The sequence below is a fragment of the Acanthaster planci genome, linkage group LG05 (assembly GCF_054643075.1).
Source record: "Acanthaster planci isolate LZ-2023a linkage group LG05, COTS_SCS, whole genome shotgun sequence".
Taxonomy (NCBI): domain Eukaryota; kingdom Metazoa; phylum Echinodermata; class Asteroidea; order Valvatida; family Acanthasteridae; genus Acanthaster; species Acanthaster planci.
In genome coordinates this window covers 12,482,848-12,539,056 of record NC_141781.1, presented here as the reverse complement: position 1 = coordinate 12,539,056, position 56,209 = coordinate 12,482,848, and the positions used below count along the sequence as shown (strand labels likewise).

Sequence of the window (56,209 nt, the reverse complement as noted above, 5' to 3'; positions counted from 1 at the left end):
TAAAAGGGTTTTAATGTATAGTATGCGTTTCCTTTTGCTAATGATTGATTTGTGCACCATGCAGGTAAAATAAACTAGTGTCTTTATTAATTGCGACTCAGTCTGTGGATGATGACTGACATATCAAAAGCAATGACAAGTGTTTGCTTTGCTAGATAACCTTAGCACGGAGACTGGACTCCCATTGTGGATTTATCGCACAGCGGCAACCTACAGCTGTACAGACATCCACATAGTGCAGTCAAAGTGTTCAGCAGGTATTTTGTACTTTTTTCATTTGAGAGTATGAATGAAACAACGGGTGAAAGAGACTTTTAATTGTCAAAGCCTGTGGTTTTAGAGGACCGACTGGATAAAACGGTTTTTTGTCGAATCCTCCAGTTTCATAACAACTGTCAATTACTTTGGTCACGTGATTAAACCAAGAAAAAAAAGCTCGTTAAAATAAATTATACACAACCAAAATGCCTTCATTGTATTCCGGTCCAAAGTTCAATCAACCAAAAAGGTATATCCGGATTCAAAAAGGTACGTTTCGTCTAGGCCCCTGGTTGAATAAAATCAAGGAATGCGGGCGCAAACCTAGAAACTAAAAACTCCTTCAAAATTGGTCTGTCTGAATCCTGTAGAACAACCTTTAATTGAATGAAGTGGTAAGAAGAGGACACAGGAGAGGAGATTGAAAGCATGGCATCGTCGGGTAAGTTGCATATGTAATGTTTCCGGTTGGCCTGGGTCTGTAAATGAGTACGTGAAGATATTAAATTTAAAATCCCCACATATAGCGTAGAACAACTGCAGCGTGCCCGTTAAACAGAATCCACATCAGAGGTATATGTATTTAGCACTAGTGTGTATGCCCTTAAAGGACCTTTGTAAACGTATCCCATTTTACATTTTTCTGTCATTTTATCTTTACGCTGATACAAGATTGCACAAATAGGAAGGAACAACATGTTCCAGTTATTTCAGCACACAAATTTGCTACAATATAACATGTTCCGAAATGTCTAAGTTAAAAACGATAGCCCGAGATTTTTGGTGGCCGATTACCGGTAAGGGATCGTTCTCCTCGTATGTCCACAACTGTGGTGGCAGTGATGCGTTTGTGATGTAGTCTGGCTATTCTACAGGATCTAGAAGTATGTACATAAATCCTGTCGCGATAAATAACTAGAAGCACAAAGTTTATCTCTCAACATCACGAAAGTATTCATCAAGCAACATGCAAAATGGGAGCCTGACAACTGGAGGGAGGGAAATCGGTACTAAGGGCCTTCACAGGATCAGATTTGCTCTTCAGCCCGCTAAAATGTAGCTTCAATTATTTAGTTCTTCGAAATGGTAACTGAATTGAGTTGCACAGAAACTGTAATCAGGGTCTTTCACAATTATTTTCTATCAATTAATAACTTTGTAAAAGAGAGCTTCTGGATAGGTTTCACTACAAATGATAGTTTCAATAAAGAAATAATTTTGTTTTGGACATACATTTTTAATGAAGACATTTATCTTGAGCGTACCTGATAAATTTCAACCCATCTTGAATGTTGGTGTAATAGTCCATGCACTCTTACGATTTCCGCTTCGGCACATCGATTAATTGTTATTTTCGAAATGTTGGACCGAACATTTGATCACCATATTTATGAAGCATAGCCTTTTTCAGTCAACCAAAATAAAACCTTTGGTATCGTCTTGCTGTGGCAACTTTCACACAACACGGGCGGGGAAAGGGGACAATGCTGGGGAAAGCCCATATAGCAATTTAAAAAAACACGCGGGGGAATTCGGGCACGCGAGTGTTACTATTGATAATTTTTTTCCACGTAAAGCCCCTGGCGTTCTGTTAGATGTTTTGCCTTTTTTGAGGTATGACAACGTGCAAATTCACTTATAGCGAAGTTTTACCATACCTAGCTGTATCCGACATTTATTTCTCGATAAATCACAGGCCTTGTCTACAAACCAGGAATTGTTTTTCCACACAGCAAAAAGCGACCACCAATCAGGTGCTGTTGCGGCAATTCCTACAGGCTTATTGAATTAACAGACATAATTCGTCCCTTTCTACTCTAATTTAATCAACCTCCTTTCACTCCATGAACATTAGGCTACCTGTGTATTTCTCTCTACTCGCCCACTCTTCCATTTTCCGTTCGTCCTTCACTGCAGTTGTTTTGCTATCTCTCCAATTAGAGTCTAGGAGTTTTTATTTTAGCAGTATGTTTAATTTATCAACAGATAGTGCGTGTTAATGAGACTCTGCATATATAGTATCATAATCTACAAAGCAAAACAAAATTAGAACGAAAAGTCACGTTATCATTACAATCAGAATCAAGATTGATGGATTTGATATTATTCTTCAGTCTCTCAGGAATGACGCTTTTACTTTGTTTAAAAATTAATCTCACGACCACCCTTCTTGCTCTGAAATAACAAAAATTGATTGTCATTTTATTTAATTTGGATCTAAAATTCTGCTTGGAGAAATGTACTTTTTACAGCCTCATTGCTTTATAATAAGAGAACACGGAGAACTGTTTCATTTAATTCTCCATATTGGTATCGCCAACTCGGCTTTGATTCGCTCGTATATATCCTGCTATGGCTTGCAATTAAGCGACCAATTTGCTTAGCTATTTGATGAAGGCACAGCGAAACTCACTGCTTCGGAAAGCGTACGTTACGGGGTTTATGGCCGAATGCTAAAAAAGAACGGGGAAACATAATGTCCCACAAATGAAGAGACCATTCACTGGGAACACTGCATCAGCTAAAGTAATACACGCGACAGGCACGACATGTCGAATACAACAGCCATTTTTAAATCGTTTTTAGAGCGTGGGCAAAATATCGCTCCCCTCATTGGTTGAAAAACCGGCCTGTTTTCGGCAGTGATGCGTTTGTTATGTTGTCTAACTACCAGGAATATCTTAAGGTACATGAACCAAGTGAAGCCAACAGTGATAATAGCAACACCAGCTTTCCCAACAAGTCGGTAACGGAGTTCCTGCATGCCACTGGAGTGTAGATTGTGGATAATGAGGAATGCCCTTGTTCATAACCTGCAGTAGAGCTGACAAATAAACATCAAAAAACAAACGCACACAAAATTATGGCAACTGAAATGGAAATTTATCGAAACTCAATTCCCTTTTCAAATTCATGCTTGATATGAGATAAGCTCAACGGTGACTTAGAAAATTAAAAATCCTGTCTGAATGTCGGAATATCAGACTACCAAATATCGGACTGTTTACTTGGGTGATGTTTTATTGAGACGTCACTGCAAGACCGCCGGGAACCATGACAGAATAAAAAGGTCTCGAGTTTTTTCGAGAAAAAAAAGTAGGCCTAGGCCTACTTGTAGTACTCGCCAAAGCTAAATTCGTTTTTCTTGGGACTCAGGCTGAAAAATCGCAAAATCACGTTTCGTGCTGCTCTGATTCATCATGCTGATTTAAGTTCGACTGGGCTTTTTGAATTGAGGTCGACGTTCGGCCGTGCTGAAGTCGCGCTCAATTCAATTGTATTCGACAAGGAATAAACACGACGTTTCAAACAGGTCTAAAACATCTTTGTAGACTGTAGTGATCTGACACACGGCAGCCTCTGAAGTAATAGTCAATGGAAAAAAACTGTATAAGTTGTTGCCTCTAGAGATGAATTATCAAATATATATGAAATCATATCCAGAGACGTCTAAAATGTTAAGATCAAATTCGACAAAACCCTGTGTGTATTATATCACCTGCAACGAGCGAGTAGGGCCAAGATAGAGTTCGTTGATTCAGAATGAATCCTGCCATGATGTAGATATCTACACCGGTACGCAAATATTATGAGTTGACTGAAAATGTTTCAACGTCAGGCCTCATAAACTTTTAAACGGCACAACTAAGGTCGACGAATATATCGCCAAGAGATATACCGTGTACACCCGTCTTCTCTGCCTGAAGGACAGCAAGAGAGGACAGACGTGAATGGGCAATTAGAGAAACAGGAAGCTCGCCACTGGCAATTCTTTGTAACTACTTATTGTTCCTGCAGTGGTGCCCCACTCGGTATTAAAACAAGCCTGCGTGTCGGGGCAAACGGACCTCTTCGTTTAACAACCAGTGTAATTGCTCGCACTTCAAGAAAACATTACACAATGTAAGCACGTCGTCATGTAAGTAGGTCGTCATGAAAACGATATAACATTGTTTTGTTGGTGCTGACATTCTGAAGAGCGTAATATCTTGATTGATATGGTGTATGCATATCAGGCTAATAACTTTTGATATTGACTCAGACAAAGGACAAACCACGTCAAACCACAGGGAAGCAATTTTCAGACCCACTTTTTCAACTCAAAATTAATGCAGAGTGGTCATGTAGTCGTGGTTTAGGTTCATGTTTCATATTTCCCATGTTGTGCTGCAACCATACAAAAGAGCTAAGATCTTCGGTAGGTATAACTAATTTTTCAGTCTAATTTGTAGAAACAAAATCTGCAGGATTGAGTAATCAATCAAATAATCATTAATTTATTTTAAAATTGTAATTACGTGAAAGATCTCTTATAATCTATGTGACGTACGTATTAGGACGTCAGTCTTGAATATATCTATGGAATTTCGTTTCTGTCTAAAAATTATTGGTACAGGGTCATTCATACGTACTCTTACACAAGTCAGTCCATGCATAAGTGCATGCATAGGAGGAGGTAACGTTTTCCTCGTTCCCGTCTTTGACCAAAACCCACTGTTGCGATTCGTGAGATTGGTAATCCCCGCTCTCTCGTAGCGAAGTTCATGATGGAAAGGTATCAGTGAAATAAAACAACATCATGATGGATGATAATGAAACAGAGGTTGCGATTACATTGCATAAAGGGGAAAGCGACTGGGGAGGCTCCGATTTCGTCCTAGGCTTTGGGTTAATAGTATTTTTTCACACATGGAAAATCGACTGTATGAAAGGTACGTTTTGTAATGCTTCTGCAATTTACAGCACACAGCAAAAAACCTGTAAAATTTTAACAGTGTTCACTGTAAATGACAGATTCAGCTTAAAATGTATATTAACAAAGAACCAGTTTATGCTTTACAGGACTACTTAATTTTCATCGCTTTGGTAATCAAAACTGAAACTTAACCCGAGGAGGTCGAGTCTATGATACCTACAAATGTGACAATTGTGAAACTTAACAATGTACATTTACAACAGTCTATCACACGAGGCTACAAAAGTAGGCAAATCCAAAGGATATTACAAATATTATCCTAGTGCCCGTGGAAATGTTCTCGCAATATCTCTCCTGAACGTTTCCAAGTTATTGTTTTAAATAGCTCTTACTGCACTTTTACTCGTAAAGTTCACCTATCCATAACACACCCTGTCCGAATACCCCAACTGGCAATAGATACATTTATATCTTTAATATCCCTGGTTTAGTATTACCATATCTTATGGAATACTGGGAGTTTATTCTCAAGTGGTAAACTGGCCCTCGCTAGTCCATCTCACAGTCTTGACTTTGGTTTGCTGGTTTTTTAGTAATTTTTCTACGTTCAAAAGGAACGAGTTTTCCGAGGAGTTTGAGAAACGAAGAGCGAAACTCCTGGCTCCGAAATGCGTACGTTATTGGGTTCATTGCGGAATTGGCGTACAGGACACGAAAGCAGACAAGCTCGCTTATACGGAGATCTCTCACCGGGAATAATTGATCTCCCAATGCAACAAAGGAGGCAGGAGTGGTTGCCACAATAAATGTTGAGAAAACAATAGCCAGCGTTTTTGCTGCTTTCAGATCACTCGCCAGCGATCGTTCTCCTGGTCGATTAAAAGCTCTGGATTCAGCGGCAATGCGTCTCTTGTGTTGCACTGCCACACGAAATATTTTGATGTACATATACCCCATCAGGCTGATTGGAATGAGAAGTCCAAGTACAACTGTAGTGAACCGAAAACTTATTGGATGAATGAACAGCATATCGCAGTAGCCTAAGTCGTAGGAATCAATGCGGTTCCAGCCAAAAAGAGGCGACAGGGAATATAGTGTACTGGAGCTCCACGCTAAGGCAATAAGCAAAGCCACTCGACGGGGATTCATCTGTTGGCCATACTTAAAGGGTTTGGTAATGGCCAGAAAACGGTCGTAGGCAACCACTGTAAGGTGGTTTAGAGACACCAAAAAGCTGGCGACACTGAGTACACTGCCTGTGATACAAACCACGGGGGAGACGGTAGGGATCAGTCCCACACCAAAGAGTGCCGCGGTGGGCAAGCAGAAGAAAGCTACAAAGAGATCGGCCACTGCGAGACTAGCTAAGAACATGTTGGTTGGAGTTTGTAGTCGGCGGTCTGTTGCCACGGAAAGGATGACCAGCGTGTTGCCAAAGATGATAGCTAGAAACAAAATAGAATCAACGACCACAAAGACCACCTTACCGGTGGACGAAACGAAGCAACACAAGGGTAACGGTGATTCAGTTGAGTTATCCATCACGAATGTCTCTGAATGGTCCTATATACGAATCTGGCCAAAAATTTGAAAATACCGTTTAGAACCTTCTTGAATATGGCTGTGTGTGCTTGATTTCACAATGTTAATGACTCCTCCGGGAATCCAAGGACCCAGCATACCTACGTAAAACACCCAAGGCTCTTACATGGATGCGTTTGGGACAAAGGTCTTTTTCGCACGTTAACATCACGTTGCTTTTAGAATCTCGAGGTACCGTTGCATCCATCTTTGCCATACGGTACGCCACATGAGAGCTCGTTCAAGAATCTCCTCCTGGTGATATTTCTCGCCACTCCAATTGTGGTGTCGTAAGAGTGCCAAGATGGATTTTAGCCTCTCCTCCAGAGCTGGTAGGTTGGCAAAGTCATCTATTTTAGGTAGACACACATAGTACATTCAAAGTGTTCCTGCATATGGCACCATGAATTCTCAAACCGCTTTACGAATTTCTCGTTTCCTCAATGACGAATTCTTTAACGCCTCTGGAGGTAGAAATAGCCGATAAAGTTCAACACTTAAGCAAACATTTGAGCGACCGTTGGTGCGACCATTTGTCAGATTCACTCGTGAATTATTTAAATCACACGCAGTTCTGTTAGAGTAGCTATGCCGTTTATTACCAGCCAATTGCCCGTACGCTGTCTCTCCCTCGGTATGAATAAGGCACGTTGACTGCAAATCAGCCGCTCGGCGCACGTCATCATATTACTGTGTGGAATGTGATATGCCTCCCAACTTGTTAGTCAATATTGGTTCGGCAATGGCTTGATTGAAAACAATGGTTGTGCTCACAGAGGTTTGTTGAGAAACGTCCATATTGATTTATCTGACATACAAACATCCGTCATAGAAAGAAAAATGGGAAGAAAGAGAGAACCTTTTTCATGTAGTCTGCTAAAAAATCAGTGCAAGCGAACTCGTAATTAAGGTTTCATTTAATCAGCTGCGGCATTTTTAATTATAAACCCGTCAAAAAGCTCGGCTGGAGTGTATTTTGAAGCTGTGGCTACTCTTGCCATTATGCATTTTCACGTGTTAATGATGGATGCATGATTGCTCTGTAACTGTGCATCTGTTACGGCTTTGTTACCAATATTAACATTTTATCGCACAAGAAAATATAGAAATGCGTGTACTCTGTTTTTAATAGAGAGCAAGTATGAAGAAATCGCAGAAGTATTTAGCAACAATTCTTATATCTGTTCTGGACTCGGCGAGTACTGGTCTCCCGTATCCAGATAGTTAACCATGCACCGTGAGGCGACCAATGTACAGATGATTAATGATGATTAATTTATTCCTTTAATGTGCATATGGTAAACTGTGAATACACAATCAAAGAGGGATACAGGAAATTACTTTGGCACAGCAAAGATTAGGCAATACAATGAATTGTAAGATATATAAAGACATAAAAGCACCAGTCAGTAACAAGCATCAGCAGTAGAACATCCGGTAGATGAGAATCCATGACAGAATTTTGAATCGAAATGAGATCAACATTAATAAAGATCTGCAGCACCAATGCATACATTGTGCTAAATCTGGTGATAAAGAAACATTGACCTCACTCCTCAAGCCCTCAAAAAAAAAAAAACATAACTTACAAAAACGGTGGATCCGAACAACTACAAGTAAAGTTGCCCACTCAGAACATCAAAGGACCAAAATGCTGTTTAAGAAATCAGAAATTAAAAAATGAGGAAGTACACTCAAAAGGCATGTCTCTACAAGACTGTACACGAGTGATTCGACTTAAATAGAAAAATTCCATGAATACGGGGGGCGAAAGCGAATCTACACAAGGGACTAGAGGCAAAAAGAATACGTCCGGGGCGAAATCAAAATAAAGCTTGAATAAGCACCCAATCTTAATTACTCTGAAGAAATTGAATATGGCTGGACCAGAAAATCCAAAGTGGACGGTTCACTAACGTTTGCCCCTAAAAAGCCACATCTCTGGAGGGCGTCAGTACTAGTCAGTCACACAAAGGGGAGGGGGGCACAAGCAACTAAAGTTTGCTACCATCACAATATCATTCTCAGTGAAAATTAATGCCAAACATTCCTTGCAAGGTATAAAACAACATCTACTTTCCTGAAGCGGACACAATGAGTTTGTAAAATATAGGTTTTCCCGGTCAATTTCGGAAAATGTGTAAATGAATTAATAATGGCAGCATTCGTTTTCGTGCGAAATGGAATGAAAATTCAAATCCCCTTTTGTGTTTAACAAATAAAATTTCAGTTTAAGTGAGGATGCATTCAGTCGTATAAAGTCAGCATTCAATTTGTTGATATTGCATTGGTTTAGAATGTTGACATTCATTTTTGCACGAAATCGAATGTACCTCTGCAATCCTGCATTCATCTTGATTTAAACTCAATCTATTTCGGACAATGTGCAGGCGATTTTGAGCGAAGTGTTATTTAAGGTATGCCTGGCCAAGAATGTATTTGTTTGCGTGTGAACTGAACAATGCCACAATCACATAAAAGTTTACACATGGCCTTCTTGCAATGGCTGAACGGGAAGATAATTGGTGTACAGTTTGATAACACACTATAATTCTTAATGAGTAACATTTATACATCCATTATCAAAGTGCTGTCATGATTCTGTAACCCTGAATATTTCTAATCAAACTGAACGGAAATTTTGTGAATTTGAATTACAGCAAATGAGAATGAATTACTCAATACCGACGCTTTACGGTAATTTAAAAGACAGATTTTCAGTGAATAAGATTGCTAATTGGTTACAATTGGCACTAAATAGGCGCCTACGTCAAATCGAAATCCTAATCACTTACCCGTAACCTCTTAAATGAAACGTAGTACTAGTTTATTTGAAGGATGAAAACGAAGTCGAATGCTCGAATTGCAAAAATGAAACCAGGTTTTAAGTCGCTTTCAAATCCGAGCCAAATGAAATTTTATTTTACGAATTAAACAGTGTATTTTCCGAAATTGGCCGGGAAAAATCTATACAGGTACGTGGCGGGTCTTTCTGTTTGACATCAAAGTTATTGTTGATATCCGACATCCACGTGCGGTCTTGTGTTTGTAAAATGTGGGGATAAGTTTTGGCTCGATATTTGACAGCCACATGGGTTTATAAGGGGTTCATACGTGGGAATGAACATCAATATTCAATATTAGACATTCTCGCAGGTTTGGACATCAAATATCTGGGTAAACTGGTTATTCAATATCTACATAGATTTCTACAAATATAAATCCACATAGGAAACCATAACTTACAGGATTTTTCTAATTTTGTCGGAAATGCATGCGGGCCTACAGAAGAAAAAAAATAGTATCCTTTCTACCAAATTCGTATTTTTCTACGCATCGACATTACGATGTATTCGCTCCCTTCATTCCTGCGCAGAATCGAGAGACTGGTGTTGTGTATTAAACTTTTCAGGGGTCTAATCGATATGGCACCACGTGCTAGGCACCACTGGCGCTCAGGGGTCGGCGAATCGTCATTTCTTCATCACTGCCTAGATAGTATTTCGTATGCACGGGGCCCAGGTCCTAAAGGAACCGGTGCACGGCGATCCTCAAGCATTTTGGAGCTTTCCAAGTGCTTTTGGTGTACGGGGACCTCATTCCGAGTCGGTTGACAATTTTTTATTACTTCGTCAAACTTCGAAGAAGATCCCCAGCGTTCATGTCTTGCTATAGAGGAGCAATATACTACTATTGCCTTTGCACCTGTGCGTTTTTACCCACTGCAGTCAGAAAATATGGACACGAACTTTGGAGCTTATACGTGATTTGTTATTGTGACGACCGTTCATGACGTGACCTCACTTTTCTGGCTCTCTCTACAGGCTAGCCGCAGCTGCAATGAATTTGGCTGAAACTGTTGATGTGATACGAGGCCATTATCAATTGCAGTTTCTTTCGATACTAGAGTTGAAGCCAATCAAGTCTGAGCCGGTGACGCACCCAGGATTTGTCAGGGGGAGGGGGCTTGGACCGTAATTTATCACCAAATATAGCTTTTGATGTTCGAGTCTCCCTTCGGCGGTGCCACGGGGGACACTGGTGTACGGTGCTATCTGTTTGAGATGTACTTGGACATTGTAGCTCCATTTGCCAGAAAAAAGGAAACCAATTGCAGGGTTCGAGCCCCACGATGCACCAAAGGTGTGCCACTGTAAACTCTGCGCAACAACCACACGAGAGTCGAACCTTTAGTCGACATATTGACGTCAAGAAAAGCAGACAAAAGCGCCGAACACTCCCCTTAAATGCTGAAAACACCAAATTACACAGAGAAGCCTTCTTGCACTGAAGATAACACATAAAATTGGGGAGATTCACGGTACAGTTCGGCACGAAGAGGTTTCCACATCTCTCAAGTTGATGTCTAACAAATGCATGGCTGCCTTGCGATTTGCACGTGAGCGTTTGTTAATGGTCCACTTAGGGATGGGACATTGCTTGCTGTTAAATCTGCTTAAAAGGAGAAGAATTAATCAAAACAGCTACTGGAAATACACTTACGAATCTTTTTCCCTGGCAAACATTGGGAATAAATCAAGTTACCGGCACTCAGCCGGTGAACAGAATTCATCACCTAGTTTACACAATCACGGCAAAAGACTTTTCCGGAGCAACCTCTTGGTGGCGCACTGTGTTGCAAATCGCCCAAATTGACGTAGGCTTACCAGTTTAACTTCCAGATGGTATAATCAGAGTGGCGTAACGGGGAGGGAGGGGGAATCCCCGCGGACGTCAGTGCCCCCTGGGTGCCCCTATTTGAAATCCGTGAATAATCTCCTTTGAGTTTATATATCTATGCTGCTCCAGCGTATTTTCTTGAGGTGTCCCCTTGAAAAAGGAAACCGAGATTAATCTGTTTCTTGAATGTGACTGATTATGTCTGTCAATGGTGAATTTAATCTTTTCAGTATAATTTCCTCTTTCGTATGACATCAAGATATTTACATTTCCCTCACACAAGATTGCACAGAAAGTGGATAATGGTCAGAAACGGTTTTCAACCGGATACATCACTGGTTTGCACAGCGCGAAGCATTTCTGAAGAATGAAACAAAATTTCCAGTAAATACACGATCAAAAGCATTTATTCAAAGACAACCACAGTAAGGGCTTCTTGCTGAAGCCTAATCCCAGTGTCCTTCAATATGCCCCCAATTTCTTTCAACGCAAATGTCTGACCTTGTTTCCATCGCTTTTAAATGGGCATTATGCATTTGGAAGATTCAAGTAAATATTACGTAATTCTGACAAAAAACATCTCTGGACAGTATGAACTCAACACCAAAAGAGCTATTCGGTGCAAAGTCACTTCTAAGCAGTCATCTGCAACGTTTCTCGGCATTTGTAATCAAATTTGCATTGCAATGAAGAATTACGTTATTATCCAGGCTTAAAAGTGTTTGATAATCGACGATCAGAGGTGTGCAGTTTAGCACCACAAGAAATGGAAACAAGAAACCGTTTGCTGCGGAACAACAGGTAGTTCCCTTAATACCAGCGAACGCACACCCTTCCAAGCACAAGCATGACAAATTCAAATTTTATTTGTTACGCCGACCTGAAATATATTTCAATAAGAAAAACTGCCAGTTTTCTCGGAGAGTGTTACTTTGATTAAAGTGCATTTTTACTGGATGCAGAATATTGCCATTCACCCACCAGCACTTTTGTTTTGACGATTCGTCACCATGGTATCCACAAAGAATGCCTCTGGGTCAATCATTCCCAACCTATTTAATCTTGCCTTTTTGAAGTGTGCTTTTCCTATCGAGTTTACTGCGTGGCAATTGATCAGATATTTGCACAAGGCTACTCGAGGGATTTCATTGACGCATTAAAACCACTGTTTATTCTTTAAGAGAACGTCTCTTTTCTTTTTGTTTCAATTGTATTGGATTTTAATTACCTTAAAAAGCGAGAGGCAACAATAATTTTCAGTTGCCATGGCCATTTATTGTATGCAGAATGATGCACAAAAGCTACCATATGATTAGCTTTTAAACATCTCAGCGCAGTACTTTATTCTTATGAGCAATGGTGCCAAGACACTTGAAAGATTTTTCATGTGACATAACATGACTGGCAAAGTCATTTCAGCGAGCATACCAGGTCCATGGAGGCGCGTGCATTTTCGAATCTGAGCATTTCTATTGACATTTTCATGTTCGCAAGAATGTCAAGAGACTTCAAATACGCCCGCGCTTCCGGGTATATACTTTGTAAATTGAACGCTGACCATTAAAAATCATGTGACTAAAATTCTTCTATGGGCACCATGACGGAACACTTTTCATTTTATTATTATTAATCATTCATCACTTTTACCTTTTTAAGATTTACAATTTTGGCGATGTTTACTTGTTAATGTCTACTTTCACATGTAGCTTTGTCTATCTATTTTCAACACTTTCTTTTTTATTTCAATACTCGCCTTCGAAACAAAATAAAAGGGACACATAACAACAAATAACAATCCGTAAATAATTACTGAGAATATCTTCCTGGAAACATGCCTATCAGTACCTGCTACGGAAAATACCAAAGTCAGTATTTTTCAAATGAAAAAAAATACCGTAATAAGTGACAAATTTCCTTTATAACTCATGTAACAAATTTCAAGGCAGGTCGAATGGACAAAAACTGTGGAATCAATAATGAGCTTATTGTTAAACCTCTTTTCCACCACTATGTTTCCGTAACCACTCTTATAGAGATGTACAATCAACTGTCCAGCGATGGTGATCAGTACGCGCCTATAACATTAAGTTCAGTTCAGTTCAAAGAAGTGATAAACAGAACAAAAGCTAAGAACCCATCTGGTACACATGGGATACAGTAAAGCTACGAACCGAGAATTCAAGTCAAAAAAGTCGGAGATGGTGAAGTTGCAAATAACACCTTACACAACAACAACCGGTAAAACAACAAAACAACTGTTTGAGCTAAGCATCTTCGAATACAATTACTTTTTGGTATACTTTTACAATGATTCCCCTGCGTAAAATATTCAGCGGAGAAGCAAACATATGAAAGCAACAAATACATCTATTTTGGTATTACATAATAAAAACATTGTCTTTGGAAGAGAAAAAAAAGTGAAAAAAAGTGTTATGCCAATTAAGTTTTCTTTCAGAAATGGTTGTCCATCCAAAACTAAATAACTTGGTTGTCCATCCAATACTAAATTATTATTTGTTGTATGATTATACATGTACATTCTTTCGTTAATATAACCGCATGAGCTTCCTTGTATAATTCTGTACTTATTCTTTATAAGCCTGAACTTCAAATCGGAGTAAAAAGCGAAGTCATATCACCACCACCAAATAATGTATACGCTTCATTTTGCGATGAATGAACATCCTTTTCAAACTAATTTGCAAGAGTAAGTACTGTTTTGGAACACACTACAGAAGTGACACTTCCGACGTCACACTTACCAATCAGATTCACTTTTGGTTGATCATCTGGTTAACCCCGCCAGTCTGTTTCCTAGATAAGGATATCGTTCGCTTGTGTTGCCATATTTTGTCATTGCTTGCAAGGGAGGACTTTACTGAGTAGTTTGATAAAAGCACAGCGAAACTCGCGGCTGCGGAAAGCATACGTTATGGGGTTCATGGCCGAATTAATGAAAAGAACGTGGTAGAAAATGATCTCATACATGAGGAGATCACTCACTGGAAATATAACATCAGCTAAACTAATAATTGCAGCAGGGGTCACCGCTAATAGGAATGTTCCAAATACAACAGACAGAGTCTTTGCTGCTTTCAGATCACGGGCAAGGGATCGCTCAGGTTGTTGATTAAAAATCCTGTTTTCGGCAGCAATGCTTCGTTTATGCCGTCTAGCCACCAGAAATATCCGCGTATACATATATCCCATGAGGGTTGAAGGGATAACAGCAATGCTCACGACCCCAATGAGCCGGTAACTGAATATATGAATGAAAAGCAAATCGCAATAACCTAAGTTGTAGGTGTTGATGCGGTTCCAACCGAAAAACGGCAACAGACTGAACAGTAAAGAGGCGGTCCACGACGCCACGATGAACAGGGCGACTTTTCGAGATGTCATCTGCTGGCCGTACTGCAGAGGTTTGGTGATAGCCAGGAAGCGATCATAGGCCACCACGGTGATGTGAGTAAGCGAAACAGTTATGGCAATAGTTGTCATCATACTGCCTGCGATACATAGCCATGCGGACACGTTGGAGATCAGTCCCAGAGCAAAGAGCGCGTCAACCGGTAGACATACAAATGCAACGAATAGATCAGCTACAGCGAGACTGGCCAGGAACACGTTGGTGGGAGTCTGCAGTCGGTGGTAGGTGGCCACGGAGAGGATGACCAGCGTATTACCGAAGGTGATAGCTAGAAATAGGGCTGCATCTATGCTAAGAAAAAGTACTCGCTCTTTTGTTGAGAAGGAATTGTGTGGCTTGCTCAGTGCTGGCACAGTTTCATTTTCCATCCCAAAGAACATTTATAATTAATCCGGTAACTATGTAGGTGTTCAGGACCTATTTGAATGCTTGCTTTTCTCACAAATTTGGCAAAACGGTGGTTACAAGTTCGCTTACATTTGTACGATACCAGGATTACCAGGATGTTTAGAAATAACCTGGCATCTAGCTTTACAGTGACTCACTTTTGGAGACGACGAGCACTGTTGCTGCTGCAGCTTCTGCAAACCAACGACTTGACTACAAAATTACTACAAGTACTGGTGTCACAGCCGTTCACCAACGAATTCTTGATCGTGTTGTATCCACGTGAAATGTTGTTGCTTTCAGCTGCTGGGCTTTGTGTGCACTCCAGTTGAAGGGCCTATGCGTTGGTTCGTCTTGAATGCGTATCGGTACATTTTTTATATTTGCTTTCTGCGAACCAACAAGATGAACTTGCATCCAGTGATATAAGTGGGGAAAAACCATTGAACGAAACTGCTGTTTGCAGTCAGGCGACCGGGACATCGATCACTTTTTAACAAATTCGATTAAACGTGAAATTATTTAACGAGTTCAAGCAAACGACGGTTGTAGAAACGTCGGCGAGGTAGTCGTCGCTTATGGAGCAGTGGGGACATCTGGGATTCCCGCAAAATGGCGGGGTACCGCGCAGGTGAAAACAGTCCCCATGGCGACGTACGCACGCACCAGCCAGTTAGAGGGTCGGGTTACACAATCTTTTCTTTGATCAGTACGTACGCGCCCGCTCGTTGCACTTGTTTTCATTGGCGCAGTGTGGTTGCTACCCGCAATTTTGTGAAACTCCCAGATGTCTGCGCTGCCACATACTCAGGAATAGCTGTGACAACAGCTCATGTTTTTTGCTCTACGCTTATCGGGCCCACGTCGATACTACCCTTGGATTAGAATTTACGTTCACTTGAGTGTGTGCCATAGTATATGGAAATCAAGAACACCTGCCTTGTTGAGCTTCTGAGCCTTGTATTAAAGGATTGGCCACGCTGTTCATCGAGGACTCGCTAGAGTGGCCGTGAAGTGGATAAAAAAATCGATTAGTTTCTTTACCTTTAAGGGAAGCCCCAGCTCACTTTAAATGCAAATAAAAAATGAACTAGGGGGCGGAGACTATAACAAGTTTAAGAATTCTAGAGCCTAAAAATATACACAGACTTAATTTTCTGTACTGAACCTCCTCTTTTTTATGTGTGTTGTTCTTGCTCTGCCACAACATTTCAATTGAGAAAAAGATCAGTGATTAACAACAACAAAAATCATCCGTGGTAAACTGATTGAATTTATTTATAAAAAGCTATTGTAATATGAGCAAAATACAAGCTACGAAGGCTATTAAGATTAAAAAATCATCAGTGTCTTTATACTTCCTCTTTTAGACCAAGTGGACAAGCGACGGACATACTGCGTTGGATACTTGCACATACATACATGTTTTTGAGAATGCATAACTACGCACTTCGTATTTCGATATGTAAAACTCACATTCCTCAGAATGTCGATTATCCGGCTGAACCCTCAGCTTCTGTTTCAATCCATATACATTGAACTTGAATGTCAGATAAACGTATTGTCATTGGAGAAAAATAATGTCAGTGTGTGACATGGCAGAGGCTGCATTTTAGCACGTCAATTAATTTTGATGCAACTTAGGTTCACAGCGATTCCCATTGGGTATTCAAAAATTACATCCAGCATAACACAGTATACGATTTTAGAGTTAAACTCGTTAGTTTAAACGAAATGTTAACACAAGCATTCTTCCAAAAATTAAGACCCTGACCTTTGGTTTATCTTGTCCTCAGGCAGAAAACAAAACTTTGCTCAGCTTAAAATCAATCATCTTTTTTGTTGGACACTGGTATCTAACAACAGAATACCTCTTGCCACCGCAGTTGGGTGGATATCCTAGATATCCAAAGAATTTTGTGCACCCAACAAACAATTAATTTTTTTTGCTTTCAGATGTGGTGATCATTCTTGGTGTTCTGTGTGCAGCGTTTGTCATTATTCTTATCCTGGTAGCAGTTTTCTTATGTCTTCGGATCCTAAAACGGAGGAGGAAACTGAAGCTTCGGGATGACATGGAGAGAAATCGCCTCCTCGTCGATGAACTCATAGGCAACAACAATACAACGGGAGTACCACCAATGGCTGAGAGCGTCATCGTGCTACCGGCACAGCAAGAAATAGACGGACGAGGGAACTGTAGCGATCTTCAGGCTCAAATCGCGTGTAGTGGGGTACATTTACAATCCCCAGGATGTCCAACAGCAGAGGAACCGACTGGGCGACCATCAATGCCTTCCCGAAAGGCAGACGTGAAGCGCAAGCTGCACAAGCGGAAGCGAGGGTCCAAAACGTGCACAAGAGACGATGCACCTTCCTCGAATCCGACAACCCTGACTGATGATCCCTATCGCATTCGTTCGAAATCACTCGATACCTCACTGCACCCTCCCTCACCAACAAGCCCTCCTTTGATTCGTGTTGGAAGCTGGCTCTCACTGGACACTGAATCAGACGCCTCCAGCGCGTTTTCCGATTCGATTTCGGCCTCAGCGTCACCAGCAACTCGCTCTGAGGCAGAGGAAGCAGTAGAAGACACCCGACCAGGAGTAGACCCAAAGCGTCGCAAATCGGGTAAAAGTAACAAATTGTCAGGTCGGATCGCACTTGATTACAGTATTTACTACTCCTCGGCTGAGTCCACTCTCGTTCTTTCCGTCAAGGGGATCAAAGGGATACCGATTAAGTACAGCCCTTCCTGCACATCGTTTGTGAGGGTGTACCTGCTACCGAAGGCAGGTGGAGGCTACCTTCAGACGTGCACCGTGCGTAATTCCCTGGAGCCTATATTCAATGACCAACTGCAATTCAATAAAATTTCACTGCAGGAGGTTTGGGTAAATAGCCTAAGGTGAGTGCTTCGTTAAACAGTTAGACTTTTCCGGCCAGGCTGAGTTGAAGTAAGAGCAAGTTTTCAAATGGCCATTTAAGCTACCGGTATGTCCACTCGCCTTGTTTTAAACTCTCCATTCGTCCTTTGTCAATACTTATTTGGCTATGGTTGTTTTTCACATGTCGCGAAAGCAAGCTCTGGCACAGTGGCACGTTGTAAAATCTCTCTTTTTGGATGAGTGAGGTTCTAAAGAGAACCGGTGGGTTCAAGGTTTCGGAAACGCTGAGTAAACCGGTTTTCTCTGAAACCACATTCACGAAAGAGATTTTTCGTAGTGCTACCGCAAACCTCTGTCTCATTGCAATTTTCACCATTACAATCCTGTCTTCTGGCACTACGAGTATTAGTCCACAAACATCTTTTCCAAATTTTGTCAGTATGACTGGCCGAACTTGTGTATTCTGCCGGCCAGAGCAGTTCTTGTCATTATGACCAGAGCCCACACACCTAATGTTTACAGTGCATGCAAAGCTTTAAACCATATTTGAAGGAAAGTCTGTCTGCGTCAGCCATTTTAAAACACCTGATTAATTTGAATAATTGCTCTGGATTTCCATGTACCTACATTGTCTATTCAAACAGTTTGCAATTGTCTTTGTTAGGTTCAAGTTGTACGTAAAAGGACCTAGGGGAGGTCATCATGAAAGCCTCGCAGAGGCAACCAGACACTGTGTGATGCTAATACGGGAAGCAGATGAAGTTTATGAAGTGACCGAGTCACTGAAGCTCAAGCGCAGCAAATGGATGCGTAGGGTACGTAGTACGTAGCGTATAAAGAAAACTACGTTTTATTCTGTAACCACAGAGGCTTTGCGTGGTAGCCATCTTGCAGGGCAGCTCCCCTTTTTTCCCACAAAGAAACCTCTTTTGTGCATACCCTGTGGAACAAAAGCACTGTCCTACAAAATGGCAGCCATGCAAACGATTCACTGTGTGTATGCGTTGCTCAGAAGATTAAAGATCTGTATTTGTTCAGTCATCATTAGATAACGCATTGGTAGACTGTCGAAGTTTGTTGGAATCATGGATACATTTATCGTTGAGTAACTCGAGGACATAATATACACATATTCTTTCTATATATATTCTATATCTCCGAATTTGACCAATGTCGTGTTTAGAAATTTAGAACGTGACAGCTAAAAATGCTGGTTTATCCTTGATGTCAGACTAGTCTCCTTGTTTAACACCCTCCCTGGTGAACGCCCAGAAGCAACACGAGAAGGCTTATAAATTGGTTAATATCTTTGATTTAATGCGAGTGGGACTCGGGTGTGGGTAAGGCTTTGAACAAAAAAGTCAGTCCACTGTTAGGATGTGCTTGAGGCTTTACATGGAGTCATACCTTGCTTAAGCTGATGCACCAGCGTTTAAAACATGGTGAGGTACCTCCAGTAACTTAAACGGTATAAGAACTTTCTAAACGGGAGTTTAAAGGCGGCTACTACATGTCGTAAAATCACCACGGTACTTACCGTTCGCTACCGTACTCTACGTGCAGTTTTAGGCATTAAGCCTAGATTAGTTTAATAAGGAGAGGTACTAGCTCTGCAACGAAAATGATAAAGCTACTCCATCAGTTCGAATGTATATCATTAACCACAATAAGTATAAAATGTTAAAGGGTAACAGAAATTGAAAACATTTAGTTCACGTGAAGCATTAAAAAAAAAAACCCAATAAATACGTAACCATTTCAAAAAATCACAAATTTAAAGTTTGCCCCTGGTAATTGTGACCCAAAATGAATAAAAAGATCCTGCGTTTCACCGCCCACGAAAAAAAATCCCCTTTTAGCCATTCAAGCTCCCAGTCTGATTCGATGAAGTCGTTGCCGGAACGCTGACACGTACATTTAGTATATTGCGCACAGTACATGCAGTATTGCACGCTTACAATGGACCATGTTGTGTTTGATGTAGCTTGGCCAACAGGCACAGTCTCAGTCCAAGGTAGAAATTAAAAGACACAAAGTCCTACCGTGTATTTCTTGAACTGAGACTTTCAATTTCAATTACCCAAATGCAAACGTCAACGCTCGCAAGGTAGCACCCTTCCTCCCCAGTTGTGTTTCGTTGTCCCGTCCCTTAATTAGACCGGGATACACAGTTGTGCACAGATACAAAACGTGTTCGTATTTTCCTTTTCAGTCCTTAACAGTGCCTACATTGCAGATCAGTGAGCCGCAACCTAGGGACAACAGACATCCCACACCCATGACACATTCCCCTGAAGGTCTCAGAGACTTATTTGTCTCAATTCAGTACCAGCCCACAGCCAGTCGATTCAAAGTGATGGTGAGGAAAGCTGACCACTTGAGCAAGGGAAGCCATTTACCTGGCACACCACCTTCATTTGGTACGAGAAAGTTGTAAATTATTCCCTAAGGCATTTGTGGACAATACACCTGAATAAATGTTAAAATTTAGTCATAATGCCAAATGAACATAATTAAAACATGACATTACTGAAATATTTTAGCATAATCATTGGGTACGATGGTTTTGCTTTTTGTGAAAAAGGGTTTAGCTGTTCCATTCCAAAAGGATATAGTACCGTAAGGCTGTATAGACTCACTGAAGTGTGACGTCACTGTGAACCAGAAAGTGCAGTGTGCACAAACGGAGTATTCACGCGTGTTGGTTCACAAGCTGGTTCCAACCCTAATGCCTTTTACACACACTTCTGCGCGTGACGTAAACTCACTTTGGTACTCTACTGAGGATTTTCAGTCACGTGATTTTTAACGGACAGCGTTCAATTTTACACAGATATGGTACGCTTCTGTAAATGCCTTTGCCCATCATGTTATGTCACGTGAAAACCATATACCACGACTCTTATGACCGCAGGGCCAAGGAGTCTATATAAACCTATACTACAAAGCCATCCAGATTTATTAAAAGATAACAATAAATGAGATTTACTTCATGGCTCTCCGGTGTTGTCAGAGTAGTTACAGGAGTTCTTTGGAGAAGAATTTCTATAGTTCTTTATACTCTTTTGTTTCCCTCAGCGCACTATGTTTGTGTTAATTTGCTCCGTAACAAGGAGGCTGTCATCCAATCTGAGACAACCCGTTCTCTAACTGGTTCAGAGCCTGCATGGAACCAACCTTTCCTCCTGCATCTTAACCGGGACCAGGATCTGACGGACTATTCCATAGAGTTTGTAGTGATGAGAGTCAGATTTCATTCAAGCGGCCGTGTGCCAACAGGACGCGTAGTAATCGGCCCAAAAGTCGAGGGCACGGGGGGCTTACACTGGGACGAGGTTGTAAGACCGAGACTGACTGAGGTGTCCAGGTGGCATGCCATTCAACCAATGTAGGTTGTTTGTACTCCCCAGCCATGACTATCTTAATTACTTACAGTTAGAGCAAACATTTTACATACACTAGTCAGAAAAACGCTTTTACTCAATTTTTCGCTGCTCGAAATAGTTTTGCTAACTTTTTCTTTATGAAGTCAGACAAATTGTATCTCAACTTAATATTTATAATGTGCACTTCAATTTAAAATATACAGATACATTTATTATGGTTCAAAAATGAATATTTCTGAAAAATCATTTTGTGAAAATTTACATGTACCCCCTTCATTGTCGTTCAAAAACACTTCAGAAAGTGGTCCACTGCAACTATGAGATGTGGCCAAAAATACAGAAAGTGGCCCTAAATATTAGGGTTGGAGTATGTAAAATTTTGAGTTTTTATTTTAAACATATACCATACACATTAAGTAGAGTCCCATCTTGTCTGTCCTCATCTTTAGGGAACCATCTTTAGGTTTGCAAACGCTACTGTCACGTGACTAATAACACCTCCTGTATCCGAAACTTTCAAAGCCGTTTCTTCGATTTCCGCTCACTGTCGTTAATGTCTGTGGATGTCTACAACATGTTTTTTCGACTTAACCCCTCTTCGTTATAAACGTTGACCACTTCTGCACGACATTTGATGACTTTCAAAAAAGTAAAGGACTGACCTCGTGCTCTTCATGTTTTTTCTGGGCACCCGAATTAAAGCTATCTGATTTAAGCGATGTTAGGTTTAGGGAATGGAAAGCTACACATGCCTTTTAGTAACGTCTGGTTAGTATCTTAACTTTTCAAACCAACGTGTTAAGATAGTTTCAAATTTTCACAGTGATGTCCCTTGCCATGTGTGAGATTTTTGGCTCTCTTTTTGGGAGGGCAGGATGTGTCTCTTTGGTTACTTGTTTCATCTGTGTACTAATTAAACTTTTCCAAAACCTCCCAGTGTATTTCAACAAATACATGAAGCACTTTTTCGAAGGTAAACAAATTTTCTGTTTTTTATGTGACCTTTTAATGGCATGCTGAGGAGGTAAGGATACTTTTGGGTATTTGTAGTTCCCCAAATAGTCCCCCAAATCTTCTGTTAAAAGTAAAAAAGAATTTGCTCGGAAGATGGTCACAGTTGCCCTGATCCACCATTGGTATCACCTGATATAAGACAAATATATAATGTCAAAGTCCGACTATTGGGGAACAAGTTGGACCCAGTGATCGAATTAAATCTTCGACCGAATAGTCTGTAAAGTGAGGATCTCGTCATGACTTCATCGAGTTATTTCTTGATGGCTCCGATCTTTGAAGTTTTCATCCAAGTAGCAAGCCAGCAGAGATTGCTTGTTTACAGAGTAGAGTGGTTTCTTTTTCACTTCATTGTACCACATATCATCTACTGCATATACAGTTTGCAACGCCCTGGAGATTCGTTTTTGGCGCGGATGCTTCTACTGAAAATGACTAGGTCCAGCTATTTCAAACTTAAGGAAAACGTGTCAGAAAAAATGACGTCATGATCAATCTTCCATTGTTTTTGTATTGAAAAACTGCTTTAATACTTCCACAGACATAAATATTGAAAAATAAATTTCAAAATGGACAGTTACATCACGGTGACCTTTCGTTTTTGCAAAATGCAAATATGGAATTTTTCCGCACATCAGGACGTCTATAAGTGACTGCCAAAATTAATTAGAGCTTTGTAAATCTGACAACTGAATTATTTAATCTTTTTTTCCCAAGTGGATGGGTTTAGGAAACTTTTGTTTTCTTCTAAAATGAAATTTTAGAAAAATGTGACCCAAAACCTTTGGAAAGCTGCATTTTCCCGTGTCTTTTCAGCCATGGAATTTATTTTGGCGGTTTCGATTCCTGGTCTGCAACCTCCATGTTTTGATCTCTGTCTTAACCGCATACTTACAATAGAGCTTGAAAGTAAAAGGTCCCGCAGCGAGCTTCTGGAACCCTTGCGCGGTCATCGAGGGATTTTACATGAGGTCGTCCGATCACGTTTGATAACTTTGGGAAGAATAATTCCTAACTGAAACCTAAGAAACACTGATGTCGGAATTTTACCTATAGGTGTTCCTAAAGTAATATTTTGGAAAAGTCACCGGGCAATATCATTCCTACGTCTCCTTATGCACATTTGTTTTTACTCCATGAGCTTACGTGAAAGCAAGATTGTACAACGGTGCAAAGATTTCCGTACCTGAAGGGTTCAGTCTAGTTGACCTGATGCCGTTCTAGTGAGCAACGGTTAGATTAAACTTTAGAATATGTCGTAAACGTAGATTATACCTTTATGTTTATTTGCTTATAAATTGCATTTAACATTTTTATTTATTTTTTAGCTTTACCCAAAAGACTACCATGCAATATGATTTTGTAACAGCGCAAGAGACCACCGAATTGTACTGGTCTTCATGTATTTTAGATTTCAGAGTTAAGTGAGAGGCCAATTTTTGGCAGGATATTTCTCTTTTAGTTCAGGTAGTATATAAGTTTCTATAAATGAATATGCTTGTAAATATTTTGCAAAGGCCTTTCACCGAGGTGAAATTTTTAAGAAGTAAACGAACGGAAAAAAATTGCTTTTTCTCGAATTGCTGCACGTTTTTTCCTATCCAAGGGTTATGAAAGCACGTTACCAGGGGTCCACTTTTAGGCTCTAAAGCCTGAACACGCCGGCTGAAAAATCCGACCGGACGGCACATATGGAACACCATACTGAACCGTTATGTGCTTGAGTCGAAGCTTCCGTCCGTTGTCAATTCGACAGTGCATACCTCCCCACTGTATTACCCTCAGTGAATTACACATAAAGAGAATCAGGAACCGTACTCTGTGTTTTCGAACAAGTGAACAGATTGAAGTCAATGGACAACATTTGGACATGCGGAAGCTCCGAATGAATGCAGTTTTACAAAACCCGTGGCACGCAGAATATCACGACCCAGACACTGTACTATGTGACTTGTGTACACATACAGGTGATTTCGTCACTTGTCTACAAACACGCGATGACAGAGCACTCTGAGAGCAAAGTTCAGGCAAAGCTACATAGCTCATCGAGCCTTATTACGGTACTCAGGTACGTTAACCAACATGTATGTGGCGTTCGTTGGAACCAAATTAAGCACGTTGTACTGGACCTGTAGACGAAGAGGTAAATCAAAATACATTAGCCCATAAAGCAGGGAAATAGTTTGGTCTACTCAGCATGCCACTTTAATGCTGTGGTCCGCTCGAGCATTGTGAAACAGTCGCTTGAATACACAATCTTTGGTATTATTTTTGATCAGTATTATATCAGAGGTGGATCCACTGCCCTGCATGCTTATTAATGTCATGTACTTTGCAGGGAGCAAGAGAGGGAGATTCGGTCAAGGCAATTTATCGTATGGTGTCTACTGTTTTCACTGGTGGAAGAAACTTGGTTTTGCCGGCCAATGTAACAATTGAGAAGCCTATCCTACTGAAGATCTGATGAACCACGGTGGTTCAACCACCATGTCAAATCCAATAGGAGCCCATAATTATGTGGGATTTGCACCGAACCTCGCAGGTGTATGAGGCTACCTTGATATTGAGAAGAACATATCATAGCTTTCAGACCATAGGAACCAAAGCTTTTCGAATTTCGCCGATGGTAGTCTGTGCAACATTTCATGACCTACTTATCATGGCCCTCCGGGCATGAATGTTCCAATGCAAATTTTTCCTGCCAAAGTTAATTCACTTCATTTTATTTCCACTCCACAACACAAATAATCAAATGCATATAACACATAGTGCACAGAAACAATAGGAAGTGGCGGGATTTCGTAAAAAACAAAGGTTGTTGAGTAAGGGATCTCTCAAAACATAGTATTGACTGACAAATATAACATGAGAAACACGAGACTAGGGACGAATAAATAAACCAGCAGATGATGACATGTACATGCAAATTAGTAGTATAGACGGAGCAAACCGCACCCCCATGTGAGGGGTTTTTTGGTGGGAGGAGGTGAGGGGGCCTGGCGGGGGTAGGGACGTGAGGGGGAAGACGAGCGGCAGGCGGCGGTGGGCAGTGGCGCGAGGAGGGAGGCGGGCGCGCGGTCGGGTTGATGAGGGGCGGTGACGCGGGAGGAAAGGGTTGACTCGGGGGGTGAGAACGAGAAAGAAGAAACGATGTAACACGGGTGCCTAAAACCAACCGGAATTCGACGGAATTCCTTAAGTGGTCAACGGGCAATGTAAGGGGTACCTTTTTTTGTTGTTTTATTACACTTTTTAACGCCAGCACAGAGAGGTTTACTAGATTAATCGGTAAACGTACACGCTAAGAATTGCCTAGGAAACGTTAACATGTAAGGGCCCCTTTTTTTTTTTTTTTTTTTTTTTTTTGCATGACGGCCGAGGTGACTTTGACTTTTCTCACGAACAAGGAGGCGTTGAGGATGACCACTTTGTAGGCAGGGCTCGGGCCGGCTGCCATCAGGCACAGTTTGTACTGACAAAAAAATGTGCGACGGAAAACTGTACTTTTTCGGGTACTAGTTTCCCATGGTGCCATTGCAAGCTTTTGTGAACTAACAACTATGGAACCCGCAGCATTTGTCACCGCCTGTTTTCTCAGACATACCCTCAGGCTACCGCGCTAAGCCAAGTGTGACATAAAATCAGAGAACTCATAAATGGTCATTCCATTCAAGCCTCAGCGCCCAGGAACTCATTAAGACCTCGACGGAGCCGCCGACCCGCATCTGTGCAGGACCGCCCGGACAATGGACAGTCATTAAGGAATCATCACCGGAAACTCATTAAGGCCTTGACGGAGCCGCCGACCCGCATCTGTGCAGGACCGCCCGGACAATGGAAAGTCATTAAGGACTCATCACCAGAAACTCATTAAGGCCTTGACGGAGCCGCCGACCCGCATCTGTGCAGGACCGCCCGGACAATGGAAAGTCATTAAGGACTCATCACCAGAAACTCATTAAGGCCTTGACGGAGCCGCCGACCCGCATCTGTGCAGGACCGCCCGGACAATGGAAAGTCGATAACGGCTCATCGCCTACATGCCCGGTCGTGTCTGCGCTCGCTCGGACAATGGGGGCTCACGAATAGCAATACCATCCCGACCTCGCCCAACTGTACTGGTCAGCTCGGACGAGCAAAGGTGGGAGGGCGGTATCACCCATCTGTGCTTGGCGATCCTCAAAGCACCCGGATGGGGTGTGCGCTCCATATCGCCCGTGAAGGTCGCTATATAGCCGGTTGTCGCTGCTTCTTCAAATCATTTGTCTTCAAACCAACTTAAGTTGTGGTATTTACGCCCGCATACCGTAACCTGCAATACGTTCGACAATGTCTCAGCCTTGGGAAAGTCCGGACTACACCGATAGTCAAATGGAACAGATTATGAAGTGGACCGAAACGCCTCAACCGTGGGACAGTCCTGAGTACACAAACAGCGAGTTGGAGGAGATTCAGTCAATCGCCGATAATATTTTGGGCAATGTAAGTGGCCGATGTTCGTTTTGGATTGGTGTGTTTTTTTTCTCCTCATGATATTGTTTTACGTATTTTAATGGTGTTTGTCTCATTATGTGTGTTGTGTTTTTGTCGTTTGAATCTTTGTTGTTTTGTTTGTGTTTCTTTCTTTGTTAATTTTTTTTGGTTTTTTTTTTTTGGTTTTTTTTAATGTTTTTTTTTCTCCCTTTTTTTTTTTTTTAACCCGCTGCTTATCCAGCTCTCTCTTCTTTTGTATGTCGATAGGATGGCAGACGTCCCGACAATGATGTGGCTTCTCCTCTTCGCGATAAGCGGGAAAAGGTCAAGAAATCGGCTGGTGTTTTTGAATGTCTGAAATGCGAAAAAAAAATTTGTGCGGCGAGATCATTTGCGGCGACACGCCTCCTCGCACGACATCCAGAAACACTTTTCCTGTCCCGAGTGCCGTGCAACCTTTAAGCGTCGCGATAACATGCAGCGTCATCTACATCGCCTTCACCTAAAACCCAAGCCTAAGAACAAGACAACGGTCATGCCGCTCGCACCGGATGTTCCTACCACCGTGACCGACAGCAACCAGCCCGGCTGCAGCCACTGGAGCGCGCCCCCACCCCAACCTCGACTCGCCAACGCAGCTGGTAGAACAAAGCACCGTTGCCCCGTGTGCGGAAAGGAGTTTCTTCGGGCGGACTCGCTAAAGCGCCACGTCACCAAAGTCCATTTTCAGCGGGCTCCTAAACCTCGAGAAGGAATCTTCGAGGATGATCCGACAGACTGTCCACTCAAGGGAGAGGATGTCATCACGCGTACGGTGCGAGACAACTGGGCAAGCATTCGGTCGAACCACTCCGATAGCCAGCGCGATGGGGAGGATGTGTTTAACATTCGTACGGTGAGAACCGCCAGAGACTATAAGACGGTGGCTAAAGCACTTCTCTCCAAAACCACCAGTGAGCACTCGGTAAACATTTCATTCGGGGGTATTTTTCGCCTTCCCGGCACTGGTGCGGTGCAATATTTCGAACCGGACACCTGCCGCTACCTTCCCCGACCTGTTGCATTCGAAAATCCCCAAGCGGCGGAACGTTTCATCGATAACTTTCAGAAGGAGAACATTGAGGCGTATTTTCGGGAGTTCATTCCGGAGTGGACTTCGTTCCTGCTCGCTAATGTCAGGCTGTACATTGGCCGTCCCGCGGACCCGCTGCAAGAAGACCCGGTCAACTTCGCGGGCGGAATGGGGGATAACCGAGACCCTGAAGTTGATGAACTGTACGGAAAGCATTGGTCCGCGATCAGAACCCACCATCGGGTTGATCGAGTCGTGCAGGACATTTACAACGTACGGCTGAATCGCCCAGAGGCCTCCTATCGTCGGATCATGGACAGCATTCTGCAAAGGCTCACGTGTCGGGTGAAAATAAACGTTTCGCTAGGGTTCATCCTTCGCCACGTGGAAACGGGAGATTTGCGCTATTTTCATCCTTCGCACAATAACCCAACGTTATTTCCCGCCGCAGTCACGGTGGCGTCCCGCAACGATGCTGATGGTTTGGTGGCGCGTCTACAAGACATAGACGTCTTGGAGCACGTCAAACAGCAAAGACCCGACACGAAATGGACCGTGGTAATGCCGACAAACATGGCCATTTACGTGAACAAAATGAACCGCTTTTACATCGGTGCTCCCACTTCCCTACCCCACTGCGTTCGCAACAACCCGGGTCTAAACAGTCTCACGCACCACGCCCATCGGGGTGGGAGGTACACCGACAACCTGTGTTTCTTCAGATGTCTCGCCCGCCACCATGGAGCGACTCTGGGGGCGCTGGAAACACCGACAAGACGGTTGGTGGAAAGGTTCGAACGCCATACGGAACGACGAATCACCGAGGGCGTGACTATGGATGATTTGGCTACGGCAGAAGTAATGTTTGAGGTAAACATTCATGTGTACAGCCTAGAACCACCGACTGGCGATGCTCCTGCGAATGAGGGACCCAGGGTGAGGTTAGTGCGTCGATCGCTTCGAAGGTACCCAACTACCTTGAATATGAACCTACACGGTAAACACTTCTCGTACATTTGCGACATTGACACGTACAGCCAATCCTTCGAGTGCAAGAAATGTAGGACAGTGTTCACTAGATCGTTTAACCTCCACCGCCATGAGCCCACGTGCGTTGTCAATGTGAAGCACAAGTTTCCTGGGGGTATTTACGCCTTGCGAGAGTCGATATTTGACAAACTGGAGGAGGTAGGGATCGACATCGAAGAAGACCTGAAGTACTTTCCCTACCGCGCTACATATGATTTCGAATGTTACTTTGACAGGGTGGCGGAAGCTGAGACCGACGCGGGAAAATTGTCCTGGTGCAACCGCCACGAACTCCTCAGCGTCAGTGTGGCGAGCAACGTCCGCGGCTTCGAAGAGGCGAGATGTTTCGTGACGGAGGGCGACCCAACCGATCTTGCGAAGCGCATGCTCGACTACTTGTACGAGATTGGTGACGAGGCTTACTCGTGCATGCTGTACCTGTTTGAGGATGTGTTCACTCGTATCCACGAACTGGAAGACGAACAGCCCTTGGATTCGGACGGTGCGCATGCTATGGTAGCGCATTTGGAGACTCTGCGTCAGGAGTTGGACGACTACCTGCGCGAAATTCCGGTCATCGGATTCAACTCCAGTAAGTACGACATCAACGTCATTAAGAAACATTTGTACAGATTGTTACGTGCTGCTGATGATGAAATTCAAATGACGACTAAGCGGGCCGGGTGCTACATGTGCCTCAAAACGCGGAAATTCAAATTTCTAGACATTTCGAACTGTCTGGCTCCCGGTTATTCGTACGACAAATTTTTAAAGGCGTACGACTGTTCTCACACCAAAGGGTTTTTCCCGTACGACTACATGACCAGCGTGGACAAGCTCGACGAAACACAGCTTCCGTCGCATGATGCCTTTTTTAGTACCTTAAAGGGGGCCAACATCTCTGAAGAGGATTACGCGCACTGCCATCGCATCTGGAGGGAGCGGGGAATGGAGACAATGCGCGACTTCCTGGTGTGGTACAACAATTTGGACGTCACCCCGTTCCTTGAAGCTGTACAAAAAATGTTTGACTTTTACAAAGCGCGGGAAATGGACATGTTCAAGTGTGCTATATCCGTGCCCGGCCTGTCACTGTACTACCTGTTCCTGACGTTACCACGAGACATTAGCTTCTCTCTCATAGACTGTGAGAACAAGGACTTGTACTATCTCTTGAAAAAGAATATCGTGGGTGGTCCGTCCATCGTGTTCCACAGGTACCATGAAAGTGGCAAGACTCTCATTCGCGACGGTCCCAAAACCTGCGAGAACATCGTTGGCTTTGACGCTAACGCCCTCTACTTGTGGTCTCTGATGCAGCCCATGCCGGTCGGGACTTTTCTCCGAAGGAGGGAACAAGAAGGCTTCAGGCCAGTCCCAAGCCACAAATACTCGGTCAGAGCTTCAGAGTGGCTGGAATGGATGGCGCACACCGGGGGAATATTCATCCGCCACCAGTTGAACCGCGGCGAGAAGCGCATCGGTCCCCGTCGCATCCCCGTGGATGGATTCTGCGAAGAAACCAATACCGTCTACCAATTTCAAGGGTGCTTCTGGCACGGTCACCGGTGCCGCTTAAACATCAGAGAGAACAACACCGTCAGGAAGAAGTCGCGCGACGAACTACGGGAGGAGACCGAAGCGATGTCCGACTATATCCGTTCCCAAGGACACGGGTTGGTTGAAATCTGGGAATGTGCCTGGCTGGAGCTGTTGTCATCGAATCGGGAGGCGTCAGAGTTCCTCAAAACGTTACGGCTACCCCTGCAGGAGGAGCGCCTGGATCTCAACCGCATCCTGAAAGGAGTGATGGACGGAGACCTATTTGGGCTAATTGAATGCGACATCGAGGTACCCAACCATCTCCGAGAACGGTTCGCCGAAATGCCTCCCATTTTCAAAAACGCCGACATCAGTCGCGAAGATATCGGGGAACATATGCGCCAGTACGCTGAGAGGGAGGGACTGATGAAGACTCCCCGACGAAGCCTCATTGGAAGCATGTTTGGCAAGCAGTTGTTGTTGGCTACGCCCTTGCTAAAATGGTACCTCCAACATGGGCTCCAAGTCACCCGCGTCTATCAAGCGATCCAGTACAGATCCTCCCCCTGCTTCCGACCGTTCGGGGAGGCTGTGAGCGATGCAAGGAGGGAGGGGGATGCTGATCCGGCGAAGGCCATCATCGCAGACACGACGAAACTCCTGGGAAACTCGGCGTACGGCAAAACCGTGACTAATCAAGAGAAACATCTGGATGTGCGTGTCTGTGGCAGTGACGAGGAAGCGATGCGTCTCGTTAACAACCCGCACTTTAGAGCGATACACACGCTAGGGGACAGCCTGTACGAAGTTGAGATGAACAAGACGGCGATCCGCCTGGGCCTCCCTTTGCAGATTGGATTTTTTGTCTATCAATACGCTAAATTACGAATATTGCAGTTCTACTTTGACTTTCTCTTGAAATTCGTAGATACGGCCGACTTCCAGCTTTGTGAGATGGACACTGACTCGGCCTATTTGGCGATAGCCGGTAAAAGCCTCGACGATGTCGTGAAACCCGACCTGCGAGAGGAGTACCAGCGAATAAAATCGGACTGGTTTCCACGCGACGATACGCCCGCCCATCGCGCTTACGACAAGAGAACGCCCGGGCTCTTCAAAGTCGAGTGGGAGGGGGACGGCATCGTCGCCTTGTGCAGCAAGACGTATTACTGTTTCGGGGCCAAAGACAAGATCAGCTGCAAGGGGCTCAGTAGGGCTACAAACAACATCACGAAAAGGAAATACCTCGACACGCTGGAAAGCCAAGTGGTGGGGGAAGGCGTCAACCGCGGATTTCGCATGCGGCAAGACGGATCGATGTACACGTACGAACAAGTCAAACGCGCGTATACGTACCTCTACCCGAAGAGAAAGGTAGCGGACGACGGCATCTCCACCACCTACCTGGAGATATAACCCTGACCCCCCCCCCCGAACACGGCCCACCATTCGCTATAAAACAGAACCGCCCGCAATCGGGACACCATTTTGGTCCATGGACGCGAGACTGAGGCATCCCTTCACCGCTGTGATTGCGGGCCCGACAGGAAGTGGCAAAACCCAGTTTGTGAAACGTCTTATTCTTGCCGAGGGGGATAAGCTCATCGACCCACCACCCGAGAACATCGTTTGGTGCTACGGAGAGTACCAAGATGCTTACGACCATCTGGCTAGTCTGGTGCCTCAAATACGATTTGTGGAGGGCTATCCCGGAGACTTACTTTCGAGCCTTGACCGGAGGCAGAGAAACCTGGTTGTGATAGATGACCTCATGTCTGAAAGTGGCAACAATGTTAAGGTGACTGAACTGTTCACCAAAGGGAGCCACCACCGAAATATGTCCGTCATCCTCATTCTCCAAAACTTGTTTTACAAGGGAAAAGAAATGCGCACCATCAGTCTGAACGCCCATTATTTGATTCTCTTCAAAAATCCTAGAGACGCATCACAAATCAACCACTTGGCGAGGCAGATGTACCCGTCAAAGATGAAGTACATGATGGAGGCTTACCGCGACGCCACTTCAGCTCCGTATGGCTATCTCTTCATTGACTTGAAGCCCGATACGCCCGAAAGACTGAGACTGAGGACTAACATCCTGCCGGGAGAATATCCCGTCGTATACGTTCCAAAGGTATAAATGCGGGAAGCTGAGACCGACTGTGCTCATTCGAAGATGTCGAGGCGCGTGCGTCACAACGCGCCCTACCTTCACGTGTTGGCCCGGGGCAGCGACAAGCAACGACAGGGCATCATCCAAGGGGCCAACAGAGAACTCCTCCATTGTTTATGCGAGTGCGCTTTGAACGTCCTAAACGGAAACATTCCACTCAAACCGTCAGAGAAAAAGAAGTTGCTGAAATACAAACGCCATCTGCGGGTTCTCGGTGATAGAAAAATCGGTTCGCAAAAGAAGAAGAAACTCCTACGCCAAAGGGGGGGTTTCCTTGGAGCTTTACTCACCCCGGTCCTGAGCGCCCTAGGCGGGTTACTGTTCAAGTGAGCATGGAACACGCCAAAAAGATGGTACTCGTTCCTCAAGACACTCTTTTAAAGCTGCAGTCGGCCCGGCGTTTGGAACAAACACCCACCACGCGAGTGGTGCATAGCCTAGACACAGACATGAGGGAACTTCTCGACAGGCAAGATCTATCTGACGATGCAAAAGTCAAGTTGTACCACCAGACGCTTCATCGCTACGTCAACCTGAACAAACAGAGGACAGCGCCGCTGACCATGACGTTGGAAACAAAGGGGCCAGACGATGATGAACAACCCCCCCAAGCTAGAGCGCATGCCGCTCGCATCCCCGAGGAGAGACCCATCGTCACACCCGGGAAAGGGCTCTGAAGTGAAGTTACACCTGACAGAGGACCCGGCTGAGGAGGAGTCTTACGATTTTCCCCGCCTGTTTGCCGAGGCCTCTCATCTACAATCTACCCCTAACAGACGGCGGAAAGCGACCCCATCCCTCAAACCCGTCCGCCTGAGCCCGAAGTGGACGCCGTATTAATAGGCCCCCCGTTGCCCTCACAAACTCATTTGGCGCGTTGTCACCATGGAACGTTGTCTGCCTGAGACGGGTTGCGGTTTGGAGCAGCTCGCAAGAAAAATACGCTGTTGGTGTGTGTGCTGTCGCGGAAGGGTAGTCATCCAAACCGCGGAGTTCACCGATGGAGCCGCCCGAGACGTACCTGAACCGGGTGTACTACGACCCGAAACACCCCGCGGCGATGGGGGGTGTGGAGGCTGTCTACCGTGCTGGCGCAGAGGACGGGAAAGACCTGAGCCGGCGGCAAATTCAGACCTGGCTTAGTCAGCAACCCACTTACACGTTGCACAAACCAGTCCGGAAGCGCTTTGAGCGGAACAGAGTCCTTGTCGGGGGAATCGATCATCAGTGGCAGGCGGACCTGGTCGACATGAGAGCCCTAAGTCGCTTCAACACCGACTTTAAGTACCTGCTAACGTGCATCGACGTACTCTCAAAGTACGCCTGGGCAACTCCACTCAAAAATAAAACCGCCGCCTCTCTTATCGAGGGATTCTCCACTATTTTGAAGAGCGGAAGAAAACCCTTCTCGCTGCAGACGGACAAGGGCACCGAATTCACCAACCGCGCGTTCCAGTCCTTCCTCCAAAAGCATAACATCGCCTTTTTTACCACCCGCAATGAAACAAAGGCAAGCGTGGTGGAGCGGTTTAACCGGACGCTCAAGACAAAGATGTATAAGTACTTTACAGCATCTCGCAGTCGGACCTACATGGATGCTCTGCCGAAACTAGTGACCGCCTACAATCATGCCTATCACCGAAGCATCCAGTCGGCGCCAGCTTCCGTGAATGAACGAAATGCGGAAAGGGTGTGGCATACTCTCTACTCCACTGCCGACTCTGCGCCCCGTCCGGTCTCTTACAAATTCAGCCTGGGAGACACGGTGCGAATCAGCGTGGCGGCCCGACCCTTCAGGAAGGGGTATCTTCCCGGATGGACCACGGAACTCTTTACTATCAGCGATCGACTCCCGCGCCTTCCCTCAGTTTACCGGGCGAAGGATTACGACGGCGAGGAGTTGGACGGAACGTTTTATGAGCACGAACTACAACGAGTGATCAAGTCCGACCAGCTGTATGAAGTGGAGAAGGTACTCCGTCGGCGAAAACGGGGGGGAAAGAACGAGTACTTCGTCAAGTGGTTGGGATACCCGGACAAATTTAACAGCTGGGTACCTGGACTACACAAACTATAAAGTTCCACTCGCTCTCGCTTCGGCCCCCATTGTTCTCGTGTTTTGCCGCCATGGCGGACTCATTTTACGTGACGCTCCCGAGCAACAGTTCTATGGACGTCCATCCAGACAACACGCTGAGTCATTTCTTTTCGAGGTTACCCACCCCGCTGACGTTCGAAGGAGATTGGGAAGTGGCCTTGGCCGAAGTCACCTATCCCCACCGCTGGCTGAACGTAACCGAGGGCACTGTGTTAGCTTGCTCCGCCGGACGGCAAGATTCCAGATTCCACTTTCACCACATACCCGAGGGATATTACGCGATACCCGAAGAGTTGCTGCAAAGTTTTGAGCCACCCATCGACCATGACGGTCTCGTTCGATTTACCTACAACAAATTTCTTCAAAAGGTCGTCATCAAAACGGGCCAGGGGGTAGTGCTCAAACTGATCGGGCGACTAGCGGCCCTACTCGGCTTCGATGATGGCGCGACCGTGATGGGAACCAGAAAAGGTGAGCGAGCGGTGGATCTTCGTCCCTTCTACTCGATGTTTCTTTACTCCAACGTAGTTGAATACCAGACCGTAGGAGACACACGCGCCCCCTATTGCGCATCGTGAACGTTGACGGGGAGTATGGGAACATCGTTACCAAAACCTACGACAGTCCCCACTACGTTCCCCTGAGGCACAAGTTCATCGACACGATCGAGGTCGATATAAGGGACGACACTGGCAAGCCCATTCCATTTGTGAGCGGAAGAGTCATTGTGAAACTACACTTTCGAAGGCGGCGGGCTACCTTCCTCCACTGAGAACCATGACTCGCTATTTCCTCCCCAACGTCAAGCATTACGAGGACTATTACGTCGGTCAGGTGGGTCGCGGTCATCCGGTGTTTACCGGTCCCAGAACTCAGAGAGGATATGGCCTAGGAGGAATATTGGGCGGGCTGTTCCGCTCCGCCGTGCCCCTGCTGAAGCAAGGGGCTAAGACGTTGGGACGCGAGGCTCTGCGCGCGGGTGTGGGGATCGCACAAGACGCCCTAGAGGGAAAAAGTATAAAGACCGCTGCCAAAGGCAGACTCAAGCATGCCGGACGCAATCTCGCCCAAACGGCCATTCGTGGTGTAGAATCTCGGCTCTCACGACGACCTATAAAAAGGAAAGCCCGCGGCAGACGCCCCACTTCTTCAGCCGGCAGGAAAGTGAAGAGGTCGAGAGACATCTTTGACTAAGTCCCTCGCTCGCAACACCCTCTCCAGCACACCGCCATGTCGCTGCTGCACGACAAGTCCTGCGAGTGCGCCAAGTCCGAACTTGATATCTTCTCCGTCCCTCCCACGCAGACAAGCATCGAAAAAGGACAGTGGGAAGAGTATCATCCCATTTCCACCATCACGGATGGGGGACCCATCGAGTTTTTCGTGCCTGGTTCTGGAGAGGAGTACTTGGATCTCAACCAGACGGAGCTGTACGTCAGGGCCAAGATCACCAAGGCAGACGGTTCCAACCTGACGGACGACGATCGCGTGGGCCCGGTCAACTTGTTTCTGCATGCCCTTTTCAGCCAGATCGACGTCAGTTTGAACGAGCGCCTCATCTCGCCCTCTACCCCGACTTACCCCTACCGTGCCATGCTGGAGACGCTGCTTAGCTACGGCGCGGATGCTAAAACGTCCCAACTCACGGCGGGGCTGTTTTACAAGGATACTGCGGGCCGGATGGACAGCGCCGACCCGCGGGCGACGGATGACGAAGCCAACGCCGGACTGAAAAAGCGGGCCCGGTATACCAACAACAGCGGCGTCGTTGACATGATTGGACCGCTGCACAGTGACATTTTCTTCCAAGACAAGCACATGCTGAATGGTGTTGACGTCAAATTGAAACTGATCCGAAGCAGTGATGCGTTTTGCCTGATGGCAGCCGGCCCGAGCCCTGCCTACAAAGTGGTCATCCTCAACGCCTCCTTGTTTGTGAGAAAAGTCAAAGTCAGCTCGGCCGTCATGCTAGGGCACGCGAAGGCGTTGGCGCGGGGCACCGCCAAATACCCTATCAGGCGCAATCTGTGTAAAATGGTGTCAGTGCCCCGTGGTAACCTCACCCTCAGTCAGGATCACGTGTTCCTGGGGCAACTACCCCATCGCATCGTGGTAGGGTGTGTGACCAACGAAGCTTTCAACGGACGGTACGGGAAAAACCCCTTCAATTTCAAACACATGAACATCTCGTTTTTCGCCGTGTATGTCGATGGCGATCAGATACCCTATTCCCCGCTGAAACCCAGATTTGGCGAGCCTGGTAGCAATTACATCAGGGCCTACCACACCCTCTTCTCCGGCACGGATAAAATGTACAAGGACGAGGGTAACGCCATCACTCGTGACGACTACGGCTCCGGATACACACTGTTTGCGTTTGATCTCAGCCCGGACTTGACGGCGGGTGGACATTACAGTCTCGTGAGGCGGGGCAACCTGAGGCTGGAGGTGCAGTTTGCGGAGCCACTCCGGGAGACTATTAATGTCATCATATACGCCGAGTTCAACAACATCATCGAACTGGACCGGGCCCGCAACGTAATCTTTGACTACGCCAGTTAATCACCGTGGTCATGGACAGCCGCGAAATCACACAGATCCTCCAGCGTGACCGCTTTACCAAGCATTTTTTCAGGGGTGTTTTCGCCAGCGACCGATTGCCTCGGGGTAACTTACCGCGACCTAGCGGTTTGGTGTTTAACACTGATCCGGCCTCCAAACCCGGCCAACACTGGGTGGCCATCTATATTACGAGAGACGGGGATGCCGAGTACTTCGATTCTTACGGACAGCCGCCACAGCTGCAACGGGTGAAGAATTTTCTTCGGAGGAATGGCCATCACGTTCACCACAATCGCCGCCCTCTTCAAGGACCGCTGTCCGCCGTCTGCGGGCAGTACTGCATCTTCTTCCTCTTACAGCGTTGTCGGGGTCTGCGTTTGGACAAGATCGTCAACTTGTTCTCATCGGATACATTGGACAATGACGTCCTCGTGAATGATTTCATTCGGAGGCATTTTCCTCGCGTAGACACGTCGGTGTATGACAGTGACTTTATCCTAATGCAGGTTGCCAGGGCTCTAACGAGTAACAACGTGAACTAAATGTTTCCGTCGATGTGTAGTAACCACTAAGCGAACTTTGTCATTTTCTTTCATGGTAACGTTTCCTTCGTAACTCTTAGCGTATACGTTTACCGATTAATTTTGCGAACCTCTCTGTAGCGGCGTTGAGAAAGGGTACTAGCCACAAAAAAAAAAAAAAAAAAAGTGGCCCTTACATGTTAACGTTTCCTAGGTCATTCTTAGTGTGTACGTTTACCGATTAATCTAGTAAACCTCTCTGTGCTGGCGTTAAAAAAGGGTACTAGCCGCAAAAAACACACAAAAAAAAGTCTCCCTTACATGGTAACGTTTCCTATGTCATTCTTAGCGTGTACGTTTACCGATTAATCTAGTAAATCTCTCTGTAATGGCGTTAAAAAGTGTAATAAAACAACAAAAAAAAGGTACCCCTTACATTGCCCGTTGACCACTTAAGGAATTCCGTCGAATTCCGGTTGGTTTTAGGCACCCGTGTTACATCGTTTCTTCTTTCTCGTTCTCACCCCCCCGAGTCAACCCTTTCCTCCCGCGTCACCGCCCCTCATCAACCCGACCGCGCGCCCGCCTCCCTCCTCGCGCCACTTCCCACCGCCGCCTGCCGCTCGTCTTCCCCCTCACGTCCCTACCCCCGCCAGGCCCCCTCACCTCCTCCCACCAAAAAACCCCTCACATGGGGGTGCGGTTTGCTCCGTCTATACTACTCAAATTAAATATAAATTACATGTACTAACTAGTGTTAATAATAAACCGTTGAAAGCATATATAAATAGAGTGATGTGTGCAGAGACTAGATAACTGAGCCAATGGGCAAGGTAAACATGGAATAATAAAATTAACTGGTTTTCATGAATTTCCACGGACAGAAAAGAAACCTGATTGTCGGATTAAGGGGCCTTGGAAATTTTACCACGAACAACAGTTTGTTCCACTTCGCATTTCTTTGTTATTTTTCTCTCTATCCTATTTGCTCTCGAACCACTCATGAGATCATGCCTTGGGTTTTAACTGCAGGACTACACAATGTTCCAAACCTCAAAACAATGACAATAACCATACTAAAGAACCGAACACTTGCCTTTTCTAGTAAAAGTGAATGCTTCCAACACTACACAAACATGTGAACATTAGGACTCGTTCGTCCCTCTGTGATCTTAAGGAAGTCTACATCGGAGTCTATGGGAGCCATGAAGCTGCGTTGGGGCATCTGTACCGCGGGAATGATTGCGAATGACTTCCTTGTTGGTCTCAGCACTCTACCGCGAGAGGAGCATATCGTACAAGCCATTGCCGAGGCCAGGGCCGTGCAACAAGCGAAAGATCTGGCCAAGACGCATGGTATTGCTGTCGTCTACGAGAGGTTCGAGGACTTAGCAATGGATCCCGATGTCGGTGAGTGAGATTAAGGACATGTATATTGGGGGCCTTTAGTTACGGTTTACAGGAAAATGGGTGGTGGGACGCAGGGACCGGTAGCATATGCCCGATAACGTACGCAACAGTAGATGTTATTGAAAAATAAATTTTGAACATACGTATGTAGTTTTGGTCTACAATTAAGTAACCAATTAATTTGCCAAAATGAAAATGTTCAATTTTCAATTCTCTGTGATTACACTGGCAGTGTAATCACAGACACATTGGAAAAGCATATTCTAATCAAGCTTACTTGGGCGTGGTTTGATCATACAGCATCCTACTTGATGGTGCAGACGCTTTTTACTACATGAGTTCAATCACAGAGCACTTCCCGTAAAGCTACCCTGAGGTTGACCTATCGAGGACAAAGAACAATAATTAGCGACTGACTGCCATGTGGATTAGAAGTTAGCCGGAGATTTTTTTGCGACCATGAGCAGCTGCGACGATATTAGGATGACTGGCAATACTTCAGTTCACACTTTAGTCCAACGGTCACCATGGAAAAAAAAAATCAACGTTTCGAAAGCGTTTCTGACAAGCAGGAATAAGTCGTAGTTGACGTGCACCAAAATGCCAGTAACGTTCCACGACACCCACACGATTTATTTATTAAATTTTTATTATTTTAAATTCGCTTGTCACAAGCGGCTCCGTTGCGGGGGTAAGAGTTGCAGGTCAGTCTCAGGTCGGTTTTGATTTTAATACCCGACATTAAATGTCTATTTTACAGTTTTCAGCTCTGATCCAGACTGTTGTTGTCTCTCTCAATTATCTAAAAGACATCGTGTACATTGCGGCTGTGAACCAGATGCACCTGCCGCTATGCAAGCTGTTTCTGAACCACGGGAAGCACATTCTCTGTGAGAAGCCGCTGGCTCTAAACGAGAATGAATGCCGGCAAATCGTCGATATGGCGAAGGAGAAGGGTGTTTTCTTCATGGAGGTGAGGGTTACGTAGACAGGACAAAACCCTTAGACGTACAACAGGCAAGCAGCCAAGTAGTCATTCTCTAGATGAGTTTATTACATTAGTGGGCAAAACAAGAGTAACCTTGAGTCTTTTCTGTATGTCAAATGCTGTGTCGTGCCAGTTGGGAGAGGAATGGTATCCTGCTAAAAAGGTACTTTGCATGATGTATATTTGGCAATTGTTAAGTGGTAACGTTAGGAACCAAGTACAGTGCCAATGACGACGCTAACTGACTGACGAAGGATGGGATCATGCAGAAAATTGTATGAAATTGTTATCAGGCCCAAAACTCCAATTGTGGAGCCAGCCTTAAAACACTGTGCACAGATCTGACCGAATTTGGAGGGAAAAGGGGCACTAGTCTCTTTTTCCAAATTAATAACACGTAATGAGTTGCGAAGACAGTACATCTACGGTCGTAGGCCTTCTACATGTATTACTCATCCGAAAGTGCACGGTCAAAGCTCTGTCAACCATGGATGCAAAAACAGGGCCTCGTCTCCCAATAAATGCTCAAACTACACTGCCTTCCTCTAAACGGAGATCTGAACGAAGGCTGATTTAATTATTATTTCGATAAGCGTCAAATGTGAGCTTCTCCCTGGATTGCAGGGCTGGTGGTCACGGTTCTTCCCGGCTGCTGCCAAGCTGCGAGAACTGATTACAGAACGGGCAATCGGAGAGGTCAGATTTATGCAATGTGCTATGGGTTTCTTAACCGACTTTAAAGATAGACTCAAGAAAAAAGGTGAGTAACAAGATCAATTGATTAAACAAGTGATACAGAGAGACTAGTGTCTTTTACCTCAGCATACCGATATACTACAGCATAACCCCTTTGGGTGTATTAAAATCATATCGAAATCGTTGAATTGAGACCCGTTAGGGTTAACGGCTTGCTGTTCTAGCTGAAAAAAAAAACTTTTTTTTTTTCATTTCCGCGGTAACGTATTAACCGTCGTGGTTGGTTGGGTCAAAACGTGGAAGACAATCAAATGAGCGGACGCTGCTATTAAGTAGCCCAACCTGAACTGACCATTAAACGGAAATGCCTTTCTGGGGAGATTAGAATTGATTGGGGAGACCACACCATAACTAAAGGAGCTAAGGGGATAACGGAGCCCCTTTGTTTGGCTAAGTCGATTTGCTAGGGAGCAAAACCACACAGAAGAAATAAGGTTAAAATTAGCAACTCCTTTGTATCGAACCAATTGGCCAAAAAACACAAGTGGCCACGGGTGACGCCTGTTTACGCTATGGACCTTTCGTATGTGAATCGGTTGATGTGCAGAGGACACTTGCCACAACTTTTACTAGGACAAGTGAAAAAAAATGAAATAGAATAAAAATACCAATGCCTTTACTGAAGAGCTGTGCCTCCCAACATATTTATGAGCGTCATAAATAAATTGCAAAGTTGAGGAATTTTCAGGCAAAAAACCCGTCCGCAGCAGCTTTTTCGGGTTAGAAAATCCGACGTTAACTGGCTATTATCGTGACGTATATTGTATCTTTTTGTCTTTGTGCATTTCTTTTATAAATCGCATTTAGCCAACTTATGTTCAGTTTAACCTTAGTTGTAACTCCTCTTCTGTTATTAAAATACACCATTTCTTAAAACAACAACTATTGTCAGTTCATGTAGAACTTCACAAAACAGATAAATTGTTAAGAAACTTACCTACCGATACTTCCAAGAGATATTCCAAATGCAAATGTTGCAAAGGAAATATTTTTCACTAGACCGAGGAATTTTGGACTGGTAAGCACGTAATTCCCGGGTTGTAAACGTGGTCTTCATTTGAAGACACAGTGAACTGTGGTTCCCAAATTAGCTGCTCGCCAAACTTACTTGTTTGTGGCTTCGAGGGTCCCCTCTCTGCACAGTCATATCAACCGGTGACTTGAATGTATCATGCCTCCAACCTAACTTTTATATACAGATCTATTTAGACTTGCGAGGTAATGAAGACCGTGTGTGTACTCCCTCCGATCCAATTGAAAGTGTAGGCGGCATGCCTCTGCGTGTGACGTAATATGGCACGCACTCTGCATTTGAAGAAAAATGGATGTGCACACACAGCCAAAGTGTTGCACAATTAACAGCTTGGGTCAGCTGGACACAGCAACCCAACTCTGGATTGAATCATCTCACAGCTCAAAGCATTAGTAAAAACGTTTTGTTCTCTTTTACAGTGGACAACAGTGGTGGAGATTCTTCGCCTCCCCTCCCATTGGAATTAAACAATATTCGCTTTGTCTTCGTTTTTTCTTAACAGAAGGGTCGGTCATATTGGTAAAGGTCTCCTCGTCTCCCACGTTTGGCAGTCTCTAACCCACACTAATTATTACCAACGCTGAATCCCATAATGCAATATCCACATTGCAAGACCAACGCCCCGGGGTACCTTTCTTGACTTACTGTTGCAATACAAATATCTTAAAACTTAATGAAGTTACACCGGTGGCACTGTTTAACTCCTTATTTGGACTTTCAAGCACATGTAGGATAAAAACTGGAGAAAAGAGTGTGCCTAAGAGTTGACTTGGCTCGAATGATGAACCAGCTGCTAGATAAAAATAAATAAATAAATAAAGTAATCATAATGATACATGTATTCTTCTTGTTGAATAAATGCAAAATGAATAATTTAACGCCCATGACTTCTGAGTACCTTTAAACATATTCAACATAAATTGCATAGGCTATCCGTTCGTATACAGAGTTCGGTGGAGGTATTCTTCTGGACAACGGGATCTACCCTTTAAGCCTGGCGCTCATGGTGTTTGGTCAACGTCCGGTGTCGTGCAGCGGAAGTGGATTTCTTGCAGACTCGGGTAGAAGGCATTCCTAATAATTTTTTTCGTTTCGGTCTTCTTTCACTGTTTTCATTTGTTAATTTTTCCGAGACGATAATTCATGGTTGCAAAATGTTCAATGGTGTTCAAATGGTGTAGGCCTACTTTACCACCACTTCTTCCATTTGCCGCAGGCTGTCCTCAAAATTACATAACAGACATACAATATGATACAAATTCTTTGCAACCTGCATTGCCTAAGGAAACTTAAAATACCGATCCAGTACACATCATCAAAGCTTCACTTATGGTCGCACTTTAAAAAGTTGAATCCATCTGGGGAAACAAAAATATGTTTTTTTAATGAAAAAAATGCATTCTCTTGGTATCGTTGTGCAATTCTTATCTCGTAATTTTTACATAGGGGTTGATGAAACCTGTATGATAAGTATGCTGTTCCCAAACAAGGCAGCTGCTTCACTGTCACTGAGTATGGTTGTTGCGCTTCCCAATGAGGTCAACATCCAAGGCACCAGAGGTCACATCAAGGTACATGTACATGTTTGTTCTAGAACGTGTTCCGAAATATAACAAAGGACAGAATGTGTTGAACACTGAACAAACTAACTTATTCGCAGTTTTCAACCTACTCCTAATACACTTCATCCATAATTGGGGCAGTTACTCCGTGAAATTACAAAATAAACTGGTTCATCCGAAAACTACAAAAAGAGTGCGGCTTTATGAAATCAACACTGCCCTGTAATAGAAATTATAAATGAAAAACGAAGTCAAACAAAATAAAAGAAAAAAATTGAACAGAAAAGAACAAGGGTTAAATCTAATAAGTTAAAAAATTAATACTCAAAGTTACAGGGGGTGCACGTAATGTCTATCTAATCCCGGTTTGAAAATACAACAGATACCCACTCCTTTTTGGGCGCCAACAAAATTGGAAGTAACCACGCAATCAGATGTGGAAAGTGTCACCATGTTACAATAGCACATGTTGTATTGCTACCTAAGTTCAATGCACGGATTGACCTTCAACAGTAGAACCACTTTCCAAGTAATGAGCCTCACTTAAGGAATGACTAGTTGAACCACAAGGCCCTTGGGGAGGAAAGCAGGGCTGGACCGGATGGGTCATGAGGCAGCCCACTGGCCTTATAAGGAAAAGTCAGTGTTCATTAATTTGACTAACCCTACCCTCAAATCCAAATGAACCAAACATATTCATGCACGCTGTATTAATATTCAAAGACTAGTAGCTAATACCTAATAAGGCAAGGAAACTTGTATGATGGATGAAAAATGGAATGTCCAGCAAATGTATAAAATCCCTATGAGTTCTGGCAATTGGGCAGAGAGCCGCACATCGAGCCAGCCGAATAAACCACATCAACTACAGTACAACTTTGTCTCAAGTCATCCTCTTGTGTCGATTCATATAACCTGTCGGGTTATATTTGGTGGAGAATCCGGGTAGCTCTCTCTACGTCAAGTCTTTCATGATCACACGATCGAAGTCCAAGCAACAGCTTTCATCAGCCATGGCATGTACAGCACATATCGAATCTATCCTCCCAAAGTTTACTGGGTATGACTCGGAGGATCCCGAGCTTTGGCTTGACCGGTACGAGAGATATGGTCTTCAAAAGACTTGGACTGCAGCACAACAAGCCAGCAATTTTCCTCTCTATCTTTCAAGTGCCGCTAGCTACTGGTATAGAGATCTCCCTGGGGAGACTAAGGCCGCCTTTGCAACACTCAAGCAGGCGTTTCTCAAAAAGTATCAGCCCCACGAAGGCATGCGATGGGTTAGACTCTCAGAGCTCGCCGACCGAAAGCAACAGACGAACGAAACGGTCGAGAAATACCTGGTGGACATAGAAAAGCTGTGCTGTCAACTGAAGAAGTCACCGGAGGAAAGGATGGAGGCCTTCATCAGAGGACTACGCCCCAACATTCGAGCATACGTCATCAAGGCTCACCCAAAGACCGTGGACGAGGCGGTGACTCAAGCGCGGATAGCGCAATCAACGTACACACAAGACGAAACACCTTCCACCGAAGTCAACTCGGCGATTAAACATTTAACAGCCCAGATAACCGCCCTGAAAGATCAGCTGACAACCATCTCTGCCACCCAGCCAACGCCCCAACAACTACCAAACGCAGGACAGAATCAGCTCCGCCCTCAGCGATCCCAAGTTTTCCTGCGCCAACACCAAGGCCGAGGACAGCAGCAAGCACAACCGACTAGGCCTCCGATGATGATGTACCCGTGCCGTGGATGTGGAGGTGAGTGTACAAGTAGGCAAACATGTCCGGCCTGGGGTATTGAATGTAACTATTGTCGTAAGTTTGGTCATTTTGCTAGAGTGTGTTTCCAACGTAACCGATCTAACACCGTCAATGATATCCACCTGTCAAATCAATGACTAGAAAATCAGACATCTCCGGTTCCACACCTGACTAATGTTTCTGCCATGTCAGGCGGAAGCAATCTAGTTCAGGTAAAAATTGGCTCCGATAAACGATTCGCGTTACTCGATACGGGTGCGTTAATATCATGCATGACTAGAAATACATACGCGCAGTGTTTTCCTCAAGATCAGTTCCCTTTGGGCCATTCAGATGTGCCCTTAATTTCAGGTGTTGCTGGTCATGTAACTAGAGTTATGGGCAAGGTTGTTCTGCCGCTTTCTATTGGAGAGCAGAATTTTGAACATCCATTCTATATCCTGGAAACTATGAACCACGAAATCATTCTTGGTGTAGACTTCTTGAAAGCGCATAAGGCCAAGATATCGTTTGAGGAAAATCATGTAGTGTTCCCCGATTCCCCTTCTATTCCATTAGTAGGTAAAGAGGCAAAGAAGGTAACTGTCCGGGCAGTGTGTAATGTATCATTGGCACCCAGAACACAGACTGTACTTCCTGTTCAATGTAGAAATGTTAAGGCCCAATACGGCATTATTGAACCTGTTCCAACCTTGTATGAGGACACACAGTTAGTTGGCGCCAAGTGTGTTGTTAAATCTGTTTGTGGTAAATCTGTATATCAGCTCATGAATCCTTCTGACAATTCTGTGCAGATAAAACGTAACCAAGTGGTTGGCTATTGGGAGCCACTCTCTGATGATATGTATATTGAAAGCTTTGAGGTCGGCGGAAAAGATACCCCTACGGTTAAGTCTAAACAAACAGATGTGACACACAAACACACTGTAACCGTGACCGAAAGTGTTGAGCACCCTGACATTGTAGAGGAACTTGCTATCACTATGGAGGATTCTGATTTAACATCAGATGAAAAGCAACAACTTATCTTATTTTTGGCTCGGAACAAGGAGGTTTTCTCGAAAGATGTAACTGATTTGGGTACCACTAATATTCATCACCACAGAATAGACAAGGGTGACGCACAACCAATCCACCAACGTTTCTATCGCACTTCCCCTGTTCACAAAGCAGAAATTGACAAGCAAATCCAAGATATGCTCAACGCTGACATAATTGAACCATCAATCTCACCCTGGGCTAGCCCGGTTGTTCTTGTGAAAAAGAAGAATGGCGAATTCCGCTTTGCTATCGATTACCGTCGCCTCAATCGAGTCACAAAACCCATGTCTTTCCCTCTACCACGACCTGATGATGTATATGATACCATAGGTGAATCCCATGCTACGATATTCACTGTACTCGATCTTGCGTCAGGATTTTGGCAAATACCTCTGGATGAAGATAGCCGCGCGAAAACGGCTTTCACATCTCATAGTGGCAATTACCAGTTCAAGAAACTTCCATTTGGTCTCATGAATGCACCAGTTTCCTTCCAAATGGTTATGACCCAAGTCTTGCGTGGGCTGACTTGGAAATTTGCACTCGTGTATGTGGATGACATTATCATTTTCTCACCTGATTTTGACACACATCTGAAACACTTGCAGGCAGTCTTTGACCGGCTCCGTTGTGCAAACTTGAAATTGAAACCACAAAAATGCCACTTTGCTGCCAAACAGGTTACCTATCTTGGGCACATCATATCGAAGCAGGGGATTAAGACTGATCCCGCCAAAACATCAGCGGTTACTACTTTCCCTATCCCTAAAGACCCATCAGAAGTTCGTTCGTTTCTAGGACTCTGTAACTACTATCGTAGGTTTGTGAAAGGTTATGCCAACATAGCCGCACCCCTTAACAGACTCCTACAGAAAGACGTGTCATTTGTATGGACGGCAGATTGTGATCGTGCTTTTCACCAGCTGAAACAAGCACTTATCTCCCCACCAGTTCTCGGCTATCCCAATTTTGATCGTGAGTTCATTCTCGCTACTGATGCTAGTGGCTTTGCAATCAGTTACATCCTCTCTCAAACCGACGACAACGGTAAGGAGATTGTGATTCAGTACGGTGGGAGAGCACTCACAAAAGCTGAACAAAAGTGGTCTATAACTGAAAGGGAGGGGCTAGCTGTTGTCGAAGGTATTCAGTTTTATCGGGTGTATCTAGCTAACAGACGTTTCCGTGTCCATACAGATCACGTTTCTCTGCAGTGGCTCAGATCTATACACAATGCAATGGGTCGATTAGGCCGCTGGTCTATCGTGCTGCAGGGGTATGATTTTGAAATTGTTCACAAATCTGGCACATCCCATGGTAATGCCGATGCCCTTTCCCGTCGACAATATTCCATCAGCGCCTCTCAAGTTCAAACCCCTAAGGCAGATTCACTCCCGGTAGACACTGTGCATCAGATCCACACGCTCAGTCAATCACGGAAGGAGGAAACATACGAATACAAATTGACGTACGCTGCTATGTCGGAGAAGGAAACCGTATGTTCTATCGATAACCCAGACAGTTTGATGGACCCATCCATTGATATCAAAGCTCGCCAGCGACGTGATATTTCCCTACGTCAGTACATTGAGTATTTAGAGGATGGTAGTTTGCCGCCCGATGCTCATGTTGCTCGACGAATAGTCGCTGAAGTTCAGGATTATGTCGTACAGGACGGTGTATTGTTTCATTACTATTATCCCAGGGGCAAAGGTCACAGAGTTGATAGACAAATCAAACAGTTAGTCGTTCCTCAATGCTTACACCATGACGTACTCCTTGCATATCACGACTCAGTCCTGGGAGGACACCAGGGAATCGATCGCACATACAACAGTATTCGCCAGAAATATTTTTGGCCCCGAATGTTTTCTCAGATTGGAGCCTATGTTAAGTCATGTACAACCTGCCAACGCATAAAGGTTAACCATCATGCTCAGCGCGCGCCCCTCCGACCACTGCCTGTAGGGGAGGTATTCTCCAGGGTACACATTGACATACTTGGCCCTTTGAAGCCATCTCCTGATGGGTACAAGTACATTCTTTTGATTGTCGACTCGTTCTCAAAATGGTGCGAAGCTTTCCCCCTCAAGACGCAGGATGCCGAGGAAGTAGCCAAAATACTGTACAATGAAATAATATGCCGATACGGTGCTCCTTCCTCCCTCCTCTCTGACAGAGGAACGCAGTTCATGTCTAAACTTATCAAGCAGTTGTGCAACATTTTTCAGATCACCAAAGTTCAGACCAGTAGCTACCATCCACAAACGAATGCAACGTGTGAGCGCATGAACAGTTTCATTTGGCAGTCCCTTCGCGCTTATTGCAAGCCAGACCAATCAAACTGGGTGGAGTTACTTCCCAGTGTCATGTTCGCTTATCGAAGCACACCAGCCACTGAATCCACACAACTTAGCCCGTTCATGATTCTATTTGGTCGTGAATGTCATCTGCCGATTGATACCGCATTGCTACCCCAAGCGCAGGCCGGTGCCCGGTCAAATCCTACACTTGAGCGTATCATGCAAAACCTCGACACCGCGCGCAAAATTGCCGCGGAAAACACGAAAATGTCACAAGCAAAATACAAAGCCCAGTTTGACAAGAAATCTAAAACCCCAGCTTATCAAGAAGGACAAAAAGTATGGTTGTACTGTTCGAAACGTCAAGTTGGCTTATCGCCCAAAATGTGCCATAAGTGGCTAGGTCCCTACTATATCTGCGAGGCTCGAGACAACTTCACCTACAAACTTCGAAAGTGCAGCGATAACAAACTTATGTTGTCCCCAGTCCACGCGAATCGGCTGAAGCAATACCATGATCCTCAGGACAGACCAGTTCACATTCCTGATGGCTTAAACGGCCACACTGAGCTGGGTGCTGAGGAGTTTGAGGGCAATGACACTTTAAGTGACCTTGCGCAGGACCCACCTAATTCTACACCCACTCAGTCTGACATCGCACACGAATCATACCTCCCACCCGTTGTCTTGGGCAGTCCCACACAACCCTCTGGCGATACACCAGCAGCCGTTAATGACCAAGGTCGTAGTGATTGGTTTATCGTTCATAGTCTCAGACGCTCTGCCATTATTGACGGCAAGCGTCATTATCAGGTAAAGTGGAAAGGGTACGACAAAACAACTTGGGAACCCGAAGAAAATATTCCTGCCGAATTGATCCAAGACTTCCACATACGAAAAACCAAACGATCTAAGGCACAGTATCGCAGAAGATGAACGTAATTGTATTCGGGCCTCAGTACTTGTAGTTGATAGTCTAGCTTTTTGATAACGTCCTAATATGAATTTTCACCGTAGTTATGTAATGTACCTTCTAATCTTTAATAGCTATTTGTTCATTCTTCTTAAGTATTTGTCAGTTTGTTACCTTCTTTGCTTCGTACTATATGCCGGCCATGGACATGATTGCAGTGCCTGTACACTCATTCTCTTATATTTCTGTGGTTTCATGAAGTTATCTATTGTTTTTATTTCTCGACTTTTGTTAATGTATTATTATTATTACTAATTTTTGTTTGCTTAGGGTCACCAGTACGTTTTATCACTGCTTTTCTTTTTTTTTTTACATGTTGTTTCTGTTCCTTATTAAGTCGGGAGACTTAAGCTTCGAGGGGAGGGCACATGTCACCATGTTACAATAGCACATGTTGTATTGCTACCTAAGTTCAATGCACGGATTGACCTTCAACAGTAGAACCACTTTCCAAGTAATGAGCCTCACTTAAGGAATGACTAGTTGAACCACAAGGCCCTTGGGGAGGAAAGCAGGGCTGGACCGGATGGGTCATGAGGCAGCCCACTGGCCTTATAAGGAAAAGTCAGTGTTCATTAATTTGACTAACCCTACCCTCAAATCCAAATGAACCAAACATATTCATGCACGCTGTATTAATATTCAAAGACTAGTAGCTAATACCTAATAAGGCAAGGAAACTTGTATGATGGATGAAAAATGGAATGTCCAGCAAATGTATAAAATCCCTATGAGTTCTGGCAATTGGGCAGAGAGCCGCACATCGAGCCAGCCGAATAAACCACATCAACTACAGTACAACTTTGTCTCAAGTCATCCTCTTGTGTCGATTCATATAACCTGTCGGGTTATAAAAGCCCCTTTAAAGTAAAGGAGAAGACAGAGACGCTGGAGTTTCCCCTTCCAGTCAGCGATCTTCCTCAGAATTATCCCCATGCCGTGGGTATGAGTTACGAGGCCGAGGCTGTGCGACAGTGCATCACAAGAGGTATAAACCCAAAAACTAATACATGAGACTTGACATCAAATCATAGGCACCTCGAGTATTTGCCCCAGGAAAACGGGGAGCGGCAGCACTTTTTGCAGAGGAGGGGAAGCATTCATCAGCAGCAAACTGCTCTTCGGTAATTTTAAGCGAATTGGTGATTTTATCCCGTTTCCTCCCTTTTTGCCCGTTTTTCTTTCCGCCCCCTCCCCTTTGCAACGTCCAGGCGTCAAAGAAGACGTGCAGGTGATATTACTCGCCCCTTGAGTATTTTTCGGTGAGCAACATGCACATGCAATGTGTGTGCTGTACGAAAAGGCGGCTCTAGACAAAAGTAGGCATGCCAAATCAGTTAGGTGGGTAGGCTTCCACGTCCCATGTACCTCAGAATAGGCCAACAATGTGCTGACAAGTCAGTCTCATGTAAGCAAGACAGACAAAACAAAATGACGCAAGCATCGCTTTCCAACTGATAATAATGTGTGAAAACGCCACCAACGAGAGCGTTTCCAGCATGGGGCAAGCTGAAGGAAACCTTATTTCTTTCATCGATGTACCGTAATCAGTCTTCACTTATGTTTGACTTGTGATGTTTGTGAATGGGATTGAAATGACTAATTCAACAAACATTTTCGACACTCAAATTAAGTAATGGAACTAAATGACAATCAATTTGCTTCCCGCACTAAGAGCAATTAGTGGACGAAGTGTGCCGGTGAAGCATTATAAAGTTTTTATATACCTCACTTGAAATCAACCCACTGTCTTTTTACATAGTGTTGCAATTAAGACTGGGTAAATCCCTTCTCCGAACATCAGTTTTAGTCTTAGATTATGACTGTGAGTGTTAATATCAGATGCCCATTTCATACGAGGTTGAGTTTCTTCGAAGTTTTATATTATCTGTTTAGTTAATAAGATAACTCTTAGACATGTATATTTGAATTGGTGGTGTATGTATTTAAGCAAGATAATTTCGGACGGAAAAGAAAATGACTGGTTCTTGCATTAAACCTGCGCCGTGCATAATACCCATTTCCACAATGCAATGAGAATATCAAAAAGGCTACAGGCAAGAAATATGAATGGTAACCCGTGTGTTATTCGTTTGTACTCTTTGAAGGCGACAAAGAGTGTTCCCTTGTCCGCCATGAAGACAGCCTTTATATGGCAGCGCTACTGGAAAAATTACGCCATGATTTGGGGTACGTGTTGGAAGGTGATGCCATTTGACGATCCAGGAAGTAACGTGGAAAGGAGAATAACCGTTAGTAATGAGACCACCGGCACATTTCATCAATTTCTCAAACGAACAATCAGGCAAACAACTCGAGGTGGCTGTTTTTCCACGTGGCATGTCACCTTTATATGGAGTTTGATCTGTCATTCTCAGTTGTTCAAGCTTAAAGTGAAAAATTAAACACGCATTCACATGAAAATGTTACAAGCAAGTACACATATGTGGTAGGGAGTAATGAATATAGGGATTACACTGGAACCACGTGCACTTTAAGATTCTGAAAGGAAACAGTTTCAAGTAACGATAATCTACAAATTTGTAAAGTTTAATGTATTATTGTATTTGTAATGGTTATCTCTCCAAAAATTTTAAGGCCACAAATAGCTGTAAGTGATATAAATCCACGATGTTTTGATAAGAATAAAATGTATCAATAATTCTATTGTCAAAATGCTTTAAAACCACATGCACTTTAAGACTGTGTAAGGAAATGCATTAATGCAATAAGTTTTAAGCAACTATAATCTATAGATTTGTAAAGTTTAAATGTATCACTCTTTTTATAATGCTTATCTTTCCGATCAGTGTGAAGTTGAATTTTATTTAAGGAAGGGATTTTGCAAATTCAATATCACCCCTATAGAGCATCGTAGTATGATCCAAGTAATAATTATGGTGGCTGTTCCGATTGGAGTGGTGAAAGAGATTTTCGTAAACAAAAAGTACGATTTCCACACGTTAAACCTCCCGTATTTCAAGACATAAGTTCTTCTTTGCTTATTATTATTAGTGAATCAACTATAAGAATGGAGTTTCAGACTTTCATTGACTGTAAACTGACGTAAAAGTGCGGTCATCAAGCACGATAGTGCGCGCACGTGCATTATCATATAGGCCTACTCGTTCACGGACGTGATCGACTGCGTACCCGGATAAGGTTTTTTCATGAATCTGCAATGCTACATTGTCGAGCAGGCGCATTACTCAAAGGTAAATTCACTGATTACTCCTGGCTGTTGAAACTGCTTCTTTTTAAGGGAATGAGAACCCGTCATGCCTGTTTCCTACCCTGACCCCGCGGATGTTGCTCGCTTTCTACGAACCCCCTGTAATGCATAGATTTTACGCAAGACAAATTACGCGCTGTTTTTCTCGATTTTTCACAAAGCAATAGACTCAAGCGTGAAACAACTCCGTGGAATGTAAGTTGCAGTGAATATTACACACCGTAACCAGTCAATCTAGTTGAATTACCACAAAAAACGAATGTTGTTCACTACCTTTAATGGTGTTTGAAAGCAACTTTACATTGAATTGTGGTTTGGAATGAACAGAATTTTAACATTTGTCACATCGATGCCCCAAATTCCTCCGACAAAGTTCGTTATACTGGACTTATAATACACCCTTCAGCATTATAAAAAAACTTTGAAAAGATTATGGTTGATTACACTTAAAACGAATACGTACGCCTTTTAGAGACCATTCCTTACGCAAGATGCCTCCAATTAACGCGGCAGAGCTAGCTAAAAAGACCTAAATGAGTTGTCTGTGTTTTAGAACAAGAAGTGAAATCAAGGATGAAGCTTGGATACAACCAAGAAAAACAAATGCCGCGTTGTAGCTATTGCTGTTGTCATAGATCAAACCTGCATGGTGTATGAAGACAACAACCCCAATCAGCAAGACAAAACGGGAGAGCGGCTTATGACACTCCCTATCATAATGTAATAGTAACTGAAATTTAAACATTACCTGGTGCAAATCCCAGAGTGAAACGTAACACTGTAGATATAACCCCCATCCATCCGTAGGCACTGGCCAACAAATCCACTCAAAGCAGCAGCTTGACGAAGACGTATCTCACACAGCCTGCAAAACCGTAGCCAATCATATTCAATAGTGACGCCATCACAATCGCCCAGTAATTCGTCAGCCACGCGGATGCACAATATTAAGCAATACTGATACCAACAACCACAACCATCACAGTCCAACACAGTAGTGTCAATCGGTTTTATAGAGTGACACCCTGAACAACTTTACTTATCAAATTGCCAACGCCTTCAACCGCTACAAAACTTACAGCATCCTCCAAAGAGCATCCTTTGGACAATGGCACTTGACACAAAACAGATGTTCCACAAGTCAAAGGTAAACTTAGTATTGCAGTACAAGAGGGCAGTCCAGAAATGAACACCCCGAAGCAGTTTCAGATTCAAATCGACCATGAAGTTCTTCCATGATACACACAAGAAAGAGAGCAAGCTTGGGGGTGTAACGTGGATGGTGGGTTTCCCGGTATTAACTGGTGGTTAGTACTTGAACTTTCCAAAGCACCAGACACAAGCATCAAAGCGCCACAGACCATCATGTGTGAAAACATTGCTCCACTTAACAGCATTGCTCCTCTCCAACCGTACTTGTCCAGGAGTAACTGAACGAGAGGCGCACTCACGAACAGCGCAATCGATGATCCAGTTCGTGCAATACCATCAGCTATGGCATGGTTGTCATTAAAGAAGATGCCAACGGCCTCCTTTGAAAGAATACTCAATATCCCTTGGGATGTTCCTGAATAAAATATTTAGAACACTACCCTTTGAATTGACCGTAAAGAGTGAGTCAATTGTTGATTGAAAAAATGTAACACATTGCCCTCGCTGTTATCATTAAACCCAAAAGATAACATTTTATGGAAATGTTTTGGGATCTTGCGCTTAAGAAGTCTGAATTGTTTGACTATCAAATGCAACTTTACAATAGATATCGTTGTGCACCACCAGCTAGTTGATGGCCTGCCTTCAAATGACAGTCCGTCAAACATCCTGTCACGAGGACACGATATTCTTGCAAAGGGAACTTCAACAGAGTGGACAGAGAAAAAAGTGTTTCAAGCGCACATCCAACGTCGTGCTTCTGCCGTGTCGAGCTCAAATACTTTGAGAATCTTTAATTAATGGCGCCAGAAGCACGACGTTTGACGCAAAACGTTTGAGTACGACATTGCCGTGCTACACGGCAGCTATACGACGTGGCGTCAAACGTCGTGCTATCGTTTTGTCCAATAAAATGAAATTCGCACTTCGGCTTGACATATTTGGAACTCGTATGCGTAGCTACATAATTGAGGATGAAAATTGATAACACAGACAAACATGCAAACATGATGACGGTTGCAGCCGTGTTAGCCTAATCGAAAGCGAGTCCTCGTCTGATTTTTCTTTTGCATGAAATATGAAATAAAGTGACCTTTGAACACACCCAAAAGTTACCTCCAATTTTTTTTGTGCATGCTTACAGGATTGTTTGGAACAAACCTCCAATTTCAATTTATGCAAACTTGCAAACGGTGCAAAGTCAACGATTATAATAAGTCTTTGCCGAATGAATCAACAGGGCGGAAAGATGGATCGAGCGCATCCATAAATTTGTAGAACGGAATTTTTAGAATGAGTAACGAAGTGGCGAAAACGCCGCATTGGATAATGAAATTAAAGAATCGAATAGTGAATCTACCAAATTGAATGGTGCACAGCCGAAGAGATTTACGATATTGCCTTAGTTGCTGACAGGAAAGGTCGCATTTCAGGATTGAATGGTGAAATTACCGAATGTTATAGCGAACGTGTCGAATAAAATGATGAAATTGCGAAATACTGGTGAAAGTGCAAAATGAAACCGTGAAAATAACGAGTTAAATTTTGAAATTGGCGAATTGAATGTCGAAATTAAATGGTTGAATCATCAAAAGGAACGGCGAAACTACCCGTAAAACGAAATGTTATGATTAACGAAACCAAAGATGTACGTGTATTGCTACCGAAGATGGCATTGGTGTTCCATTAAATCATGCAGGCATCAGTCTCTTTCTTTTCACTATGTTATTTTCAATTAAATACGTCTATCATTTGACAATTAAATTCGATGTTTGACACCATTGCTGACTCTGTTGCGCGTTTAACGCGCTTAAATGATATGCATTCAAGAAGATAGAAGCACGACGTTTGACCCAGGCCTCAGTTCTCCAAGAATTAGTAATACAATAATATTTTCTCCTTTTTTCAAAATATCATGATGGGTTTTCTTGGCCAATTTCAGCCAAAAGTCGATCAATTTAAAACATGGCCCATTTAAACTCGTAAAAAAAGAATGATCCTTTACCCGAGCATTCGAAAATTAAAGCCTGTACCCGATTTCGTTAATGAGCATTCTCTATACGTTCATTTAAATTCCAAAAGTTGTTTCATTCGTCACTTTCGTCAAAGGGCTTTTGAAGAGGTTGACCAGGCATTCCAGTCAGTCAATACTCAATTTCGTTTCACTTGTGGGAAATCAAATTCGTTTCAGTGATAAGC

At 44.0% G+C, this 56,209-nt stretch overlaps 5 protein-coding genes across 8 annotated transcripts; 3 read left to right on the top strand and 2 right to left on the bottom strand.

The window, feature by feature from the left end:
• The first annotated feature begins 460 nt into the window (after nucleotides 1-460).
• LOC110982706 (uncharacterized) lies at nucleotides 461-23,509 on the top strand. Its single transcript, XM_022241329.2, has 5 exons — nucleotides 461-700; nucleotides 16,989-17,943; nucleotides 18,588-18,738; nucleotides 20,136-20,343; nucleotides 21,002-23,509. The coding sequence occupies exons 1-5, from the start codon at nucleotides 688-690 to the stop codon at nucleotides 21,313-21,315; spliced, it is 1,641 nt and encodes a 546-aa protein (XP_022097021.2). The 5' UTR covers nucleotides 461-687; the 3' UTR covers nucleotides 21,316-23,509.
• On the bottom strand, nucleotides 3,282-6,872 carry LOC147799085 (adenosine receptor A1-like). The gene has a single exon (XM_087136721.1). The coding sequence runs from the start codon at nucleotides 6,494-6,496 to the stop codon at nucleotides 5,504-5,506; it is 993 nt and encodes a 330-aa protein (XP_086992847.1). The 5' UTR covers nucleotides 6,497-6,872; the 3' UTR covers nucleotides 3,282-5,503.
• Nucleotides 12,820-16,158, bottom strand: LOC147799084 (beta-2 adrenergic receptor-like). Its single transcript, XM_087136722.1, has one exon. It carries the CDS (start codon nucleotides 15,023-15,025, stop codon nucleotides 14,069-14,071), a length of 957 nt encoding a protein of 318 aa, XP_086992848.1. The 5' UTR covers nucleotides 15,026-16,158; the 3' UTR covers nucleotides 12,820-14,068.
• Nucleotides 23,510-24,013: 504 nt separating the features above from the next.
• Nucleotides 24,014-52,616, top strand: LOC110982584 (trans-1,2-dihydrobenzene-1,2-diol dehydrogenase-like). 4 transcript variants are annotated; one of them, XM_022241121.2, is made up of 10 exons: nucleotides 24,015-24,391; nucleotides 24,662-24,865; nucleotides 38,971-39,203; nucleotides 40,013-40,176; nucleotides 40,816-40,951; nucleotides 42,928-43,041; nucleotides 43,427-43,551; nucleotides 43,925-43,986; nucleotides 50,484-50,614; nucleotides 51,735-52,616. In XM_022241121.2, exons 3-10 carry the CDS (start codon nucleotides 38,990-38,992, stop codon nucleotides 51,842-51,844), a joined length of 1,056 nt encoding a protein of 351 aa, XP_022096813.2. In that variant the 5' UTR covers nucleotides 24,015-24,391; nucleotides 24,662-24,865; nucleotides 38,971-38,989; the 3' UTR covers nucleotides 51,845-52,616. The 4 variants fall into 4 exon arrangements, with proteins under 4 accessions (XP_022096822.2, XP_022096813.2, XP_022096794.2 ...); XM_022241130.2 differs by lacking the exon at nucleotides 24,662-24,865 and having other exon boundaries at nucleotides 24,014-24,391; nucleotides 39,964-40,176; XM_022241102.2 differs by lacking the exon at nucleotides 24,662-24,865.
• Nucleotides 25,679-32,232, top strand: LOC147799083 (uncharacterized). Its single transcript, XM_087137271.1, has 2 exons — nucleotides 25,679-26,805; nucleotides 27,064-32,232. Exon 2 carries the CDS (start codon nucleotides 27,272-27,274, stop codon nucleotides 31,853-31,855), a length of 4,584 nt encoding a protein of 1,527 aa, XP_086993397.1. The 5' UTR covers nucleotides 25,679-26,805; nucleotides 27,064-27,271; the 3' UTR covers nucleotides 31,856-32,232.
• Nucleotides 52,617-56,209: the final 3,593 nt, after the last annotated feature.

What these genes read in the sequence shown, in the direction of transcription:
- LOC147799085 (XM_087136721.1), bottom strand. Translation starts at nt 6,496, where the DNA reads ATGGATAACTCAACTGAATCACCGTTACCCTTGTGTTGCTTCGTTTCG.
- LOC147799084 (XM_087136722.1), bottom strand. Translation starts at nt 15,025, where the DNA reads ATGTTCTTTGGGATGGAAAATGAAACTGTGCCAGCACTGAGCAAGCCA.
- LOC147799083 (XM_087137271.1), top strand. Translation starts at nt 27,272, where the DNA reads ATGCAGCGTCATCTACATCGCCTTCACCTAAAACCCAAGCCTAAGAAC.
- LOC110982584 (XM_022241102.2), top strand. Translation starts at nt 24,213, where the DNA reads ATGCAGTTTTACAAAACCCGTGGCACGCAGAATATCACGACCCAGACA. An exon ending in AGCCTTATTACGGTACTCAG is followed by an intron (nt 24,392 to 38,970) that starts GTACGTTAACCA and finishes TGTGATCTTAAG; the next exon opens with GAAGTCTACATCGGAGTCTA. An exon ending in AGATAGACTCAAGAAAAAAG is followed by an intron (nt 40,952 to 42,927) that starts GTGAGTAACAAG and finishes GTTCGTATACAG; the next exon opens with AGTTCGGTGGAGGTATTCTT.
- LOC110982706 (XM_022241329.2), top strand. An exon ending in GTTTGGGTAAATAGCCTAAG is followed by an intron (nt 17,944 to 18,587) that starts GTGAGTGCTTCG and finishes TGTCTTTGTTAG; the next exon opens with GTTCAAGTTGTACGTAAAAG. An exon ending in TGGCACACCACCTTCATTTG is followed by an intron (nt 20,344 to 21,001) that starts GTACGAGAAAGT and finishes TGTTTCCCTCAG; the next exon opens with CGCACTATGTTTGTGTTAAT.